Source organism: Neltuma alba, unplaced genomic scaffold, assembly GCF_004799145.2.
Source record: "Neltuma alba isolate B1F8T4 unplaced genomic scaffold, ASM479914v2 tig00011408_pilon, whole genome shotgun sequence".
NCBI classification, from domain to species: domain Eukaryota; kingdom Viridiplantae; phylum Streptophyta; class Magnoliopsida; order Fabales; family Fabaceae; genus Neltuma; species Neltuma alba.
The window spans coordinates 272654-334091 of NW_021636094.1; the positions used below are offsets into that span (position 1 = coordinate 272654).

The following is a 61438-nucleotide window of genomic DNA, read 5'->3' on the forward strand; positions in this document are numbered from 1 at the left end:
GCCATCGCTCGCTGACATGTTGTCATACGAGCCTTTTTAAGCCGATACATGGGGTTGATTTAAGTTTCAATTCATCTCATAAGTTTAGTTTGATATTCGATGGCAAAAAAAAATTGATATTATTCTTTTTGGCCAAAAAATTTTGATATTAATTCTTTCTTGGCCAAAAAATTTGATGCCATTCCTTTCGGCCAAGAAAACTCGTAATTATTCTTATTGTTTGACAAAATTAATATTATTTTTCTAACTATTAAATTTAACAAAAAATTTTGCCTCTTTTTTTTTTTTTTTTGCAAACCAATGTCTTTTTTACTACTTCCTTCAGTGTTTTTTTATGAGTGTTTTACTCAACTATTTTATGTAAACGTAAAAAATTAGTTAAAATTATTTTTAATCTTTAAATTATTCTTAATAAAATTTGGTTAATTAATTTGAAAATTTTATAATCAACTAGAAATATCAGATAAAAACTAATATTTTAAACAAAAAAAATTATATTATTAAACATGTGCGAGATTCTTCTAATAAAAACCGAAAGTTGTAACATGTATTTTTTATTCGGATGAAGGGTTTAGAGTGGATGAGGAGATATTTGGAGTTTTGGACCATAAAATTAGAATTTGGAGGGGAGGTAAAATAATTCCCCTATTGTGAAGTCTTTACCAATGATAAATGATCTCTCAATGGGTCCACTATGATGACTATACTATATAACTCCTACAAAGTCATTAAAAAAAATGGTTAAATCATACAAAACTTTAAATCTTGGGTTATTTGCACATAATATCCATAACATTTTAAAATTTGAATTTAACCCTAACATTTTTTATTATTATTATGGATCCCTTGGTGTTAAGTGATTGTTATCTTTTTTGACAAAATTGTCACATCTTATCAAAAGAAGACATGTGACATTATTCATGGCATTTCATATAAGTTTATAATTTTCTAAAATTCCCTTAAACTTTTAGGTTAGTTACATAAAATCCCCTAAATGTTATAATATTAAATTTAAATTTTGAAATGTCAAGGAAGGAGTCATATATGACCAACCTAAAGGTTATGGAATTTTTATAAAATGAATAACTTACATAAGATGTCATGAAAGATGTCATGTGTTTTTTATTGATATCATATGATAATTTTTGTCAAAAAGATAATGGTAACATAATCAAGAGAAGATTTGCTTTGCAAGCTAAGTGACTTAATTCTGATTAATAAGCAATGACATAATGAATTTGAATTAAGTTATAGTAAGGAATTCAAGTTAGAAATCCGAGTCATAAAGTTGTCTGTGATACAACTTACATAAACCAGAAGTTGATAACCTTTCGTATGTTGAGATCACATCAAATAATTGAGTTATATTTTATATGAGTCTACTCTGAAACGTAACTTGCAATAACTTCCGTGTGTATATCGAATTACACTATCGTGGCTAACACAATTCCTTCTGACCTCAAGTCAAACTTTACTGGAACATCAGGTTTTATGTTTCCAAATACTGATAACTTCCAACAATTGGAAGTTGCTGAGGTCCTATTTGCTAAAAATTTATCATGACTTTGAGAGAGAAGTTACTTCATCAACAAGAGAGGGAGTTACTCAAGATAGTATAAGATCATGAGGGGATTGGTTGTTACCTTATAGGTTATAAGGAGAAGTGTTGACAAACGCAGTCTATAGATTGATGTACTAAGGCTTACAAGTGCCTAGTTTAAACTTTGGATTGGTGATTAAAAATCTCCACAGCTTTCTGGGACTGGACGTAAGTCAATGAAGAAGCTGAAAAAGATCACTTAAGCATTTTCTCTTATCTCTCTTGGCTTATTATTACAGGGTTTAAGTTTCAAGTTGTTTTTAAAAACATTTTTTTGCATCGCCCAATTTACTTCTATTTGGGTGAAATGTGCCACTAACAAAGCAAATGAAGACACTTAATTGCAGGGTTAGGCATCCCAAAGGATACTAAAGGAAGCATTGGCCTTATACCAAGTGAAAACTGTAGGGATTAAAATTTTAAATGGTTAAAATCATAGGGATAATAAGTCAAAGTGTAAGGAGTTTCACCTGATTTAAAATATATAATTGAGTTGCACCAAATTAAAGTTTAGTATTTCAGTTATAACAAAGTCAGAACTTGAGAAATCAAAGATTAACTTTTCCTCTGTGTGTATCTATATATATATATAAGGTACATACTACAGCTTGAAATATTTCTTATTAAAAAGTGTTTAGATGGAAATTAAACTATGGTTTTAAAAATAATTTTACGGTATATGAAATAAATATAAGGATGAGTTTGCCTAGATTTGTAAGAAAATATTTTTTGAAAGCACTTTTGTCTAATGCCAAATACCCCTTAAATTTGAAGAGTCGTTGAATATCTATAAATCTAGAGACCATCTTATAGCAAAGGACCTCCATGAGCACGCTATGCATGCAAAAACAAGAAGCATCTGACGTGAATGGGCATGAATGGTGCAGTAGAGAATATAAAAGAAGCATCTGACGCGCATGGGCATGAATGGTGCAGTGTGCTTTTTAACCTTCCTTCTTCAATATATTTGTAATTATTAAAAAATGAAGAAAATTGTAATAATTAACTCCATTAGGCTTGGCATCACTTGCTTCTACCAAGGAACCAAAGGTATTTTTGACCCTTTATCGCCACCCACTCGTGTTTTGTAAGTACTTTCACTTGTAGCCTTTTGCCTTCTTTTTTTTTTTTTTTTAAACCTGAGTAGCCTTTTGCCTTTGCATCTTAGTCAACACAGATAATTTCCTTTTTGTCATCCTATTAGTATTTAATACTCCCTCCGGTCCTAAATATAAGACTCATTTTGTAATGTAAATTATATTATAAAATGGGTCTTATATTTAGAATCGGAGGAGTACTATTTTAGTCGGCAGTATGAATGTAGGCATTTTCTTTCTGTATTCTTTCAACTTTCTTCATATATTTTATTCGGTTTCATTCCACTTTATTTTTATTATTCTTTCAATACTCTATATATTTTAATGCAAATCAAATGTATGAAAGATAAATATATCTTCTTTAAAAAAAATGTTTAATTGCATAGGAAAAAATTCTACCTATACTTCGTTGTAATCAAATCAAGCGCACTGCTATTAAATATTACTCCATCCCTCTTTTTTTATAAGCAACTTTGGATTCTATAAAGTAAATTAAAAGGTTAGTTAAAATTGATTAAAGATAATAAATGTGTAGAAATTGAAAGTTCTTTCTCCAAAATACCTTGGAGAGAGGGTATAAAAAAGAGAATAAAAAATTATTATAATAAAGAGAGTTATGTAAGATAGAGAATGTGTAATGGAGAGAGGTGATGGTTTAAAAAATGAGGTAACAAATATATTGAGTATTAAAATAAGTAATTAATGAGAGGCAAAATAAGAAATTTGTTGCAAAAATTTAAAACAACTTACAAATGTTACTTATATTTAAGGAGAAAAGAAAAAAATGATAGTTGTTACTTGTAAAAAAAGATGGAAGGAGTGATATCATTGTTAGTCTTTATAATATGTTCGAACTTTGATTTCGATCACTGTAGTTTTTTTTTTTGACCCGAATCATTGTAGTTTCAAATCATGATTTTTTGTCCTTGTAATTTCTTCCGGGTATAACATTAATCTCTATAATTTCAAAAGAACTTGGGTCTAAGTTAGTGCTCATTATGGAAAAAAAAGTTTATTACTGATAGAATTAGTGGCAAAAAATTATTTTGTTGTTAATTTCATCATGAATTGGATTCTATTGCTAAATAAAAATTTTATCACTAAATTTTGTCAAAAATGATGTTTTTTTAATGAATTTTAGTTTTGGTTTTGATATTTAATGACACTAATGAAATGAATGATGTTAAACTCAAATCTAAGTTCTTGTGAAATTATATAAAGAGACAAATATTTTTTATGAAAGAAACTATAACAATGAAAGACTACGATGTAAAACTATGATGATCAAGACTAAAATTCAATGAAATTGTGAAGATCAACAATGAAATCAAGCCTTTCATTTTTATTAGTTTTTATTTACATGCCTTTTTTCCTTTAAAGAAATTATATTTTAATCTCTTTTAATGCATTTGAAATTTCTAGTTGCTTTTGCATCATTATATAGGAGATTCATGAATCATTTTTTTTAATAGTTGGCCATGAAATTGACCTTTTTATCTGATGATATTTTATTTTTGATCAAATTTTTTTGTGTTAGTTCTAAAAAATTAATTTAATTGAATTAACATCAGCCAACCAGGCCGAAAGGCAATCAAGAAGAGAGTCGTTACTCGTCAGATTGGATTCTATGGTCATGAATCTCCCGGATTCCGGTAATTGTCCGAACCGAGGGTAAAACAGTAATCTTATAGTCAACCTCCTTATCGTCTCTTCCTGCCTTCCATGGATAATATGCCCCGTCTTGAAGACGGCGTCTTTAAATGTCCCATTTCCATTACCCACAAGCTCTCCTACGAAAACGAAGAGCCTCGGAGAGACATCGAGCGAATTTGTGGGGTTTAGGATAAAGGAGCTTCTAGCAATAGAATGTCTCTCTCGATTCCTATATCTTCGCCCCATCACATTTCCAGCTTCCACCACTCTCCAATCCCGCCTTTCTCGTTATACCCTTCTTTTCTGTATTATTATCCTCCACAATTCCCACATGGCCATGGTACCAGCTTCGTTATTTGCCATTACAGAGTCAGTGAAAAATCAAAACTTGCTTCTAAAGCTTCCATGAATATTAAACGGGGTGGATTTTGTAGGCGTTCTTCTTTTTCCACATCTGGAGGTGGAGAATGTGATAATGGGAATGAAGGGGAAGATGAAGAAGATGATGATGAAGAGAGGGGCAGTGGCGAGGATGAAGAAGAGAGGGCTTTTGGGTCCTTTCTTTTGCCTGAAAGATGGGATGTCGTGGGTCTTGGTCAAGCCATGGTAATTTCCGTTTGTTTGCTCTAAGGTTTATCCATATTTCACTGCTGAAGGATATATGGACGGATCCTTGAGGAGAAATTTTTGGGGTTTAGCGCTAATAATCTTTTTATTCAGCATTCTCTTTTGCTTGAGCTATATATTTCGGTAGAGAAAGAGGACTTTCAGGAACGTTATTGTGACAATGTTATCTTGTTGATGAATTTCTTCGTTTCATCCCTGTATTTTCCCCCTCCTCCTTCTACCGGTGATATTTAGTTAGTTTTGAATTTGAGCATATTTCAGGAGATTTATGCAGCCATTTCTTTTTTACTTGGCGCTTACTTAGAACTTAAGATGAACTTATGAAGCATCTAATTTTTTAGTAAGAGTTTAAAAAATACATAAAATAACTGTTGCCTGTATCCTTGCCTTTTGGTATTGTCTTCTTTCCTTGTACATACATAGTTACCTTCCTAGAGAAAGAGAACCACAATGTATGAACTGTGAGGAAAGATAAAAGCAAACATAAAAAAAATCAAAGTTTGGCTGGAGACTTTTTCTTCCATCTATTAAATAAAAAGAGTTCAATTTTTTTTTTTTTTTATTGAATGATGAGTTGCCCGCCCTTGATTTTTGCTTGAGTGACATATATTCATCATGTGATGGAGTTTGAATCTAAAATTTGTTGGTTTTGGTAATTCATTCAGGTAGACTTTTCTGGGACAGTTGATGATGAGTTCCTGAAGAAATTGGGGTTGGAGAAGGGAACAAGGAAGGTAGTGAACCATGAGGAGAGGGGTAAAATTTTGCAGGCTATGGATGGTTGCAGCTACAAAGCTGCTGCAGGTGGTTCTCTATCTAATAGCTTAGTTGCCTTGGCAAGGCTTGGCAGTCGCTCCATTGGAGGTCCTGTTATAAATGTGGCAATGGCAGGCAGTGTAGGGAATGATCCATTGGGTGGCTTCTACAGGTTGGCCTTCTTAGTTACTGAACTTTTTCTTATTAGTTGTTTGAACTTGTTCAGAGTTTAAAAGAGTTCAACTTGGAACTTCCTTTTACACATCTATTTTGCATGCTGTCATTAAATGCATAAATTTTCCATCTATGTGCAGCATAGGTAGCCAGAATCCAAATGATCCTGTTTCAGTATTATTCTAGATAGTCAATTGGTCCCCTTGTCCGTTATGTTGCCTTATACTGATAGTATTTATAGTTGTGCTATATTTTCTGTATATTACATAGAAATTGCTGCTACTGATATTACATACTCGGAAGTTGCTCGATTGATTTTGTTTAAACCTTATATTGTGTATCACTGAGTTTAACCAACCAAGAGTTTTGAAGTTTAAGAATGCTCTGATTCTTGGTCACTGGAAGCTGATTGGTTTGATTAAAAATTGTCAAATAGGGGTTACAGTGCCAGGTTTTAATATACAAAATCCTGCGAAATGGCTGACGCAAATTTTATAAAACTCACTTGATTGATATAAAGGTCAAAAGATAATTTTAAAAGCCCAAGAACCACAACAACAACAACAAGCATTATCCTATTTGGTCCATGAACATAATGGACATAAAATATAAATAATATAAATGCAAACTATCCTATCATATCACAATCACAAATATATGAAAATAAAATAACGTTTTACAGAATTTAAAAAAAAAAACTAAGCTGAAAAATATTTCAAATAGTAATAAAACAAATATTGAAATGCGACCAAACAAAACTTCTTGTGAAGCTGTTCATTTAAGTCTTTAAGAATGATATTCATCAGCATAAGTCATAGTATTAAGCAACTTGATAAGAAAGAATTAAATGTGGTTATATGATCACTTCCTTTCCCATTGGTGATTTCTTGTTTGGTCTAAGAAATGTGTAAACAAGTGCTTTTGCAGCTCCGGCCCTCCATTTTGAGTTGTATGTTTGTTATCATAAAAGAACGTGCATGAAAAATCTTTGACTGCTGAATTACACCGCAAGCCTATATCTTAAGTTGTTATTGCCACTACATGCAGGAACGTTTTTAACACTAGATTATATATGACAAGTTATATTTTTTACAAGTTCCTTTCTTCTAGAACTTCCTTCATTTGTTTTCCTTTTAACAAGTAATTTTAGCTTAAATTATAGATACTTTATTTTCCTAAAAGCAAATTTCATTAATTTAATTCACTTTTAAACTTATTCCAATAATTTTACAGGGAAAAGTTACGTCGAGCAAATGTGCAGTTTCTTTCTGCACCTATCACAGGTGGGACAACTGGAACAGTCATAGTTCTCACAACTCCCGATGCACAGCGCACAATGCTGGCATATCAGGTTGGATGCACTACTGATGAAAACATTATGATATAAATATGTGCCGCTTCCCTATTGCAATTTTTGTGTCATTTGAATGAGTATGAGATTGAGCTTCGTATACCTGATTGCATGACAAATTTGGCATTCACTCTTTATTTTAAAACCCTTCCTGCTCTTGAGTAGTGGACTGGAGTTTATCAGAAGCTGATTTCCCTCTTTTCATGATGTGGTTGAATAAGACAAATATTTGTGTAACTAAGATAATAGATGTTGATGAGTTCTGCTGTTGTGAAGTTTATAGGCATAATAAATACTTACTTGTTTGCATGACTATGAACAACACAGTAAAATTAATATGAACATTTTTGTCATTGGTGTACTTTGTACTATAAGGCGCATTATTATTTCTTCTTGGAGCGTCAATCATGGAATTATTTACAAGGTAATGAATCAAAATAATTATGCAACCAAAGATATGCTTTTGGAAACCAATTTTCTGAAACAATCATGATCTTTCATATTGATTGGCATCAGTCACCATGTTAAATTCGAAGTACCGCTTGATTTTGAAATCCATATAAGCATGTTTGGATCAGGGACAATTAAGGGAATGAGAAGAGACGAGAGGGCTTCAGTGAAACCTTTTCCTTGTCTTGTAATTTTTTTAGTAAGGATGGGAATTATAATTAAGGATTTTGATCTTAACTTTCCAAATTCTTAAAGGTAGGGTTGTAAATGAGCTCACCACCAGCATTTTCAAGCTCAGCTCCTTTTATAAACTAGTTGTTCGAGCTTGGCATGTGATACTATATGGGCTTTCAATTATAGTCGAGCATGGCATGCTTAGTTAAATGAAAGCTTGGGTTCAGATAAACTTGCTTAAGATTATGTATTGACAGATGAGCTTAATGAGAGAAGTGTGTTTTCATGATACTTGGAAAAAGTTTTATACTCCCTCCGTTCCTTATTATAAGAGACAAATAACCGAAGTACGTTGATCAAAAAAACAGTTAAAATTAGTTAAGAACAATTAATGTGTAAAAAGTATAATTTTTTTCCAAAAATGCCCTCATTAATAAGGAGAGAGAGTATGAGAGGGAACAATTAAATTATTAAAAGAAAGAGAAGTGGGAGGGAGAGAGAGTGTGAGTTGAAGATAATAAATATGGGTAAAATAGTAAATCAACACAAAAAAGTAGAGATAACTTGTAAGTGTCTCTTATATATAGGAACATGCCATAAGCATCAAATGTCTCTTATAATAAGGAACGAAGGGAGTAATTCGTAATATATAGAGTACATGCTATTATCTATGGTGATTTATTTTATTTTATTTTTAATAGAGTTATATATGAACTGTATAAGCTGAGTAAAAATATTTCTTCAGACCCAGTCTAAACTAACTTTTATAGAGCTGAATCCGAACTGTAGACAAACTACTCAGTTCATTTATAGCCTTACACAGTCTTCCCTCATATATGTGTTCAGGGGTATGTTTGGGCTGCAGAGAATGGAGGGATATTAAAGGAAGACAATATTAGTTTAGACATTTTTATGTTAATATCTAATCCTTATTTCCCCTGTTCACTATGTTTGCATTAAGAGTTAATGAAAGGGGGAGGGTGTTCATTTATATAAGAATCAAAATGAAAATGAAAATATCTTAATTAAATTCCCGTTCCTTTTCTGTACTCCCGTTCTCCTCAATCAAAATATGCACTAGTTCTCCCAATTTGAGAGATTTTAGAGGACGCATTTCTCTTTTCCTTCCTACTACCTAACAATACCCTGCGTCTATATATTAGAATGTTGTCAAAGTCATGAGACCATAAGGATTATTCAAAACTGGTGATATTAAAAGGCTTCATCCCCAGTACATTTTTATGTCCATGGTTCAAGGGAATCTTTGGCACCTTCATTATTGCATTTACCTTTAAAAATTTGTCTATTCTCACTTTTTTATCATGCTTGTGCCAGGGAACATCTTCAACGATTAATTATGACGCTACCTTGGCTAACATAATTCCCAAGACCAACATACTTGTAGTTGAAGGGTACCTATTTGAACTTACCGATACTATCAGAACGATAACAAAGGCATGTGAGGAAGCTCACAGGAGCGGTGCCTTGGTTGCAATAACAGCTTCAGATATATCTTGTATCGAGAGACACTTCGACGAATTCTGGTAAGATTGTTAGTTGACTTTCATTAAATGTTTCATTCATTATCATATCAAATTATATGTATTGTTGATTCCATTAACTTGGCTTTTGATCTTGAAAGTCACGGCGGGGACATTTTATGTGGTATCTTAACTAAAAATGTTACGATACACCCAACAAACATTGTAAATTTTTTGTCTATACTCTATTAATGTTCAGCATCTCAACATGTTGAGCTGTGTGGAAAAAACGTCATTAATGTTTTATTACCTTACCTCTTTACAGTTTTGGCATTTGCCTCTAACTTGTAAAGAGCGAGCAACAGTTTTCTAGATAAACCCTTTCTATAAGAGTGAGGTAGTAGTAAAGATGTACCCGATGGCAAAAATGATTTATTAGTTGAATTCAACCAAATAAAGCTCGGTAATCATGTGCATTTCTTTTGTGCACGCTTAGTCTTTTCATAAACATATTCAAATGAAATGGAGAATTCTGCTTGCTTTATTTGAGAACTGGTCTGATCAGAGCTAACCAGGTTCTTTTGAATGGAAAATTGAAAATTTCTTCCTTATTCCTCTAGGATCGAAACAAAACAATTCCCCCTCCCTCAACAATGCCTTAAGTTTCCAGCTTTTTCGATCTATGATAAATGGGCGTTTGTAATGATCATAATACAATTACAACCTCATTAGCCTTCACATGGTAGTTTAAGTTTTGAGGTGGATTGATCATTGACATGATGTCCAGGTCTTTCATGAAGGGTCTTAACTTTGCAGATTAAGCAGTTTGGTCGCTGACCAATGTGAGATCGCTCTAACATGTGTATATATCATTCATTTGTCAGGGAAATCATAGAGAACTATGCAGATATCATCTTTGCGAACAGCGATGAAGCTCGAGTGCTCTGCAATTTTGATGCAAATGAGAGCGCTGCTTCGGCTACAAGGTGCTTGAGCTTCTTTGTTCCCCTAGTATCAGTCACAGATGGCCATAGAGGCTCTTACATAGGTATGAAAGGAGAAACAGTATATATCCCTCCTTCTCCATGCATTCCAGTAGACACTTGTGGTGCAGGAGATGCATATGCTTCTGGCATCATGTATGGTGTTCTGAGAGGAATATCAGATGTGAAAAGAATAGGAAAAATAGCAGCAAATGTTGCAGCCACTGTTGTTGGGCAACAAGGAACAAGGCTTGGGGTTTCAGATGCAGTCAAGTTGGCTGAATCTGTTGCATATCAACTTGAAACTAATGGTCTCCCATCAGATATGGGTACTGATCATATTTCCAGCTTCTAGGTGACATGGTGGTAGCTCACCATTCGAGTTCATATCATCAGATTCCTTCTCTAATTCCATTCCCTTTGTTCCATAGAATTTCGATCCATGTATATATATTGTTGTAAAAAATTGCTGAGCCCTTTTGTACATTTTTAATTTATATACTATTATATAATTTTTTAGATGAATACATTGTTGCAGTGTTATGATGAAATTAACAAATTCTAAACAGGCTTAGTTTTCCAGTTTTCCTCATAGACCAACTAAATTTTGAATAATATTAGTAGTGGCGGCACACGTTTTTATGGAATTCAAAAATATTAATATTAATATTAATAGTATAACTCATTTCTTGAACTCTATCCTACAATGGCATTAATAAGTTTTATCTTATTAGGTGAGGTCGGTTATATAGATTTTACAAAGTCACATTGCGTTCCATAAAGTCTTTACCGCCATTTTTAAAATTAAAAAAAAAAAAAAAAGACGAGAAAAACTTGTTTAGGTTTTTATCTGCACAAAAAGTTCAGACAAGAATGGATTCCTCAACCCAGGACCTTCTACAGATGCAAAGATAAACTCTCCTTCTTTGAAGCTGCCTAATTGGTCGATTAGAATTTCATAGATTTTCCCTTCCCTTTCAAAAAATTTCGTAGATTCTGTTGCAGGAAGTTGGAAGAAGGGAACCATCCGCCATGAGTCACTTGACTTGCTGTCCAATGACTTGAAATGAATGAAATAAAGATTTGTTTGGTCATATTTTAAGGGTACAATGCTCAACTGAGAATGGGCCCTTCCAAAACATGATATCCAATATTTTTTACATCACGTAAAATGTTATTTTAACTTTTTTTTTGAAATTTTGCTCTATCTTGAAACTGGAGTAATAATAATGGCTTTTCGTATAAATATTTAACATGAAGTGCGAGCCAACTAATTTTGACAAAATAAAATAGATGGTTAATATCTCCTCTCTCTCTCTCTCTCTCTCTCTATCTCTAACCAAGGAGAAAGCAAAACTTATGTACTATAAGAATTATTTTTTCTTTTTAGTTTTGTCCTCTATTTGCCATCACACTATTTTAAATCTTAACTACTTCTATTTATTGCCCTCCATCTAATAAGGACATTATTATAAACAAGTAATAATTATATCTTAAAACTTGATACATGACATATATTTAGAGACAATAAAGATTCAGATTAAGACAAGTAAATAGGAATGGAAAAGTATGATTAATAATATAAAGTCTATAATAACATGTTTCACGGGATAAAAAAAAACACTTGAATTTCATCACCTTTGATTTAAAATTTAATAACTTTTTAACTTTAACCTCATTTAATACATTCACCTTATATTCACTTTCTCAGAAAATAACAATCTATGCAATAATAAATAAAAAAATGTACATTTATGTTAAAATTCTAATGATGTAAATTACATAAAGAAGATTAAAAATGTTCTCTCTCTAACTTATACAAAGACCAAAGAAGTATATAGATACTCCTAAGGCACTTTAATTAATTCGTCAGAACCAAAAAATATTTGTTAACTCACTAAATCTGTCTCAAATTAAAAAAATTTCCAACTTTATTATATTAAATAAGGTTTTGAAAGAGAAAGGAAAAATATAAGGAGTTACATTTAAGTATCAATTATTAGGGGCAAAATTGACAAATAAATATTAATTATTTTTTTAAGTGATTTATATTTTAAACCAAACTGCTTTTTTGAAAATTGACCTATATTATGGAGTGGATGTATTACTACCTCCGGTCTTTATTATAAGACCTAGTTGACTAATTTGGAGAGATTAAGAAAACTAGTTAAATTATTTATTTGTTATAAATAGGTGTTATCTTTCCTAAAACACCCTTGTTAATCATATATATTACCTAGAGTTACCATTTCATGAAACATTTCATATGTGTAACCACTTTAAGGACTATTTTAGAAAAATAAATAAATATGAAAAATAAAGTGGATTGAGATTTTATATTTAAAATCAAATTAAAAGTCAAATAAGCTCTTATAATAAAAAACGGAAGTAATATTACTTTCTTCTTGATTTGTCTGGTTTACCCTTGTGAGAATCACTAGACAGGAAGAAGCCCAGTCAACCTCCATTGCATTACTTAAGAAACTTCTGTGATATGTGTGAAGAGAGGTCAGATTCGTTTTCAATTTCAGCAACCTATTCATGGGCCGACAAGACTGTGAATTCTCTTTTTATATGCACATTCAAAGCCCAAATAATTGAACTCCAATAATGTAATTAATAATTCTGCCTAATTCTTCAATGTTCAAATCAGACGGAAAGAAGATCTGTTGACATTTTCTCTGAATTAATTAATGCCCTCGACATGCCAACTTTTCTTCGTTCTTGAATTGTTGAGCTCTCGATTCATGATGATTGGTCATTGAAGAATTTTAGATGTATTCTACTTCTTAGGAAAAAAAATATATTAATTGAAAATTAAATAGGTAAATTTCTTATCACTAGGAGTGAAAGATAAAGTTTAATAAGCTCAACTTAAAAAATTGTAGAAATTAGGTTATAAAATTTTGATTAAAAAAAGAACTAAGATTAAAAAAAATTAATTAAAAGCTTTTAACCTTACTTTTTTAATTTTCTAAATCGAGTTTATTAAAAAAAAATTCTCCTTTTACCTTGCATTCATTTTTTTTCATATCAAACAGACCCTTATACTTGAATTAATCAAAATTCAATATGAGAAGATGAATTTTCTAATTATACAACTTGCCTAATACATTTATATATATTTTTTGTCATAAATCAAGTTGTAAATTATTCTAATGGAAATCAAGACAAAGATCAATGATTGGAGGGATGTTCTTGCCTGTGTATTATTGATGAATAGAATAATGATAATCATGTGTGACGTGTAAGCCTTATCTCTTGATATAATTAATCATTGTTCTTTAATTTTGCATCCCGAGTAATGTTATCAATGACATTACATCTTATTTAAAAAAATCAATAAAACTATTAAAAAAATCATCTTAAAAAAAATCACGCTATTAATAAGTCATAAATAGTATGGCTTTTCTCAGAAAAAAGCATCTTGTTTTTGCAAGTTTTGAACATTGAAGCTTCCCTTAGATTTCCTACAATTTTTTTATTTTTTCAATACATTCTACATATTTTAATTATATTTAAATTTCCAAATATGAGGACCAAAGAAGCAGTTTGTGAATTTTCAAACAATGGGATCAGGCAAAAAAAAAAAAAAAGAATTTTCAAACAATGGGAAGCTTCATATTTTGTGTGCTGCCGTTGACAGCGCCATCTAGAAAGCAGGCCAATTGGGCCATATTTGTATTTGTCACCATATTAAAAAGAAAAAAAAAAGTTATCACCACCGATCAGTTTAAAGAGTTAAATATAAAAAGATATTTATGATTTCTTTGCCAACAGATATTTAAGATTTATTCAGTGAACTAATATATATAAATAGATAGCAACGAACAAATACACATTCACACATTTGATTTGTGATTGTGCCATCACAAAATATCACATTGGTCTCTATTATAAAATAGAAAAAATCCCAAAAAAATATTTCTAAAATTTCAAAATCTCATATTAGAAATGACTACAAAAATGTGTTGTCTTTTGTTTTTCAAATGTTGTCAATTGTTATTTAAATGTATTAAATAAGACTAATTTGAGATTTTGAAATTTAAAGATTTTTTTGGGGATTTTTCTTTTAAAATACCTTCAACCCATTCATCAAAACGTAAAGGAATATGTTGACTCAATAAATTTATTTGCTATCCAAAAAAATTTTAAAATTTATCTTCATAAGTGAAAAAGGAAATTGCATCAAACTTTAACTAAGAAAATCTTGAACAAAATTTAATTATTAATACCCTATTTGATCACTTATAATAAAAACCACACATTCCTTCTGAAAAGTACCTTATAATAAGAATTGGAGTAGGATAAAGTTCAAAGGAGTAAATTCTTTGACAGAGTCTATCTCACAAGATGATAGTTACCCAAAAGTTTTAGTAACACATTATATAATACTGCTTCTAATCTTTAATATAAAAACTAGTTTAACATTTAATTTTGTTCTAAATATAAGATCTTAATTTTCTTTGTCTCTCATATTTATCCATTTTTTCTAAAATAATTTTTGTAGTAGTTGCATATATTAAATGTCTCATCAAATAATAGTTCTAGCTAATGCATATGATTAGCAAGTATAACATCTTCATTTTCATATCTCTAAGATTTAAGTAAATTTGCATTAAGATAGAATAGATAGAGGTTATATATATATACATAAGCAATTAAAATAATTAAAATTATATGTATTTGTGTATATGTATAAACATATATATGAATAAATAAATAAAATAACAATATTAAGAAATCCCATATTAACTAAATAATCGGAAGATGGATAAAATACTAATGGTGAGAAGTCCCACATTGACTAAAGGGTGGGTAGATGGAGCTCTTGGGGGCTATATATAAATGATAGTAGAGGAGAGTTAATAGTAAGTTAAATAATTTTCACACAAAACGGCGATGGTCTCAATAAAGTGTTGTTTACGAGTTCATGAACTATTGGACCATGCTATAATTTGGTCAGTTGGTCTTAGACTTCATACTCGTCGATTTCAATAGTTGGATCATCAATACAATCTGTGAGATACGAGTTATAAAGTACGCTTTGAACTCAATTTTTTAGATTTTGTGCATAGAACCCTGAATAGTAAATTATCATTTTTAAATATTTTCATTGTTAGATCGAGTTACAATTTGGACAATTGATGTATGACATCTAAGATGTTAAATTCAATGGTAGGATAAATAATTAGAATCTTTCAGTAAGAATGATTTAACTCGTATTAAATATATTTATCTGAGATTTTCTAGGATAGAATATAAGCTATAAATTGGGGGTTCTCTATCTAGGTTATGAATTTGGTGATTCTAATAATATAATTTAATAATTATAGGATAATATAAGTTAAGGGAACTTAGAAATTGAATCTAAATCTTTCAAGCTAAAATTGTGAGTAACAGTTGAAGGTCCTAGAAGGAGAGTTAAAGGCTAGAAATTTGCAAACAGTTTACCCTAATACTGTAAAAAATAATTTTTTAATTTTATTTGTAGATATAAATACTACTATGGTATTTTTTAGTATGGGCCTTATTTATATTTGACTATTAGCTAGAAGCACAGTTAACTGAATTTCTATTTATTGTATGTTTTGGTATGTGTTAATGAGTAGTTTTTATAATTGAATTCTTTTATATGAGTTTTATTTGCATAAACTATTTTGTAGGATGTTGTTTTGAAGGAAATTAAATAAAGTGAGTTTGGAAATAATTGATCTTCAGAATATGATATGTGAGTTAAAGTTTTAATGATTTATGTTCCTATATATGTGTAGATCCATTTGAATGTTTTGAATTATGTGCATTTGTGATGGGTAGTGGAGGAGATGATCATAGTTATTAAGATCTATATACTTGCCACGTGATATTGGACTTCATAAAGAATTCTATGATTGGCTACTATTATTATCTCACTAGTTTTTTAAGAGACTGCGACATTTCATTAGTTCTTTAAGGGAGGACCCATGGTCTCTCGAGTGCTTTATAATCTTTGGCTAGTCCACATCACTTGTACGGTGAACCTGTGAGAGTAGCTAGTCAAATGAAAAGAACTAATCCGATGGGTCCAATTGGTGAAAATAAGGAGGACATAAGGGTAGATTTGGATTCATGGATTGCATATGACATGAAATTCATTGATATTTATATCTTTAGAATAAATGAAAAATATATTATCTCTTATAAAATTATCAGTAGCAAGAAACTGGCAGAAATATCTGACTTATATGGTCATTATGGGTTTAACTGTTAAAAAATGTCTATTGACTATTATTGATTCTGTGTATCGCACTAGACTCCTCCCTAGCCATGCTAATGTATATGATATGTTGGGATTTTAGCTACTGAGATCTTATCTCACCCCTGTTATTTAATATTTTTTAGGTGAAAGCTTTAGTGGAGCGACATTAGGAAAGACTCAGGAGGAGTGAAGCTACAATTACAACTTGTTGCGCTTTTTCGATCTATAAGTTATATTGTTTCCTATATATTGTCACCCTTGGATAATATGTGTTTAATTGATTCAAGAATTATCATGTTTTTATGTTCTTTTATTTGTTTTGTTGTAGTACACATACTAATAGTTGGCTAAAAGCCTAGAATTGTATGTGATCTGTTTATAATAAATTTATTATAAAATATGAAGTAAGACTTAATCCTTACTATTTTAATTTATGATCTATATAATATGTTGTTTTATAACTATATTATACGAGATTGATCTCTCTTTGTTATATTATTTGCATTTAAATGAGTTAAAAAAAGTTCTTTTATCTATAACAGGATGTATAATTGGGTGTTGTTCTTTTCTATTATAGATAACATTATTATACAATAAGTTAGTTTATATGATTGTGATAGTTTTGAGTTTGTTGTTAGTATGGTTTGATTATAAAAGAAATAAAATTATTTCTTGAAGTTACTCTAAAAAATTAAGTTTATCAGTTTATTTATTTAGGAAGGTTGTTTTGGCAAGAATATTTTAAAAAGATAACACATATTTATTACAAATAACTAACTTAATCTCTTTAATCTACTCAAATTAGTGAACTAATTTTTATATTAAAAATCAAAGAAAATATTGGTGAGAACAAAGTTGACAATTCTAACAAATTCAAAAGAAACCAAAAGCACAAAAACATGGGTTAATTAAGTGTTGGTCTAGCCTGGGGACTAATTTTAAAATGTAGATGACTTCAATATAACTCTGTGTAACACAAAATTTCCCCCCCACATAAGTTGCAGATGACTTCAAGCTAACTTTGTGTAACACAAATTATAGAAGATTAGTAGTTTGTTTGGAAAATATTAAATTTAGAATACTCTTTTCTAATGAACTATGGTTCTACAATATACACTCTTTGAGCTCTAAATAAAGGAACTAACTAAGTAAGAGGTGGGTTTGATTCTAAGTGTACAATATCAATTTATTTTTTTATATTATTTTTTTAAAAAACCGATTCTAATTTGATAATTTAATTAGTTTTATTATTTTACTCAAATTAAATAATAATTCTTACATTAAGAATTGAAAGAATACATAAGGGGGGGAAAAAAACTTTTACCTTGCATAATAACTGACAACACTCCAATGGAAGCCAATCTATCCCATGCCATGATAGACGGGCTTGGTTTGATTTCATCTCATATTTTCAATCAGTGTGATTTTGATGAAAGTTTATAAATCAGTCGTTGTAATTTGTCAAAATGTTTGTTAGCGTATAATATTAACTTTAAACTTCTGAAAGTATTAAGTTATTTAAATTTTATACCATTAATCATATTCTTTGGCCCCTCGCCAACAACCCACTGCCAGTCCACCGCCATTAATGCTTCAATAATTTAATGATGATCACTTTTAATAAAATAAAAATGAAAACAGTAATATGTTTGCGGTATCCATCATACTCTTGTACTCCGATTTACATATTTAATTACAATTAAAGTATCTATATTTACATATATTATTAATAAAGGAAGTTGCGCATAAAAGTTATATTTTTTTTTTGATACCAGACATAAAGTTACATTTGGATTTCATATACTACCTCCGATCCTAAATATAAGAGCTGATTGACTAATTTGAATAAATTAAAGAAACAAATTAAATTAGTTATTTGTAATAAATATGTGTTGTTTTTTTAAAATATCCTTGCTAATCAAGTTTATTGTTAGAACAATCATTATTAGAAGGAGTATCTTGAGAAAAAATAAATAAATATCAGAGATAAAGTGGATTGGTGTCTTACATTTATGACTAAAATAAAAGTTAAACGAAGTCTTATATTAAATATTAGTATGTTAAAATTATAAATTATGAGAATATTCCTTAAATTTATTAAAATTCCAAAGAAATTTTGATTTTTGAAGCATGTGTGTAGATGTATTCTAAAATTTAAACGAAAAGATCACTTTCTAGTATTGTTGAGATGATGGATATTCATTCTGTTGATATCGCTCATTCAAATTTTTGAAATAAAAGTTAAATTTTGGAAACCTGGCTTAAATGTTATGAAAATTATAAGAAGTTTTCATAGAAGTTTGTGAGCATTTTATAAATTGATAAGATATAGTGTGCTCTACTATATTTTAGACTTACTCAAAGCGGATTTAATAACAAAAAAAGTTATCCTGTATTTGGTTTTCTAAGAAAATGGATAAATACAGTTATAAAACTTTAATAAAAAATATTTAAAGTAAAAGAATACGAAAAATTATTAAAAATTTTAATTTTATTTTTCACTCCATCCTCTCCCCTCTGTTTCTCTCCAACCAAACGAAGAAATTTTAGGAAATAATTGTATAAGCTTTGATCATAAATAAAAATTCATGTAATCTCAGTAAAATTAAATAAATACATATAATTTATTTGTGAAAATTAAAAAAGAAATATCTTTGACTAATAAAACATCCTAAAAAATTGAAATTGAAATTGAAATCAGGCTAAATATTTAAATATGTGATTTAAAAATATATAAATTAACATGAACATTAATATAACCTTTATTTGTAAGGCACAAATAATTCAACTTACCTTTGGCACCAAAAAAATAATGTTACACCCAGTGCTTAATATAGAATCTACTTATCAAATTTGATATTAAGGAGTAGAATAAATTACTAACTATTTTTAAAAAAACTAATAAAAAGTATAATTATTTTTTGTGGTGCATGATTTTTCTATTTTGTATTTTGAATAAAGCACGGCGCAAAGAGGGGTTCTGATTCATTAAGAAAGAAAACGATGGTTGACAAAAGAAAAGTAATGCTCAATAATTGAGGACACGTGGGGCAATTTTATTGGTGACGGAAGCTACGATGAAAAAGAGGGGCAACAATCAGGTGCTTCACTGTTCATGGAGGCTTTTGCATAGGCGGCGTGGATTGTGGGGTCACTTTCGAGTCGTTTACCCTTACCGGTAATACCGGTAAGGGCTTACACGCATACAAAACGACACACTGTATCAGTCGTTGTCTTCCCGGGTCATTTTTCTCAATTTTTCTCAATAATACTAGTTCTGAATATGAAAACTTGTTTGATAATTAATTTGTTTTTAAATATAAAATTTTAATTTATTCTATTTTTCATATTTATCTACTTTTTTGATAATTAATTTGTTTTTAAATATGAAATTTTAATTTATTCTATTTTTCATATTTATCTACTTTTTTAAAGATAATTCTTATAGTAGTTGCACTTGCACATATTAAATTTTTTATCAAATAGAAGTTCTAGCTAACATATATGATTGGTAAGGGTATTTTAAAAAAGACACCATCTATTTGTTATAAATAACAAATTTAAATTTTTTTTTCAAAGTATAATGACATTATATGATTTATGTTGCCCATTCGGTTTAGTAAAACCAAGTTTATTGTTGTGATTTATTTTTAGAATCTATGCAAATGCAAAATCAAAAAAAGAATAAGTATCTAATTATATAATTATGCTACTTGTTTCAAATTAATGCTTGACATGCATTTCCTATGACGTGGAGATTTTGAAGAATTTTAGGAATGAATATTATTTTTAGTTATTTTTTATTTTTTATTTAATAATATTATTTAGATCGGTGATATCACGTAATATATCTTGAATATTTATTTTATTTTATTTGGAATCAAATATTTGAATATTTGTTTAGATATATTAGGATTATTTTATTTTAAGGCAACTTCTGTTTACTTAGGTCAAATTAAACCTTTAATTTTTTAATTTTAGAAAAGATTTTGATTTTTCCTTTAACCCTAAAAACATTAACAAAAAAAATGATAATATTGAGATCTCAAATATTGATAAAACATTCTTAAATATTAACATATTAAGTTTAATTTTTAAAACAATCATAATTATTGCAAAAAATAAACATTTAAAAGTGTTAAAAAAACTAAAAGTCTACTTTTTAAGTTAAGAAACTAAAAGAAAACTTTATATAAAGTTAAAGGACTAAATGATAGGCTAATGTCCTTAAAGCTAATTATTAGTGAATAATTTATCGATTTTGCTCTTTTGGAACTTTGGAGATTCTTTCAATTATTTGGATTCTTTCCTTTATTTTCAATTGGGCATCCATCATTTAGCATCAGGCACCTATTATCTTATATTTTCATGTAATACAAATAATTTGGACTCCTTAATTAAGATGTTTTTGAAATGAAAATAATAATATCTGGTAAAAAAAAAAAGATATAAAGAGTCCATAAACATTTGTGTTGTTTTTCATCTTTATTTTTTAAAAAAATATCGAAACTCACTACACAAACTTTTACAAATTAACAATACTTAGATATGACTTAAATTGGATTAGATATAAGATAATTTTAAGAGAAAGGCGTTATACAACCATTATCTTGAGAAAATTTCAATTATATTAAGACAAAAGCAACACTTTATTTTTGTCCCCAAAAAGAAAACCTTTTGCATGATATGAAACTACACTTTCAATTTTAATATGAAAATAATGATCATTAATTAATTTTGTCAATAGAAAATAAAATTTAGAAAGGTCTAGTAAGAATTTTGTAAGAAAAAGTAATCAACAGTAGTTTTTCAAGTCTTAGAAATTAAAAAGTAACTGCAAATAACCCCCTTTTGACTTTTAGGCAACATTCAATTGGTTTTATTAAATTCAATATATATAATATAAATAGTACAATAAACCATATTATGTACACTTGAATATAGTAAGAATAACGAGCAATGTTATGTGAGGAGTTTAGGTAATGGACGTAAGCTCAAGTGATAAGGTTGAATAAGATAAATTGTGTTTGATTTCTTCTGCTTGAATCGTTTTCAATATTCAATTGGCACACATGTTCATATTTTGTTATCCTCTGGCTACTGGCTAATATGTTGATTTTGGAAAAAATAATAATTATTCAAGTACTGAATTCATTTTCTCTTTTAGGCATCTTTCAAAATACATAATTAGTCTAATGTACAAAGTTTAGCTTTTAGCCAACTAGATGAGAGCATTCATGACATTAACTAATGATATTGATACCATCTTTATCCATATATCTTAATTTTTTCCCATTATACTACTTCGGTTCTTATTACAAGTCACTTGTGTGGAAAGTTTTTCATTTTAAATATAATTTACTTGTAGGGTATTTAATGATTGTTTTCTCAATTTTACTTTTATTTAATTCTCATTGAAAGGCAAAAAAAATAATAAAGAGGCAAGAATAATGGTTTGTAAATATAGACTTAAAAAAAGCTTTAGTAACAGAGAATCTAAGAAAAATTGTCAATTTAATAATTTTTTGGTGTATAAAAATAAGATACATATGACTTATAATAAGGATACGAGTCGTAATCAATTTACAAAAGGATAACCTACACCCAATGAGAATTAGACACTAGTTTTCCTCTTTATTAGAAAAAATAATATTATAATCAATGGTCTAATCTCCACTCTTATCTCAATCCTCAACTTCACTTTTAGATCTGATTTGTGAATTGGAGAAGACAATCATCTCAACGTGTCAATTGGGTTACTGTATCACAATTTTTTTATACGAAGGTATGTCTCCACCACTAAATAGGTAAACGCCTAAACCTGTCAATAGTCGTATTTAACTAAAATTACTTGGTTAAGGTAACTCGGGATCTAATCTTTTAAAGTAAAGTCTCTAATTCAAGTGTTTTTTTTTTAACGACATAAATTGTGATTGTGAAATATTTATGCTCCTGATTGGTTTGGTTCAATCAAATTAGTCAATGCCTAATGACATTCAGAAACTCGACCATTTTGAAAAATACAAGGAGAAATACAATAAGGTTTTAAGGGGAAAAAGAAAATCAAGTCCCAATAATAAATGAGTAGTTTTCATTTATTATCCTAAAATTTGTTATTGCAAATTGTTTTGTTGTCATTAGAACATTTTAGTAATTATATTTTTTACTTGAGACGTCATATCAATTCTCCTAAAAGCATATATAAAAATATTATATATTTTGGTTCTTTTTCTACCCTCTAAATGTTATATTACCTCTAGTCCTTAATATAAGAGGTCATTGATTAGTTAGAATAAATTAAATTATTTTGTTAAGTTAGTTATTTATAATAAATAGATATTGTCTTTCATAAAATATCCTTGCTAATCATATGTATTAGTTAGAATTATTATTTGATAGAATATTTAATTTGTGCAACTACTACTAAAGCTACTTTAAAAAAATAGTTAATTATGAGAAACAAAATAAATTGAGATCTTATACTTAAGACCAACTTAAAAGTCAAACTAACTCTTCTATTAAAGACCGGAGAAAATATATATATTTCATATGAATATATATAATCAAGCTTATAAAAGCTGTCTTATTTATAAATTACGGAAATAAACATTCAATTCAGACTTCGGATAAAGCATGGGGCTCTTACTCTAGTCTATGAATAGTAAGGATCTAGATTGTATTAATTTGCTATGATGAATCATACCAATGGGGAAAGAAAGGTGCATCAAAAGCAGAAAGCAGAGAAGAAAGAGAAGAAGAGAAAGAAGAAGAAAAGAAGGCCTATCACAGTCAGCATTCTAAACCACTTAGTCACCAGCCAAACAGAACATCACGTAATTTCATAATTTCAACTTTGAAAAGAGGGGGCAACAAAGAAGGAAATGAATGGCCAAGTACCAAACAAAGAGAATATTATAAATACCCATCATCATCATATTCACCACCATTCTTATTCTTTAATTTGACACTACAATATCAAACTCTTTTCTACAAACCACTATGTACATTTAGCATCAGATACTTTTCTACATATATGAATGCTATTTCTTATACCAGCACCGAGTACACCAACATCTATATACTATATGTTTTTATTTCCTATTTGCATATATATATTTTTCCAGATTCTTTTCCTTTTTCTTCCTATTGTTGTTCTATACAACATAGAGAAGCACTTTCCAACACCGGCCTCAGTGAACACGGCTCAGGTGTTGTAACTTGGTGAAATATAGAGCAATTTTTTTCACTGAGATTTGTCACTTTAAGGAAGTGGCAGAATCTGCTGTATGTGCTGTTTCGGAGTATATATATTGGTTGGCAAGTGATTGAAAACAACTATAGTATCAGTATTGTATGATCAGTCCTGCTCCAAATGGGGCCCTGTGAGGAATTCCCTTCCTTCTCTTGGCAGCTCGGTAGTTCATCGCCGTCGGTGGTGGAGTCGATGGCGTGAAGCTCTGGATTCTACTCCTGGTTCTTCCATTGCTATGCCCATTCATTGATTCTTCACGATCAGAACCCTCTTGCTCAGCCAACATTTTCCTCTTCCTGAACTTCTTGGACGTTCCAACAACCTGAGAAAAGAAAACATCAATCAGCTCAGCTATATATCAAATTAATGCAATCATGTATTCACTCACTTGCAACCAGCATCCTTTTCCGTACATTTACAAATAAAACCACCAAAAACATGTAAAAGATCAGAAGGTAATACAAGTAAACTTAGAAAACATTTTCAGTGAAACCCGCATCAAACATGTATACGTATCTACATATCTCTTCACAAATGACTAACATACCTTGGGTAGACCAAGTCAACCTAAGAATTTCCCTTCCCACAGTCTTCCTAAATATAATTCACTGTAAATTACTATAAGTGATGTATTCCAAAGATGTAGATTGAAACCCCATGTTGAAACTACCAATGAAGAGAATGGATTTTCAGAGACGAGCCCCCAGCTAAATCCATATGCATCAATAGTTAATATGAGATAACTAAACCAATAAGCATAAGCTGAAAGATCAGAGCCATATTAGGCAAAAACATGATATGAAGCGAAATAGAAAAACAGAAATAGAAAAGAGTTGGGGTTGATTAGACATACCTTGCATCCAAGAGAGCAGAAGCTGAAGGAATCAAGGAGGCTGCGTTCACAGACCTGGCAGGTATTGGTGACGCCCTTGCCAGGCCTAGGCTGAGGCCTTTCATTCAAGAACACAATCTTGGCACTGTTTATAATGTAAGTCTGGACCCCTGTTATGTCCAGAAATTTCTGAATCTCAGACACTCTAATCACGTCATGGTATGAAGACCTCCTTATCTTTCAAAAAATTACAAGAAAAATAGAATCCATCAGAATTGTTGCCCATACAATTTAATCTGGAAAGACTATATGCAAATAATAAATGGAAAATTGAATTGGGTAATGAAGGATGATCAGTTATTCAAAGAGAAGAGGATTCAAGAAGCAAGATTGAAACTGGCAACCGATTTGTTGACTTTGAAGATCATAAAATTCAGCAATGAAAGGAGCACTTTTTTTGGGGGGTTTGAAATAGTCAAAGGGATTGGATCCTAAACAATGTAGGAATGCCAATACAGAAGCAGAGGGGTAGACTAGAGAGAACAAAAATGCAACAATTTTGAACTTGTGAGTTAAATTTCTGGAAGAATTGGATGAAATTCAATGATCGACCCTTCAAAAGAGAGCCAATTTTGACCTAATTTTATACCTGAATAGCTCTGTGGTCTTTGTGAGAAGCCAAGCAAGCAGAGCAGAGGGCTCCATTCATACAGTCCAAGCAATACATATTGCATTCACTCTTGTGCGAATCGGCGTGGACTTTGCATTGAACGAAGAAGCTAGTTTGCAGAAGCGGCCTCAGCCATGGCGGCCACTTGTTCTCTTCCTCCCCATTATTCAACCCATCATCATCTTCATCTTTGACCCCTCCAGCTGCCGCAGTACCTCCCTAATTACCCAGAAACACAAAAAAAGAAAAGGAATAATCAAATTCAAACCAATTAGAGACAGTGAAGAAGAAGAAGAATGTGAGATAGAAACTGAAAAATGGGGTGTGATTGTAGATGGCAGCAGAAGCAGAACTAACCAGGATTGGCGTGGTGGGGTTTGTGGTATTAATTTCTGGGATGGCGGGATGTTGCTGATCAATCATGACAAGAAGAAAGGCTTAAACTTTTTTGCTCAGAGAAAATGGGTTTAGAGAGAGAGGGAGGGAGGAGGGAGAGAGAGAGTGCGAAATTGAAAAGGGGAGGGGCATGGATGGTTTTGTAGTGGTTGGTGGCGGATGACGAGAAGGAAAGAAGAGGAAGGCGTGGAAGTGCTTTGTTTGCTTATCTTTCTCTCTCCCTGTACAAAGTCCACAAAACCGAACCTCACGCCCAAACCCAAACCATCACGAGATGCGTTTGTTTCAAGGAACTCTTTTTCATTTTATTGACTTTTTTGCTTATGATGATAAAAACAATAATATGGAATGTTCCTCTTATTTCTTACCATATGTATGTATGTTTTAATTTTTCTTTCAATTTTCAATTATATGCTGCTTTAAAAGAAAAATTCTATTTGTCATTCATTTATTTTAATTAAAAATATATTAAATAAATATATTTTATATATAATAAGTAATGGGTACTAAGCTTTTGCAAATGTTATATTGTCTTTTTTTTTAAAAGAAAATTTTATTGGAACTAAGTAAAAAGATATGTAATAACAATAACATAGACTTGAACCTTAACAACATAAATGTTATATTGCCAAAATTAAATCTAACCTAATAATTAAATTTTTATTTTTGAATAAAAATAACTTTGTTATTTAATGATTAATCAAATGTTTGGTAAATTAACTTAGTCTTTTAGTTTAATACGACAAAATTTATTTGAGTGCAAATTGGGATTAAGGACTCGGAGACAAAAATATTTGATTAAAAAAAGGACCTCAAATTCTTTAGCAAAAAACAGAAGGAAAAAATGTAGAACACAAACTTTTTGTTAGGATCTTTTTTTTTTTGATAAGGTTTTGTTAGGATCTTTTCTCATCACACAAAAATTTTCATGTTCTACCTTTTAACTTTTCTATTCGATACTTTTTCTTTCATATTTTATTTTAATTGGAGAAGTCTAAACCCTTGTCCTTAATTAAATTTTTAAACGGGTCCTTATCCCTAGTTTCTCCTTTATTTAAAGTTACACTGAATTGTATATCTAAGTGATAAATACAAGTCAGATCATTAGATAAACATATGGTTCATTAGTAAACACGTGGTACTCATCTTTTTTATGAATCGCTAAATTAGGGTGAAAATTTATTTACTCATTTATACTCCTCCAGTCTTTAATATAGAACCTAATTGTTGAGTTGGTTTTGGTCTTATATTTAAGATCCATTTTTCATATTTATCAATTTTTTCTAGATTACCCCTATGGATACTTCCTCAACCATAATCAAGTACAAGAGGGAGAAGGGTATTAAGAAAGATGATTATGATGTTTTAGGAAAAACATGTCACATTTCTTATAATTAACTAACTTACCTAACTTCCTTAATCTAATCAAATTAGTTAAATAAGTCTTATATTAAGGATCAGAGGAGTATCATATTTTAGATGTCTCATTATTTAGTGTCATTCAATAACCACTATTACCACTTAATTTTTTATAAAATAAATGGCATTTTCTTTACTTTTACCCTAAAGTCATACTACTAATTTAATTTTTGGTTATCATGCATAAACCATTTTATTGCGGCCCAAGTGCCACTTTTTTTCACCCTCCTCTCTTTTAAACCTACTTCCAATTGACCTTTAGTAGTGAACCAGCAAGACGCACAAAACTAGGCTTTTTTCTTGGCACGACTTGCATGTAGTCATTGTAAAAAGAATATAGGCAGCATTTATTATATCTTTCCTGTCAATATACTACCTTTGATTCTAATTATAAGAACTAGTTGATTAATTTAATAAGATTAAAAAAAATTTAAGTTAGTTATTTGTCATAAATAGGTGTTAATTTTTTTAAAATATCCTTGCTAATCAAGTACATTGGTTAAAACTACCATTGTTAGAAATACTATCTTGAAAAAAAAATACATAAATATTAAAGACTTGGATTGTGGTCTTATATTTATGATTAAAATAAAAGTCAAATAAAGTCCTATATTAAGAACCGGAGGTAGTATAATAATTAAATTTATTAATCATTTAAAAACATAAATATATTTCTTATTTACCAAAATATGTTTTTGTTTTTATTCTATTACATGAACCGAACAACCCCTAAACATTGAAGTTAGTTGACTTTACGTCAACCCTCTATGGACAGGTCTATTTTCATTGTTGTTTTTTGTGTTTATAATTAATTTTACGCTTATTTTTATCGTTACAAATGTTACACTCTTTTTTTTTTTAGTGAGAGAGAAAATTAAAACTGGCCTGTTTAAATTTTACTTTATTCGTCTATTTTTTTTAATTATATATGAACATAGTATGAAATAAAACATTCTTTTAACACATATTTTAAAGTTATTTTTAATTAAAAGTAAAAATAAAATAAGCTTAAAAACTATTTAATTGAAAATTTGCTGTAAGATAAATGTAAGGAATCAGATCCGTTCAAAATATTATCTGAAAAATATTTTATTTTCATGACAGAATATAAATAAATTATGAAAAAATTAATTTGTAGGTCTTTAGAATTTAATTACGACACTTCTGAATTAGGTTCTCATTGTCATAGTATATTTTGTTTAAATTGAGAACTTATATAATGTAACAAAAAAAATTGAGGCCTTATAATTTGATCCATTATAGTTATCCACCCTTAATCATTAAATTTAATTTACAGATTTTTATGGGCTTTATCGAATCTCTTTCATTTTATATCACACCGAATTAACACTAATGTGATTTTAGAAATGAAATTTCATAAAAATCTATAAATTAATGCTAACATATCAAATATAGAACCTAATTTAAAAAAATTATAAGGACATTGTTCAAAATTAAGATAAAGTATAACGTCTTGCGAATTAATTTTTTTCATAAATTAATGAACATATGCTAGTTGTTGGGAAGAATAATTCTCAGCTAAATATAAATAATTATCTCATAAATTGTTTATATCGAGAATATATCAAGAATGGAATTGACATTTGGATAGGATGCAAAATTTTAATTAAATAAATGACATAGAATATGAGAAAAGTTTTTTTTTTTTGGGGGAAATATGAATTGCCAAGTGTTAGATTCTGAAGAGCAAGTGGGACGTTCAAATTCAGATCGGTTGAACAACTACTGCGCTTAGAATTGCAGCTTGGAATCTTCTCCTTTAAAAATTTCAGAAATTTCCCCCAAGAAAAAAAGGAGTACTCTCTCTCCCTCTTTATTTATATACATATATATATATATATATATATATTTTATATGTATGTGTTAACAAAGGAAGTGATTTCAACGTTTGAATTTGATTCCAGAATAGGTGAAAAAGTTTCTTTATTAAAATAATAGTAAAATATAATAATAATATCAATAATTGTTGATGACCAATCATAGCAAAAAATAAAATAAATATTCTCCATTGTTATTAAAAAAAAATATTACATGCTGTATTTCCAATAGAAAAAAATATTTCGTCAAACTTTTATGCACAGGGTACTTTTATTCAATGAAATTTTAATATACTTCTTTTGGGAGGTGTATTAAATGATTTTGTTTTCAATTACCTCTTACATTTTAATGAAAACATGTTATAAGTCACTTCTAAAAAAAAGTGATTTAATTCAAAATATAAGTTACTTGGAAAAAAAAAGTAATTAATTCCTATTAATTTTATCTCTGCAACTGATATTTAAATATAACTCGTTATATTTTTCTCTCTTATTCAAAATCTCATTTAATATGAGTAAAATTAAAAAGTTTTTTAATTTAAGACAAATTAAATATGTTTATTGTAATTTTTTTATAATAATAAATTGGTCAAATTGAGTTATACTATGGATGGGAGGTAAGCTAAGAGGATTAGAAATGGAGAGAATCCAAACTCAAAATAATACTACATTAATATTTTAATTTTTAACTACATTATTCAAGTAAATGCATAAATTAAGAGAATTTAAAGTACATTTTAATGTGTGTGACTAGATATTAAAATGTAGGTAAATTAAGAGAATTTTTAATGAAGAGAATCCAAATTCAATAATTAATTTAACTAGTTTTCTTAATGTATTCAAATTAACTGAGTAGAAAGTAGTTTTTATATTAAGAAACGATGCTATATGATGAATTGGAACCTTCTTGAAATTATGAAAGACTCCACGTCAAAAGCAGAAGGTATAAATATAATTAATGGCATGCAGAAAATAAAGACTCAGGATAAGTTTATGTTACGGCTCATAAACACTAGTTTGGTACGTCTGAAGAAAATAAATTCATATCGCTCTATTTCATATTCATTATTATATTTTTAATTTTTAATTAATATTTAATAATGTTTAGTACTCGTTTGAAGTAGATACCTAAAATTTTTCATCACTCTCCTCTTACTTCATTTTTCATTTCCTTTATTTTTATTATGTCTCCGAAACAGCCCTTTTTAAAATAACGTATGCTTGTGAAAAGGGCATATATATATATATATATATATATATATATATAAATGGAGTCGTGATAAACTCAAATTTGATTTGTGAGAAGTACAGAGCCAACTTATTCAATGAATGCATTTGATTAACATATTAAATTCATTTAATTAAGTAAAGTCAAACTTGAAAGTTGGATAAGCAGCTTATTAAATACTTGAACAGATTTAATATTCCATCTGATCCTTGTTATATGCTTCAAATAAATAATTTGACTATAACAAAAACAATCAATTAAACTTAATTAAAAGCAATAAATAAATCAGAAATATATTTTTGTTCCAAATATGCCCTTGTAAAAAATGAGAAAAAAGATAAAAAAAAATGTATAAAAAACATGATAAGAAAGAGTATAACAAATAAGAGAGAATAAACAAACTCGAATGTATTAAATGTTAAAACAAACTCAAATTAAAATTTATAAAATAGATCACATATCTTCTCAAATTTGAACTTATAAATAAGATCGGAAAGTAGTAATCAAGTTCAAGTATATAATTTTTTTTTTGGCCAACCAAGTATATAAATCAATCATTATCAATATCATCATCATCATTATTCTATAAAAAGGAACATTATTATTAAGTGTAGTTAAAAATGTAACAGTTTTCAGACCCTCTCATCTCCCCAAGCGACCCACGGATATATTACATATTTTATATTCATGTACATTTGTTTTTTATTTGTTTGTAATAATATAATATATATGTATAGACACCCACAAATTTTATTTTAATTTCTTACATATAAGATTTTTTTTGGTTTTGGTCATTCATAAAATTACTTTTTCAATCATTCTCTCAAGTAAATCATATTGCAATTCGGTCCTTAGATATTTTTCCCTTGAGCTTAGTTATTGCTAAATAAATACGCTCTTCACAAATAAAATAGTAATCATTTATATATTTCTATATTTTTTATAAATAAAATTAATAAAAAATTAAATTAAAGATATTGTAAAATTTATATTTCATCACATTTCTCTTACTCACAACCTCACACACTTAGGAAACTCTTAAGAGGAGGCTCTTGATGACATAGAACTTCAATTTTATGTCATCACAATAATATCAATGATTATTTTTTCTTTTTTCATTCACCAATGGTAATCAGAGTAATTTTTTTTTAATCGGAATAAAATGAAAGGACTAAATACTCCTTTAACAAAGTTGTGGGATTGGATTTCGTAAATGAAACGAAAATCATATCATGAAGGCTATTTTCATTTGGGTCCAATCAGGAAGGAGTTCACGAAAGCCATCTAGAGCGGCCCAAAAGACCAGTTACTTGAAGCTTAATACGTTTAAAAGAGCCCCATGACCAAAAAACTTTTGTACACCAAAACAAAAAGAGCCCCATGACCCCAAAAAACTGAAAACCCATGACCAACAACAAAAACAAAAACAAAACAAAAAGCCCCTTACATTTGAGATTGAGATAACACGCAATTCAGCTACCTTGTACCAGTATCACCCTCGTCCCTTTTATTTGTCACCTGTAGAAGTTTTTCACACACCAAGAAGAGCATTAAATAAATGAAATCTTTCACTTTTGCACTTATTAAATAGGGAGTATGTTTTCTCTCACTCATTCCCTCTCTTCACCTTTATGATCAATGTGGGTAAAATTGAAAATAAAGCATTAAAAAAACATATAAGCAACAAATAAAAAGGACTAAAAAAATTCTACTACAAGTGACAAATAATAAGGACCAGAATGGCACATCCTCAAAAGTTGAGCGTATATAATAATGGGGACAAAAATAATGGGCTCAATGATGTAATGTGGACTTCACATGCAATCAATCTCTTGTGTAACATTTTTCTGGGGAAAAAAATATTTGGCATTCGATATTATTGAGTTAGGTTCCAAAATGCTCAAACACAAATGAGGGTAGCTCTCCTAATACGATTTATTTACAATGTATTATAATTCGAACTTATACCCCTATTTAAGTAATATCAAATCCCTTCCACTCAAGACAACTACCAATAATTTGTGTGAAATATGAATGCACGGGGTCTGGTTTAGATAGCAAGTAGTTTCCTGATCAATACTGCCCTTTGAAGATCTGACGTGAAACAGGGACTTCAGGTAATCTTGGCCGATAGAGTTGAGACAAAGAGAAAACACTCAGACGACCAGATGATACCATGACACATAGCGACAGAGCATGCCAATTTAATTGGATCCTATATTTCGATATGGGATTTGGAGGGAAAAATACCTAAATTTTGCCAGTGCCCTGTCCTAGACATGTGCATAAAGATGACAAGAAAACCGAAATCTTAAGTTTACAGGAAAAGAAACAAAGAAGATGAAGAATTTTAACATTGCAGCATGCTAAAGTTAATTTACCTTTTGTGGATATTCTGCTACTCATAATTGATAAATTGCGGAAACCAGCTTTGCCAAACCACCATAATCTAAGAGCCAAAGTACATGAGTTTTCTTGTTGGTGATGTCACTTGGTGGCACCATTCTGTGCCCCAGATTAGCTTAATAAATAGGTAGTCCATCGTAAAGTATAGAACTCAACTAAGTGATAAGAAAAATAGGGAACTTACAAACAGAAATTAAGCTACTAATATCTTGAGAATCACATGGTTAGTTCAGTGGATGTGTGCAGAGATACAAGTGTGCTCGCTGAAAAGGAACCAATCAGTATCAGCATCATCGGGTTAGAGATAGCACAACGTCGTGATTTTCCAAATGATGAAAAATTTAGTCTGTTTGATCTTCAACAATTCTCTCTAAGAACAGATACTGAAGAGCTATGGAGTACTTGGCAACTTTTGTCCTATTAGGGTTCTGAGTTCCTGAAGAACTCCTATTTTTTAGAATGAATGATCTGGCTTCATCTCCTTCTGAAAGATCCAGTAATATGACAATTATTATTAATATGCCACTAATGAAGGTACAAATGACATGAAACTGGGAGCCATATAAAAGTCATGAAAGGATACTTCCTTCTACCAGGGTAGGATGGTCTGTATTTTAAATGTTCAAATGCAATATAATAGCAGCAAATGGACTCAAATTCAGAGAGCAGAATAAATAGTCCAGTACAAAGACTATACCTGTATATAGTCATTTTATATTCAACTCACCTTTGATTGTAAAAATGGAGGGTACCATTTCTTATAGATGAAATGCAACCTGGAGGAGCCTCCATGGTATGTATCTGATAATAGAAGCTTGCAAGATCCTTTTTGACTGTGAAAAAGTTAGACAAGAATTTTATCAATACATCAGCCATGCAAATGAAGCATCACACTTAGGTTCTACGCTACTACAAACTCTTGCAGAAGTAATGCCCACTTACTTTGCATAAGTAATTGGATTGTGACATAAAGCTAGACTACTGACCATCGCCAAATCTCTTACACGGGGATTACAGTGTCGTTCTTGGCAGCTCCTTTTGGGAATTCAGAATTTCAGACAAATGTTGCTAAAGAGTTACCAGAATTTCACATAGGCTTAAAAAATGGTTGTAACTACGCCAATTTCTAAGACTTTAACGACTGAATTACCTGTTATCAAAGAAATCAGCAAAATCATCAATTATAACAGCAGCAGGCAATACATCATACAGATGGAAGGCAGAAAAGTACTTGTTGATGTCCTCATCGCCATTAACATACCTTAACCATGAAAAAGGGAAAGATAGTCAAACTCAAAGCAGAACTAAGCAATCAGAAGTGCAAATATAGCAGAAATGAGTGAAGTGGTGATTATCATACTTCATTTGTATACGGTTGAAGACATCAGAAGACCCATCAATGCCCTGAAATTCACAAAACTTGAAGTCGTTTTCAAAAGAAGGGAAACTACATGATACCCTTCCGAACTGTGGGCAATATAAACTTCAAAACGTAATAAACCACTCCGCGAATTTGGGACCTAAACAAAAATATTTCCTGGTTAAAATTGATGGCAATAACTCATGTGATTTTGACTACTAAGACTCCCTAACCTTGTGATTTTAAAAAGAAAAAGAAGCCAATGCCACAATTTTGACTGTAATTATTATACTCAGCCCAACATTTATTCTTTTAAACAGATGACCTCTAATTTCAACAACTAAGGGATGTCCAATGCTTTCATTTTATGAGCCGAGTATTTTATCACATTCTAAAGCAAACCAGCCAATGTTAAAATTAGGCACAAGTTCAATCCTAAAAGAGAGATTTGCAAACTTGTGGCGGTTGCAGATGAAGAAGACATTGGAAGTGGCAGGGCTGGTGAGTGATATAGCCACATTGAATGCAAACAGAAAAAGAAGAGAGGTTTTGCCAGAGGAAGGAGGACCTGAGAGGAGAAGCAGATTCGGCAGCTTTTCAATTTCTTCAGGTGGGTGCGGCCAAGCCCTCCAGAAAAACGCCTCGCCCCATAAACTATCGGAAACGCTTTTGTTGTTCGCCGATCACCGTGTTGAATGCCTCGACGTCCTTTGGAAGTCCCTTCGAATTATGAGAAGCAGCGACAAGTGCCGTCTTCTAACATCACCTCGCGCATGTACCTCTACTGGAGTCAGACATTTATGTTTCATAAACCCATTATTACAATATAAATATGCAATACTAATGATGGATCCTTTTGCTTTGAACCAAAAAAAAAAATTTCATGGATCCTTATGCTTCTTTTTCCTGTGATATATTAAAATTTGATGATATGCTTAGAAAATATTTTCTTGTAAGCTTTATTTTACTAAATGTAGTCGACTACACGAATCACATAATGTCATTGTATTCTATTAACAACTAAATCTTTAGGTAACTAGAAGAATAATATTGGTAGTAGTTTTCTTTGATAGACTTCTACTATTAAACACAACTTTCCCAATAGAGATATTAAGAAAAGGAATCAACCAACCCAAATAGTGTATTAGTATTCTCTTTTAATGTGTGAAAGATTATTTATCAAAAGTGTTTGTTTAATAATTTTGATCAGTAAAAAATATATTGGAAGTGTTCTATAAATAAGAGCAGAAAATATATTAGAAGTGTCCTATAAATAAAAACAGAATAGCATTTTATATTACTCTGCGTGGAAACACAGATATCCCAAATAGCAAACCCACAAAGCCAGTGCTATGATTGACATGCTTTTAGTGCAAGCGGGCCGGAGCTTCATTGGCCAATTATTTTGCCATCATAATGTTTTACAGCTTGATATCAAATTATTTTGCCATCATAATGTTTTACAGCTTGATATCAAATTTAATTAAAGTCAGAGCTCCAACAACCTTAGCGTGGAGTATACTTGGAACTTCTTTTTCTCGCTTTCTTTCTATAATTGAATTGAAAAAAAGATAAGGCCACTTGGCCTCTACCTTACTATATTATTTATAATTGGCTTTGCGCCTATGCCTCACTGCTCTCTCTTGCTCTGCTGCCTCTTCCTTCATCTCTGCCTGCCGTCGTTCGCTGTCCTTCTTTCCGGTCATGGTCTCGGCTCCGGAGGAAACTGGTAATCATGCTGAAAATGAGGTTCTTGCAAGTGATATATTAACCTTTAAAAAAAAAATTATTAACTGATGGTTGGGAATTCTGTGTTCCCGACATGTCTCTATCTGTTTACCTGATTCATTAATTCAAACTTTTATATATATGTGGAAGAGTCAGATCCAGGAGTCTGATTTATATGAAGCTTCCTCCAATGTTCCCATTATTCTGAGTGTTTCTTTCACTGCACACTCTTGCCAGAGCCCAAAAAAGCCTCAGCCTTTTATTTTAACACGTATTATATTGATTATGCTGTTCTTGTACACAATCACTGAATCTATATCTATATATCATAATAAATCAAATAAATGGCAAGCCAATCCATTTACAAATCCTGGACGGCTCTGCTCTATTTTTGCTGTTCTATGAACAATAATGGCGCTATGAACAGTGGCATCTTGTTTGTGGCTTTGTTCCCTTTTTTGAGAATTCAGTTTTAAATTTTGAAATTTGTCTTTCATCATTCCTTCTCTCTCTATCTGTCTTTCTTCTTTTTCAAGTTTGGTTTTCTTCTCATATGCTCATCTCTGCTTCCCGACGCTTTTTCTGTCACTATTGATCTCCGTCTGCCTCATTGTGCTCGACGTTGCCATAGGAAAGCTCATCGATCCGACTTAGAAGAAGGAAACAGAGTATTCTAATATTCTATCTATTATAGTACCCAGCTTGGAAATGAGGAGATTGACATGGCTTAAGAGTATTCTAATGTTCTATCTATTATAGTACCCAGCTTGGAAATGAGGAGATTGATATGGCTTATTACCAGAAGGTTTGTGTCTGATAACCCCCGCTTCTGGTTTTTTCTCCTCAATTTTCGTTTTGATTTATTTTCCAGGCACATTGTCCCTTCTCCTTTGTTTTTCTATCACTCTCATCTATAAATTATAATTTCTTCTATTCTTAACGCTCTTAACTTTTATTGTTGCTATTCTATGCTTTGCAATTATGTTACACACTTTAATGAATTATCCATTTAATTGTTATATATGCAGTTAGTGGGGTTTGTTGGTGTTGTCCCTGTTACTGCTGCTGTTCTACATTTTTTTTTTAATATGGCTTGGTTTTTTGTAATTTATGCATGCTATGGATGGGTTTTAGCATAAGGATAATAATAAAAGGGAACACAAGTAATCTTTCATGTATTGTCATGTGTTCCAAGACTTTTTCCCCAAGAAGATCTATTAATAAATATATGCCATCCTATTTTATTGTGATAACAAAGAGGGGTGTTGGTCATTACCCTTGGTGCGTTTGAAGATCTGATAGTATTCAATGATGTCAGAAGTTGGATTATGGGTTCGATATATGTAATTAATGTTCTCTTTGAAATGCAGCATCAAACAGACATGTAAATTAAATTCTCCTAACGTTTGCTCTTTCCATTTAAATTTATGAAACATAAGTCTATGAATTCGTTTGCTAATAAATTATAGCATTTTGAAATAGGTGAAGTTGTCGTATACGAATTATGCATATCATTAAGGCGTGGTAGTCCTCAATTTGTGGGAAGTTCATACAGGTGGAGGGTGCAGGAATTTGTTCGGAGTTGAATTTAGAATTTTTATTATTATTTAGCCTAATTTAACCATTGTAGTGGATATTTTGTTAAATTATGGGTAAATTCAGTATATGTTAAATTCATGTATTTTTTGTTTCATAATTATTTTATGTAGAAGTTGATCCAGTATGAAAGAAATGGTCATCTATATTTTTGTGGTAAGTCTATTGGGTTTCTTATTTGTATGACATATAACTCTGTTATTGGTAAGATCCTTATTTTATGGACTTACACTGTAAGAAAGTTGGCTGAAGGTTCTTGAAACTTTGGGAACACAAATTATGATATTTTCAGCGGTAGAAATTCAGTACAGACTTATCTTGTAGTATTTGCTTAGCCGTTAAAATCTTTTGGAATGTGTTGCAGGTCAAGGTGCATAGTTCATAAGTTTTTGTAGTAGATTTTTTGGGTTTCTTATTAAAACGTCTTCCGATACTAATATTGTCCATATCCTTATTTTCATCACACACATCTCTTTCTATTATCAATATTTTTGTTTATTTTATTTTTTATTAATATCTTTTATAGAATAATAATTTATTATTTTTTAACACCGTTCCTAAATAATTTTACTCCTTAATTATATATATCCTAAACCATAATTGACATTAAATTTCAAAATAAATTGAGAATGTTACAGTGCACCAAATAAATTATGCCTAAATACTAAACCGTTTATTTTTGAATCTGAAACACCATTCTATATATTTTAATTCTTCATAAAGGGACATTATAAGTCACTGGACGAAAATTCTGAAATGCGAAGAAGGTCAAAAAATTATTGTTCATGGACCTGTATGTGGTTATGTGAGATTGAAAAAAGATACCAATTATATTTTGAGTCAAGTATTATTGCTTAGTTTGTAGTATTAAATAACTATTTTAGTAAAGTTCAAATGGTTAGTTAATTTATCACAACATTATTATTTTTCCATATCATTTTTAATTTATAACAATCAATAAAATTAAAGTAAATTCATCCCGTGCATCACACGGAGATAGTCAATGCTAGTTTGCTATATAAGTAAACATTAATTTGATATAACGAAGCTGCAGGTTGGCGAGTGCACCAAAAATGTCAACTTCGCGAGGTGACTTGGAACAAAAGTTCTCGATCGACTTGGATCCTCTCGTGGGGCTGCTCCGTCCTTCACCCTACTCATCATCTGGAGAACAATTAGGTGACGGCATCGAACAATCCTTACCAACGCCACATGATGAGGAATCAGGTGAATTATAATTAATTAGTACAAAAGCTCTTCTCATTTGAGTCTCGTTTGGATCAATAGCTGTCAAAAAAACATCGTAGCTTGACATATAATAGATATGAGGAAGCTAATGAAAGCACTATCTCTGATCATAATTATAAGAACTAATTGACTAATTTGAAGAGGTTAAGGAAAAGTTAAATTAGTTATTTGTTATAAATAGGTGGTATCTTTTCTAAAATATTCTTACTAATTAAATGTATTTGCCAGAACTATTATTGTTAGAAGAATCACATTGGGAAAAAATACATAAATATGAGAAACAAAGTGGATTGGGGTATTATATTTAGGGTCAAAATAAAAGTCAAACAAGATCTTATATTAAGAACCAGAGGTAGTAATGTCGTTTTATAAACCATGTGTGTCTAATTTGACCGTGTATTGAGTGGAGTTTGAGAAATGAGCTACATGATTTGCTTCGACAGCTCCATTTAATCATACAAATGCCTCGATGCTTGTGTGGATTACAGATGAGGAAAAAGGATGGAAGAGGGATTTGAAGCATGCTGTAAGTGGTAACAAGTGGAGTGAAGCGAAGGAAATTATAGATCAAAACCCTAATGCCTTGACTGCTGGAATTACTAAATCAAAGAGCACAGCGCTTCATGTGGCTGCCCAGCTTGGCCATGTGACCATAGTGGAGGAGTTGCTCAAATTACTGCCTCCAGAATGCATTGCAGCTCGTGATTCTAACGGTCGTACAGCCCTTGCCTTGGCTAGTTGGTTCAGCGGAATCACTCAAATTGCAAAATGCCTCGTAGACAAGAATAGTGACATACTTGGTATTCCAAGCGGTGGTAATCATCTTCCTGTCACAGTTGCCTTTAGAAATGGTCACCACGAAATGGGACGTTATCTTTATTCTGTCACTCCCTTGGAATACCTCAAAGGCCGCTGGGGTTCTCAGCTTCTTAGTTTTTGTTTCCGTGAACAATGTTTCGGTACGTAATGTTAGTTCTTTTTTTTTTTTAAACTTTTTTGCAAGTCACAGATATTGTCTTATTAAAGGTATTCTTGTTTGAGATATTGTCAAGCACTAAATGTAAATGTGAGCATTTCTCCTATTGAGAATTTGAATTTTGGTTCACCGTGAGAGACTAACTCTTTTTACTAAACTCAGCCCCTTATTAGTTATTAGTTATGTCTATTGTTTTTTATGCTGCTGTCTCAATTCATGGCGTGACTCTATAAATATATGCAGATATTGCGCTGAATTTGCTTCACCAATGCGAAGAATTGCTTTTAGTGCCTGCCGATGATCAAGGGCGGACGCCGGTTCATGACATCGCAACCTTGAACACTACTATTCTCAGCCCAAGCGAACTTGTGTTCTGGAAACGATGGGTTTATAACTGTCAGTATCAGTGTATTTAAGTATATATTTCAAATGCTTTCTTTTCCTTTTCACTGTCATGTGTAGATTCTTTTATGTTATATTATCTTCATTCTTTGTATTGTAGTCTGCTGCATTTAGTGAACGTACGCTATGGGCGCGCACATATACATAATTGCTAAAGGTTATTTCCTTAGTTTTTGCTTGTAATTTAGAAAATAGAATCAATGAGAAAGAAGACTACAATTGAATAGACTAAAGATCAACCTATAAATAATGAAAATAAGTGAATTAAGAAGACTTGATTCAAAATACATTTATTTTAGAGAAAACTATGGTAAAACTAAAACACTAAGTAATTTCTCACAATCTATTTTTTCACCAAGACCATGGCCTTGGTATAAGCTACCCAAACACTATTTTTTCCACAATTTATTGTTTCAAGAAAATCATGTTTTGTTATAAGCTAGGGAGAACAACTTCTAACAGTGTATTCCAATAATCTCTTTTTCCACAGAGAACGCGATTTTTCATACGTTGTTTTATTTTATTTTATTTATTTATTTATTATCAGCATTATTATTTATGCATTTTTTAATGACGTGTTATTTCGTTGGTTCTTTGTCCATATAAGATATAAATATACCTTCAACTACGGCTATCAATCATGTTTATGTGGACATCCAACAAGGGGAAAGAAATCAAGGAGATAAAGCAAAACTTACTGAACCAGGTACATATGTAGAATAGGAATAATATTTTTAGGCATTAAAATGTGTAACTTTTACATTGCTTTTTTTTTTTCAAGTCATATTAATATCTATAGTTAAGTTGCATTAAGGCATATGACTATTTTGCATTCATGATTGATCAACATCAAGGTAGAGGATTGTACTCAACAATATGTGGAACTCTTCCCCTTTTTGATTAACATTATGTTATCTCTTCAACACAATATTTCTATTTCAATTAATTTATTTAGAAGAGGGATAAAAGATTTGGTCTTAAGTAATAGGTCATTGTTCACCACAAAGGCTCATCAACTTCATGGATAATTTTGCAGGCATGGATGCTAACTGAAAGAATTGGGTACTTGTTACTATTAATTTTGAAAAACTAAACTAAACTAACTAAAAGATCCATGTGTGATGTGTATCAATGTAGGAGTTAAGAAAATACAAGAGCTGAAGCTACTGCATGCACAAGCAAATGAATTCCTTCGTCTAGTTTGTAAGAATGCAAGGAAAGCATGCCATGAGAGTTACATAGAAGAGCCTTTATGTCTTGCAGCTAGAGAAGGGAACGTTGAGTTTGTGTTCCAAGTATCAAAAGCAATCCCAGGGATTATCATCAGTCAAATGTCGCTTTCGTGTTTCATTGAAGCTCTAAATTATCGACAAGCTAGGGTTTTCAACCTTATCCATGGGTTTCGCTTCAACCGCGGCTTGTTAACAGCTAGTGTTGATGAATATAGAGATATCTTTCTGCATAAGGCAGCTATCAAGGCTCCTGATCATGTTCTTAATCGCATCTACGCGCCTACACTACAAATGCAAAGAGAATTACAATGGTTCAAGGTTAGATAAAGACATGTACTAATTTTTGAGTCATAATCCCTTATATAAATTTGAATCATCAATTATAATTGAGTATTGCAAAAAGCAATCAACTAAATAAAGTTTGTCCCCAAGTATTTGAGAATGTTCCCCTATGAATTACTTTCATTTTAGGCGCATTAAGTGTTCTAGAATCATTCAAGGGAATTACTAAGAAAGTAAAATCTCATTAGGCTTGGCATTAAACCAATGTTCCACTTTCTTTGGTGACTGCTTTCTTCCAATCTGGATAGAGTGGTAGTCTGGTTTTGATAAAAAATGTGAAATGCCATGCTTTTTGAAACAAATGCAGGAGGTGGAGAGTTTAACGCCCCCAAGCCTTTGGGGACATCGAAACAATCATGGTATGACACCTAGAGAATTATTCAGAGAAAATCACAAAGAATTAATGAAGCAAGGAGAGAAATGGATAAAGGCCACAGCATCTTCATGCTCAGTGGTTGGTACCCTGATTGTGACCATTATGTTTGCAGCAGCTTTTACTGTTCCAGGAGGAAATGACCAAAATATTGGATATCCATTATTAATCAAACAACCATTTTCCGGGTTTTCATATTCTCAACCATATTATCACTTCTCTCTTCTTCGACTTCAGTTCTATTGTTTCTAGCAATCCTGACCTCTCAATACTCAGAAGAACAGTTCCTGAAATCCTTACCTACAAAGTTGATTTTGGGCCTCTCTTTTCTTTTCATCTCCATTGCAACCATGATGATAGCCTTTCTTTCCACCATTCATCTCATGTTGAAGCATACATACTCATGGGGCGTCCTTCCCATTATTATACTTGCAAGTGTTCCGATCTTCCTCTTTGTGCTGTCACAATTCCCTCTTCTTCTTCACACTTATATTTCTACCTATGGGAATATCTTTGACAGGAAAGTGGAGCCGTGGCCATGAGATGGATTTGTAATTGATATACCACTTTGTTTTTGTATTACTGGAACAATTACTCTTTGATGTTTCTTACATTGACATTATCTTTAATTAACTGGAAAACGAAGCTGTGGCTTTGCAATTTTTTTTTAAATTTGGATGATTATTACGTCAAACAATCCTGAAGTTTCATTGTTTCTTGCCAATGAGATTGAGTAATCACTCATCATGTCATTGTTTGCCGAAAGTGCCTTCGTAATATAATCCAAGATGAATTATTTTTCAAGAGTTGCAGATTATGACTTTAAATTGATGCTCTTAGAATGGTTCAAAGCTTCATTTATTAAATATATGTTTGTATGATTTCTTTTTTAAATTACGGGTGACGATTATGGTCCCTCTAAGAGGGAAAGACCGTAATACTTAGGTGAGATCATGTGCTGCATATTGAGGTGCAAATCAACATCATATTATTGTTGCATAATGATAAATTACATAGTGACAATATCGATTATCGCATCTTTATTTGAAATTTATTTTTTTTATATCAAAAAGGTCACAATGATGGATGGTATCACATCTTGACCATAACGTTGACACAATCTGGATGTCTCGTTACCTCAAATGCTTCGCTTGTATTTCCAACTGGATCTCGAGGCTCAAAAGTTCATATATGAATTGGAATTTCCTGTAATAAGAAAATTAATCTATTAATTACTAATAGACAATACTCTGAGCATATAACAAGTGCACAACAGATTCACAATTTAGAAAACACTTAAAGCAACAAGGGGAAGCAGTGCATTTTCTATTAAACAGATTTTCCATGGTGGGGAGAGCATTACGACAAACCCTCCAAAGAAAATATTTCACCTTTGATTGCACCTTAAGCTTCCAAATTAAATCCCACACACCCTTATCGTTTGAAAAAGAAGTAGTAGGCTCATCTGGATCCCTTTCCTCTTTAGATCTAAGAAACTTATAACCCATGTTCACTGAATAAATCTCATTAGCGCTTCTCAACCAATGAACTCTATCCTGAATCCCTGAGCTTAGGATTATACCACCTTACTAATAGCTCGTTTGAACTGTTCGGGAAGATCAATGTCTTCCAACTTCCAGCTCCCTTCACTGATAAAGTCAGCAACCCTTCCCAAGATATCTTTCTATTTTAAAGGTACACAAATTATCTCTGGCTTTCCCTATAATTACATAGATATTTTTTTCTATTTTCAAGATACATAGAAACCCCTCTTGAAGATAAAGAAGACGTTTGTATAATTTCATCGGAGGTCATTAATTACAATTTTTATTTTTAAATAAGGTTTATATAGCTTTTAGAAATAAAAAAATCATCAGAAAATTTCTACAAAATTGAAAAACAATTGCAATTTATTTACTCTATTTTCAACTCACTGCATAAACCACTACAAAAAAATAGCTTATTACTGACAGAATTAGTGACAAAAAATTTTTTGTCATAAATTTCTATTGCTAATTCCGTCACTAATTTTAATTATAAAATTTTTAGTGATGAAATTAGTAACAAAAAAATTTTGTCACTAATTTTCGTCTCTAATTCTGTCGGTAAATTGTTTGCCATTGAAACTCCTGTAATTTCAATCATTAAGCAGTGAAACTTAATTATAATATAATTAATACCCATTATATAGATTGATTTTGGTTTTTAATGTAAAAACAAATGGTATATACAAAGGATTTTAGGCAAATAAATTATATAGGATACATATAAAAGTAAGAGAATATTGTTTATCATAAACTATTCAAATCATTTAATTTTTTTTGTATAGAATAATTTATTAGATTTTATTATAGTAGCTATTTTTTGAATAACAAGATCTTTTTTACTAATTATGAATTGTTTTCATCAAATATATAAAAAATATATAGATAACATAATATAATGTAATATAATACTTATATAATTAAATTATATATCTTATCAATGTTAATTAAAAAATTAAATTTAAAAAACATATTGATGAAAAAATTATTTATGATTTAAAATTTAAAATTAGTGTCATTGTAAATTAATATTATATTTAAAATATTTTTTTTAAAAAATAAAACCTTAAAAAATAAATAGTAAAACAAATATTTAAAAATTATTTTGTCATGAAAATGGTTACGATTAAAATTATCAATTAGTTTTTTTAGTTTTTAATAATATAAATGTGTATATATAATTATTTGTGTAAAAAATATTATATATATTTAATTTTACATAATAAATCAATAGGTTCGTTACAACTCAACCGGTAAAGCTACATACGTGTATAGACAAAATCTTGGGTTCGAGCCATAGAAAAATCATGTTAAAAAAGAATTATACGGTGGCGACACGTGTAGCACAAGATAATAGCGACATGTAGAGGTGGCCAACGGCCATCACTAGCGATGAGGTGGCGACTGGCAGAGGTATCACGTGGCATTTAAAATATTTTTTTCAAAAATCAAATTAGTGAATGTCGCTAATTTGTGACAAAAAATTTTTGTCACTAATTAGCGACAGATTAGCAATAAAAAATTTTTATCGGTAACTAGTTGCCAATCCAATTAGTGAGAGAAGAATTAGCGACGAAATTCTGTCACTAATGTGATTCCATCACTAATTTTATTGCTAATCAACATTTTTTTTTTGTGTTTCAGCCTAAAATGAAAGAGGATTTGTCCAAAATTTATATTAGATACTAACCTTTGCGTCAGGAACAACTTGGATATCACTTATATCAAAATTAATTAACTAATTAATTAATAAGTCAATTTCACTAATTATTTACTCATTTTCATTTTCATTTGGCCAATTATACTCAATATGTTATCTTCTTAAAAGGAAAATTTCCAAAGAAATTTGACGTATATTACTAAAGTTAGCCAGTAAATAATTTTTCTTCAAAAACAATGATTTCTTTTGCAATATGAACTTCTTTTTCAAAAATCATTTCATTGTTTTAAATAAGACAAAATTATGCCATTTGCTAGTCCTATAATTTTCATTTACTCGGAGAAATTGGAGAATGAAATGTACCACTCTAGTAGATTCCATGGCTTCATTGGGCAACCGGGGAACTCTGGGGCACTCAATCGAACAATCCGCTCCCGTTTCACCACTTGCTTCTTTGACTTGTTGTGAAAGAGGTTCATCTGATAACTTGTCAGGATTTATGAAGCCTGTCCGTCCGCAAGCTCTTCCTTTTTCTCTCTTCTTCTCATTTTTGTCAATCCCAATTATCATTGTTGCCTCCATCAACTTTGCTGCACTTACAGCCTGCATCGTAACTGGTCATACTAAGTATTTTGTTCCTTCTGATCCTATTTATAAACTTTAAATTTGAGAAGGAGTGTGATTCATTTTATAGGTTTCAATTTGGATTTGTGTTAATATTTAACACATGTTTTCAATATTATTCTTAATTATTTCTCTCTTGTCACATTTTTCCTATAAATTCTCTTTAATCCTTTTTCTCATTTGTTATAAGGACATATTTAAAAACAAAAGTATATTTTTAACCTATTTATTGTTTTAAACTAATTTTAACTAATTGTTCATTATTTGTGAGTTAATTATCTGAAGCTTATAATAAGAATTAGAGGGAGTATCAACTTAGCACCACTTGCATATATAGACATAAACGTCAAATTTTCATCCTATCTGAAGAAATAGGGCTTCAAATCCCATATTGAAGAGTACTATATGTCCAAGCTAAGTGAGGATAAGCGTGAGTGTACTAGAATTAATTGGTTATACTCCTTCTGGTTCTTATTATAAGGCACTCTTTAGAACAAATGAATATCACCAAATGGTGTATGAATCACCTTTGTCCAAACTTTTCCCTATTCAAAGTTTGGTGTGATATATTTTCCTTTTTTCACTTTTCAAGATGTAATTCATAGTTCTAAACATGGATAAATTTCGAATTGCCTTTTCATTTTATAACAAATTTAATGACTCAACCAGCTCTTCTATTGGTTATGATGAAGTGGTTGAAGGTACCTGATGTGGTAAGTGCTTTTATATATGTGAGAAAATTACATTGATTAAGTTACCCAACAAAAGAAGTACTCACCGTCTAATACCTCATATACCAAATAAATTTGTGCTCAATATCAGGGAACCTACGAAACATCAAAAGATCTCAGAGAGAGAGAGATGCATACCCCTAACCCAACAGGGCCAAGACCGAAAACAGCAACACTAGATCCTTCTTCAACCATGGCTTCTTTCCAGGCAGCTCCAAAACCAGTAGAGAAGCCACAAGAGATGAAGCTGCCATGAGCTGCATCAATGGCTGATGATTCAACTTTAAGAACATAGTCAGAATCATGACCATATATATACTCACTCAACTTTAGAGGGTATCTCATGCATAAGTTGGTTTTCCCTTTTATGCATACTTATAAGGAATTAACGGGAAAAGAATATCTTCTACATATAATATTAAACCGATAAACGAAACATAATTATAGCTTAAACTCAAGAAAGGACTGTGGTCTATGGAGCTCACCCAATTCCTTCATGGCCAAGTACTTGAGGATAATTAGCCTGCACACCAACAAATGCAGAAAACATTACAAAATTATGCAAACGCTTTAAAATCAATGCAAAATTTTCATAAAACATATTAAATTACGAAAAGCTCTATCAAATTTTTAAAATTGCACAAAAATGCTCTCCAGTTTTAAAATCAAACCGGACCTTTTCCCTTGAGTTTTTTTCTACAGTTATGTGGGCCCCTTTCTGTTTCTAAAATTTCAACGCCGAAAATTTTCCTGAATTACTTATCCTACTGCTCTTTTATTTTTAAAATATGCACAAAATATTCATGAAAAGAGTCGAGATAGGGCTTTTTTTATTAAAAAAATTCTCCAATAAAAAGATATCTGTGCCTAGTAAAAAAAAAATCCATATAATTTATCCATCATATAATTATATGATGGGCCGCTCGATATGTTGATCCTTAGAAAGCATGCAGAAAAATGATTGTGGTGGATATTCTATTGGAAGCTTGTGCGGGCTTGGGCCTTTACCTTTTTTTTTTGATTTAAATATAAGTATCCTTCTATTAAAGACAACTATATTCAATAAGAGTATTTAACTGTGTCCCGTCCCTGTCCCAATCATTTTGGGACTAGACAATCTCGTCCCGAAAGTTTTTGGAACAGGACGAAAGCAGGACATGACAAAATTGTTTCGGGATGGAACGAGACGTAGGACGGGGTGTCCTATCCCAATATATTATCTTTATTTTTAGTTGTTATAAATTTATTTTATTTATTATTGTAATAGTATTTTGGTAACGATATTTATCAATTATTATTTTTTACTTGTTTATAAACTGTTTTGTATGGGTTATATGATATTTTTTGAACATTCTAAGTTTTTTTATTTTTTATCTATCAAGATTACCAAAAAAAAAGTTTTTTGTTTGCTATTGTTTCCTCATTTTAATCTATTTCCTTTCTTATAGTTAGTTTTCAAATTAAAAAAAAAACAAAAAAAGAGAGAGAGAGAGAGAGATGGGACATCCCTATCCTATCCTAGTTATGTCTCGTCCCAGTTGGAGAGGAGACGAGACTAGATATGAGACAGAAAAGCCGTCTTGTCCTAATTATTAGGAACCTTCTCGTCTCGTGAATACTTCTAATATTCAAGACACAATCGGACATGAAATGTGGGCATTCTTCTAGTTGAGATTCGAATCTTGATTAGCCATGTTGTGAGGAACCATTCTACTAGACCCAATTCTTACTATTAAAATATCGATCATAATGCTATCAGACTGTATATGTGGGATATATTCGGTAATTTGGAGATTCAGTAATTCCCCAAATACGGCTCCCCCTTTAAAAACTCTTCTCCCTTTGGGGGAGAGCTCTCTCCCTCACTTTAGTGCATTTATTGTGTGAAATAAAGACCGTTCAATACTGCGATTTTGCTTGCGCGGGTAGTCTGATCATTTTGGGAGACCCATAGGTATGCCTAAAACCCTTCAGAACGGTTTAGTACGAACCATTGAAAACAAAAAATAGGAACTGGATTTGAGATTGAACAAAATTATTAAAAAAGTATTCAGTATGAGTAATTACTTGTTACATTCTCCAATCCCACATACACGGCTTTATCTAATCTCATGTAACAAAAAATCTCTCATGCTAAACACTCTTTTAATATGTCTTCTCAATCCCTATCCTTCATTTTTAATGCTTTATACCAAACAAGAGCTATATGTACAAAAATAAATTCTCATATTATATTATACTGCCTTCAATCCTTAACATAAGAGCTAGTTTAACTTTTAATTTGATTCTAAATATAAGACCTCATTTACTTTGTTTTTCGTATTTATTTATATTTTCTAAAGTGGTTATTATAGTAGTTACACATATCAAATGTTCTATCAAATTGTAGTTTTAGCTAATTCACATAATTAGCAAAAGTATTCTAGAAAAGACAACACATATTTATTACAAATAACTAACTAAACTAATTTTTTTAATATCTTGAAATTAGTCAATTAAGTCTTATATTAAATACCGGAAGTAGTAATATATATGAAGAAGAAAATTTATAAAAACGATATCCCTTTATCATCAATTTAAAAAAAACAAAACAAAACAAACTTAGCTGTCAAAAAGAGCTGGCTCATTGACGCTGGAACAAGCTTCAAGGCAGACTTTACCTACAAGATCAAGAACTTGAATCTTGAAGCGAACACCATCGAGTTGGGCAATCTAGCTGCCAGGTGTTTATTTGGATTGGTAGTATAACTTTTCAAAAGCATCTTTTTAACTGTGACTTACAAAATATGAAAAAAAACATGTAAAAAAAATTTATCTCAACTTATACAAATATATTTACAAGTTTTTATATTAAGCAGTTTGAACAAACATTAATGCTTAGCCAAATCTCAAAAAGGTGTTTGAAAACACTTAAAAGTGCTTTTAAAAAGATTTTTTTTATAAATAGAGACAAATTCCTTTACATATTTACTTCATATATTCTAAAATCACTTTAAAATTATGATTTGATTTCTATTCAAACACTTCAAATTCTCCTACTCCGGTCCACCCTAACAGCATTTCTACACGGGCAACAGCATTTCTACACGGGCAATGTGGGACTTCCCCCAGCGGCAATGGCCACAAGACATTATTGTAAGTTTGGAGTCTGCGTACCACACAATAAACACTTTTTCTTTCATAATTTTTTAATTGGAGAAGACCGAGAATTATAAATACTTTTCCTCAATTAAAATTTTTAAACCGGTCTGTGTCCCTAATTTTTTTCCTTTATTTAAACTTATACTTCCGGTCTTTAATATAAGAACTAATTTAACTTTTAATTTAATCATAAATATAAGACTTCAATCTACTTTGTCTTTCATATTTATCTTTTTTTTCTAAAATCGTAGTAGTTACATATGTTGAATGTTCTATCAAATAGTAGTTTTAGTTAATGTACATGATTGGCAAGGGTATTCTAGGAAGAACAACACTTATTTATTATAAATAACTAATTTAATTAATTTTTTTAGTCTTTCTAAATTAGTCAATTAGATCTCTTATTAAGAATCAGAAGTAGTATTAAATTGTCTATGGAAGTGATAAATACAAGTTTCTCCTCCGGTCCTTAATATAGGACTCAATTTTTGAGTTGGTTTTGATCCTAAATATAAGACCCATTTATCATATTTATCAATTTTCTAAATTACCCCTATAGATCTCTCAACCATAATAAGTAAAAGAGAGAGATGAGGTATTAAGAAAGATGATTGTGGTGTTTTAGAAAAAATGTGTCATATTTGTTATAATTAACTAACTTACCTAACTTCATTAATCTAATCAAATTAGTTAAATGGGTCTTATATTAAGGACCGGAGGAGTATATCATAAGATAAACATATGGGTCATTAATAAACACGTGGTACTCGTCTGTTTATGAATCTGCTAAATTAGGGTGAAATCTTATTTACTCATTTATATCATATTTTAAACTATTTTATAACGGACGCGTCATTATTTAGTGTCGTTCAATAACCACTATTACTACATAATTTTTTATAAAATAAGTGGAATTTTCCCTACTTTTACCCTAAGGTCATACACTCATACTACTAATTTAATTTTTGGTTATCGTCTATCAGCCATTTTATTGAGGGCCAAATGCCACTTTTGTCAATCTTTTTTCTCACTCTTCTCTCTTTTTAAACATTCAATTTACATTTTGTAGTGAATCAGCAAAACGCACAAAACTTGGCTTTTTTTTCTTGGCACCACTTGCATTAGTCATTGTAGAAAAAATATATGCAACATTTAATATATTTTTGTTATCAATATATAAGAATTAAATTTATTAATTATCGCATACAAAGGAAGAAAAGTTACATTCATGAATTATAGTTACAGGTACTCAAATTTAAGTCTTTTTAGTCAATTAAGTTTTTAATCAGAGATTTTTAACCAAATTTTCCTTTTTCTTTTTTCACTCACCGATGGTGATAGACTAAACTGAAAGGACTAAATACTCCTTTAACAAAGTTGTGGGATCGGATTTTGTAAATGAAACAAAAATCATATCATGACGGCTATCCCCATTTGGTCCAATTAGGAACGAGTTCACGAAAGGCAACAGGGGGGGCCCAAAGGAACAATTACTTGAAAAACAAACGAAACAAAACAAAAAAGAGCCCCTCACATTTGAGAAAACATACAATTCAGCTACCTTACATCAATACATGCTCACAAGTGAGCGTATATAATACATTCGGAGCATACAATCATTCTCTTGAGAGCAGCTCTCCTAATATGATTTTTTCAGTGCTTGTTTGGAATCAAAATTGAGATATCCAAAAGTACCTATTCACATAATTCAAAATAAAACTCATCTCATTACTTACATTGTATTCCGTAAATTATAACTGAAAAGCTGTTTTTCAAGGATTTTACCGTCATTCTGAAAAAAAACCCTCAATGTATAAAAATTCGAACACATAAATTTATTTAAGTAATATCAAATCCCTTCCACTTGAGACAACTACTAATAGTTTGTGTGAAATATGAATGCATGGGATCTGATTTACATAACAAGGAGTTTCCTGATCAATACTGCTCTTTGGAGATCTGATGTGAAAGAGGGGCTTTAGATAATCTTGGTAGATATGGTCATAGAGTTGAACCAAAGAGAAACACTCAGACCACCAGATGATACCATAACATATAGCGACAGAGCAAGCCAATTTTAGTGGATCCTATATTTTGATATGGACTTGGGGGAAAAGATGCCTGAATTTTGCCAGTGACCTGTCCTAGACAAGTGCACAAAGATGTCAAGAAAACGGGAATCTTAAGTTTACAGGAAAATAAACAAAGAAGAAGAATTTTAGCACTGCAGCGTGCTAGAATTAATTTACCTGTTGTGGATGAATCATTTGATAAATTGCAGAAACCAACTTCGCAAAATCATGATAATCTAAGAGCCAAAGTACACGAGTTTTCTTGTTGGTGATGTCACTTGGTGGCACCATTCTGTGCCACAGATTAGTTTAATAAATCGGTAGTCCATTGGAAAGCATAGAACTCAACTAAGTGATGAGAAAAATAGGGAACTTACAAACAGAAATTAAGTTAATAATATCTTAAGGATCATATGGTTAGTTAAGTGGATGTGTGCAGAGATACAAGTATAATCGCTGAAAAGGAAACAATCAGTATCAGTATCATCCAGTTAGAGATGGCACAAAGTCGTGATTTTGCACATGATGAAAAATTTAGTCTGTTTGGTCTTCAACAATTCGCTCTAAGAACAGATACTGAAGAGCTATGGAGTACTTGGCAACTTTTGTCCCATCAGGGTTCTCAGTTCCTGAAGAACTCCTATCCTTTAGAGTGAATGATCCGGCTTCATCTCCTTCTGAAAGATCCAGTAATATGACAATTATTATTAGTATGCCACTAAAGAAGGTACAAATGACATGAAACTGAGAGCTATATAAAGGTCATGAAAGGATACTTCCTTCTGCCAGGGCAGGATGGTCTGTAATTTAAATATTCAAATGCAATCTAATAGCAGGAAATGGACTCAAATACAGAGAGCGGAAGAAATAGTCAAGTACAAAGACTATACCTGTATATAGTAATTTTATATTCAACTAACCTTTGACTGTAAAAATGGAGGGTATCCATTTCTTATAGATGAAATGCAACCTGGGGGAGTCTCCATGGTATGTATCTGATAATAGAAGTTTGCAAGATCCTTTTTGACTGTGAAAGTTAGAAAAGAATTTTATCAATATACCAGTCTCGCAAATCGAGCATCGCACTTAGGTTCCATGCTACTACAAACTCTTGCAAAAGTAATGCCCACTTACTTTGCATAAGTAATTGCATTGTGACATAAAGCTAGACTCCTGACCATCGCCAAATCTCTTCCACGAGGATTACAATGTCGTTCTTGGCAGATCCTTTTGGGAATTCAGAATTTTAGACAAATGTCGCTAAAGAGTTACTAGAATTTCACATAGGGCTTAAAAAGTGTTGTGACTAAGCCAATTTCTATGACTTTAACGGCTGAATTACCTATTATCAAAGAAATCTGCAAAATCATCAATTATAACAGCAGCAGGCAATACATCATACAGATGGAAGGCAGCAAAGTACTTGTTGATGTCCTCATCACCATTCACATACCTTAACCATGGGGGAAAAAAGAAGGGAAAAGATTGTCAAATTCAAAGCAGAAGTAAGCAATCAAAAGTGCAAATATAGCAGAAACGAGTGAAGTGTTGATGATCATACTTCATTTGTATACGGTTGAAGACATCAGAAGACCCATCAATGCCCTGAAATTCAAAAAATTGAAGTCGGTTTCAAAAGAAGGGAAACTACATGATACCCTTCCGAACTATGGGCAATATAAACTTCAAAATGTAATAAACCCCTCGGTGAATTCATGACCTAAACAAAATCATACATACTGGTTAAAATTAATGGCAATGACCCATGTGATTTTGAATACTAAAACTCCCTAACCTCTGAATTTTAAAAAGAAAAAGAATCTAACGCCATGATTTTGACTGTCATTACTACACTCAGCCCAACATTTCTTTTTCTGAACAGGTTACCTCTAATTTCAACAATTAAGGGATGTCTCATGCTTTCATTTTCAAGCCAAGTATTTTATCAAATTCTAAAGCAAACGAGCCACCGTTGTGATTAGGCACAAGTCCATTCCGAAGAGAGAGATTTGCGTACCTGAGAAAGAAAAGGGGGTTTAGAATCCAACTTGTGGCGGTTGCAGATGAAGAAGACATTGGAAGTGGTAGAGTTGGTGAGTGATATAGCCACATTGAATGCAAACTGAAAAAGAAGAGAGGTTTTGCCGCAGGAAGGAGGACCTGAGAGAAGAAGCAGATTTGGCAGCTTTTCAATTTCTTCAGGTGCTAGCGCGCGTCCCCTCCAGAAAAACGCCTCGACCACCATCACTATCGGAAACACTTTTGTTGCTTGACGACCACTGTGCTGAATGCACTCCGCGTCCAAGGGAAAACTCTCGTTTAAAAAAAAAAAAAAAAAAGTGATCTTAAACTAGCAAGTAAATATAAAAAAAAATTTATCTGAATTTTTTTTTTTATTCCAAACACCCACTCTCGCCAAATTTGAAAATTATATGCTGATGGGGCACTGAAATACAGAATCAGTTGGTCCATGGCTAGCATGTAGTATAGCCGGGAATATGGGCCAACCCGCGGCTTGCGGGTCAACCTGTCATTTTTTTTAATTCTTAATTTTTAAACCTTGCTTTTATTTAATTTTTTTAAAATTAATAAATGATCATCCAAAATTTCAAAAGAAAATCATAAATATAAGTTATGTTTATCCAAACTAATCAATATAAATATAAAACAATAAATTACAAATATTTTACATGATTAACATTCAACATTAACTCATCAAGTGATAAATTTTATAATTTTTTCATACGAATACCATATTTGATACAAAAAATTATCTCTTAATAAATTAGAAGTGTATTTATCTAATTTTTTTTATAGTTCATTTACCATGTTTTTCTAAAACACTTTTTTCTATGATAAATATTGTCTTATATTTGATTGTAGTTATTAAATTTTTGTTATAAATATACTGTGTTTATTTTTTAAAAATATTTTAGATATGTATTATGTAACATGAAAATTGAAATATAAACAAGGGAAGAAATTTTTCAAATATAATAACATATTATTTATGTGGAGAAAAAAATGACAAGCTAGGTCAACCAACCTGCGAGCTAGCACGCCACAACTTGCGGGTTGTGTTCTAGCCTGCACTTTGGTCGACTAGCAAAATACCAACCCTAACCTTTATGGTGGGTTCACGGGCTAACCCATATTTCTACCTCTAGCATGTAGAAAATGTTTTGTTTTTTCATGGATAAGTATTTTTACATTGAGAGCATCCTATTTGAAGTTGTTGAAAGAAAAAGACACTTGATCGAAAACATACCGAGTCGGATCTTGGGTCGGTCGGTCGGATCTTCTTAGCTCACGCTTAAGCTAGACTATGAAAGTATAAGTTTTTAAGTGCACAGCAGAGCACCTCTTTGCAAGAAAGAAAATAAGAGAGAGAGAGAGATATATATATATATATAGTAGGAAAGCTCTACTACTGGAGTGATTTGAACTGATGGGGGGAAGCGTCTATTTATAGCTTTTGTCAGGGATATTTTGGGTAGCATAAAAATATCCACTGAGTTCATCAGATAAAATCTGAGATAAGATATAATATATCCTTATCTCATAATATCATGATATTTGAATTTAAATCCAGAATCAATCACAATTGATTCTAAATATATATACTTAATATATATTTAATCTACACAATATAAATTAATTAATTTAATATAAATTAATTAGATTTATATCGTAACCAATTGGATATGATTCAGGGTGTTTGACCAAGTCAAACATATCACAATATCGCTTGGATATTTGACTGATATATTCTCTTTATACCCGGTCAAATAATTTGGCCCATCAAGGGCGGATCCATGCCTAAAATCTAACATCTCCCACTCGCACTTGATGGGCTGCCCATCGTGCGATAGCTAAATCTTTCATTGCTTCATACTAGGTGTCTGCCGTGACCGCATGGGCATGACATCATTGATTCGGGCACTTGTGCACTAGGAATCCTTTATGCAGGACCAGCACACAAGAACACCCTTGGTGTACCTGCAAATTGTATGCTTGTTGCCTCGAATGCCCTAGTTTTATCCATACACTTTTCTTGTGACATATCTAATCCCTCTCAAGTTATTTTGTTTACTCAGATTGCCTTCCCATACGTATGGTATCCACACTTGCTTAGTTGTTCTATTCAACCTGCAAGGGACATGTCACAGACACCAACGTAGATGTGTATTTCAGGATAAATCTTCCTTCTGACTATCCATCATTTAGATTTGGCATAGTCGCTTTTCTAGTCTTGACCCGTTAGATTGCATCATTCTTGACCATGGGGTTTAGGCTAGAGTAGCTGTCACTAAACCAAAACCTTGTGATGTTGTCTAAGTCTTAAGGGCATTATGAAAGGTTTATTTCCTTTGTGGGACTCACACCGTAATGGATCAGGGATCTTCCATCTACGTCCCATGTTGCGGATTTGAGTGAGCTCATGCAGTATGAATTGCATGCTATGGTGCTCAATCCACCAAGTGGAGTATGTCGCTTTTGGTTTTAATAGCACCGTACAGACTTAAGTTCCAAATGCACTCCAACATTTGAACCAGGAGCTCTTTCATCACAACCATATATGACGTCTTACTAGTGAAAAGTTCCTTGTCTGGCTACAGGTCTCATAGACGACACATTATCCATGACTCGGCCCAAACTTTTATGGGTCTCATCTCAGTCTAGTTGAGGTGACATTTGTGCAATGATTCTTCTCTACCATCTCATAGTGATTATTTGTTGTCAAACCTTCTATATCCCATGAGAACATAGCGAGGCGGTTGCTCGTGTGAGTGAGCCAACCTTGTGACTTGTACGACATATTTGTATTGCATACCTTGTGCCTATGCATGTATAAATACACAAATGTATATATAAAAAAATTTCTTTGAACTGGATAAAATGCATTGAATTACTAAGTAAGAGGAAACAAAAAGTTCAGTACAACATGCCTTGTGCCTGCGTATTTGAACAAAAAAGGATAAAAAAGAAAAAGGAGTTCAATACATCATGCTCTATGCATGTCCAAGGCCTTTACATGCTTAACGAAAGGATCTCTAGCTATAAGCTTGGTTAGGGGATCTGCCAACATCTTATGAGTGGACAAGTATTGAACTGTCACTTGTTTCTTAGCGATCATATTCCTTACAAAGTGATATTTTATGTCTATATGTTTAGTACAATTGTGGTACTTAGGGTCCTTTGCATAGGCTATTGCTACTTGACTATCGCAGTGAATCAGAGTTGGTCCCTTACTCCCACCATGGATTCCCAATCGTACTAAGAATCTTTTAAGCCACACAGCTTCTTGGACAGCTGCAGAACAAGCTACATATTCTTCTTCCATGGATGAAAGAGACACATACGTTTGTTTCTTGCTGCTCCAGGAGATTGCTCCGTTATTCAGTAGGAAAGCATAACCTGACGTCGAGTGTCGCTCGTCCAGGTCTCCTGCTCAATTAGCATCAGAATAACCCTCCGCACGAAGGCCATTTCTTTGATAGCATAGCTCATAGTCCATGGTTCCTTTTAGATATCTCATAATCCTCTTTATAGCTTCCCAATGTTTGACTCCTGGATTGGATTGGAATCGGCTCACAAATCTGACTGCGAAGCATATGTCTGGCCTGGTACACAACATGGTGTACATTAGGCTGTCAACAACACTTGAGTATGGGACTCTCTTCATGCGTTCTATATCGCATTGTTTTGTAGGGTGCATTTCCTTGCTTAGGTTATGTCCCTTAACCACAGGGGTATCCATAGGCTTGTAGTCTCTCATATTAAAACGCTCAAGAATCTTTGCTATGTATGCCTTTTGTGACAATAACAGCAATTTTCTAGAACGATCTCTTTTTATCTTAACGCCTAAGATATATTCTGCTTCGCCCATGTCTTTCATCTCGAAGTTCAAGGATAACCACTCTTTGATCATCTTTATTAGTTTCAGATTGGTACCAACTAGTAGTATGTCGTCGACATGGAGGGATAGAATGACAAAGTTGTCTCCAAACCGCTTGATATAAACGCAGTGATCTTCCTCGATCATTTCAAAGTCATAGGAGCTTATAGCTTTGTGGAACCTTAAGTACCACTGCCTAGATGATTGCTTGAGTCCATAAATGGATCTCAAGAGTTTACAAACATTTTGTTCGTTCCCTTTCTGTATGAAGCCCTCAGGCTGTTCCATATAGATTTCTTCATCTAGTTCTCCATTCAAGAAAGCGGTTTTTACATCCATCTGATGTAACTCTAAGTCTAAACTTGTTACTAAAGCCAGTATCAATCGTATCGAGTTGAAATGTACAACAGGTGAGAAGGTGTCTGTGTAATCCACTCCTTTCCCGTTGTATACCCTTTGGCAACTAACCTTGCTTTGGGATTTATCAATTGATCCATCAGCCTTACGTTTGTACTTGAGAACCCACTTGCTCCCAATTGCCTTTTGGCCAGGTGGTAGATCAACTAATTCCCATACTTGGTTGGATTCCATGGAATCCATTTCCTCTTGTAAGGCCTTCTGTCATTTTTTCTTAGCAGGTCCTGTTAGTGCTTCTTTAACACTTACAGGGTCTTCTTTATCGTTTTCTGGACTAACGATGAAGGTTGCTCCTTCAATTGAGAAGCGTCTCCTAGGAGTTTTGTCTCTGTTACTTCTCCTAAGTGGGGTTGTTGTAAGACTTTCTTCCTGTGACTGGGTTAAACCTTGTTGTGAAAATGGTTCAACCCTCCCACTCGGATCAGTAGACTGAGGAACACTTTGTTGTACCTCATTGCCATCATCCTCATAAAGACGGCTTGTTCGATCAATACTCCCTCTGCTAGGATATTCGGTTTCTATGAATGTTGTGTCCCTTGACTCTATCTCAGTCACTGAGCCGTCATCATTTTCACCAATGAAGACATACCCTTTAGAGTTCTCAGAGTATCTTATGAAGATACACTTTTTGCCCCTCGGTTCTAGCTTGTCATACTTATGGAAAGAATCACGAATGTAGGCCGCTGACCCCCATGGTCTTAGGATGCTTAGATCCGGTTTGCGGTTTGTCCATGATTCATAAGGGGTTGTGGTGACTGATTTAGAAGGCACTCGGTTAAGTATGAATGTGGCAGTTAAAAGAGCATCTCCCCAATATGAGGTTGGAAGCTCAGCTTGTGCCATCATTGATCTAACCATATCGAGGAGAGTTCTATTTCTCCTTTCAGCAACTCCGTTTTGTTGAGGAGTCAGGGATTGTTAGTTGCCTAACAATACCCCTTTCTTCACAGAGCTCCTTGAACTGATTAGAGAGGTATTCTCGACCTCGGTCAGTTCTTAAGGCTTTGATTCTTGAACCTAGCTGATTTTCCACTAGATTGAGATATTTTCTAAAGCACTCTAATGCCTTAGATTTGTGGGAAATCAGGTAAGTATAGCCATATCGAGAAGAATCATCGATGAAGGTAATAAAATACCATGCTCCGTGACGTGCCCTAACACTCATTGGTCCGCAAATATCAGAGTGTACAATTCAAGAGGATGGTTAGCCCTGGTTGCCTTTCCGAAAGGTTTCCTTGTGCTCTTGCCAGCAAGGCAATGTTCACACAGAGACATTTCCTTTTTGGACACGTTTCCTAGCAAACCCTCTTTTGCCAGTTTGGTCATGCGTTCTTGACCAATATGTCCTAATCTAGCGTGCCATATATCGTAATTGACATCGAAAGAAAGTGCATAGCAAGAACTAGAAAAATTATCATTGAAATTTTCTAAAACAAAGAAACCATCCGAAACATAACCAGAAACTGAAAAGTTGGTCCCATACAAATGTCTACTGTGAAATCATGAAAAAAGACATTGAAATGAAATTTAACTAAGGAAATAACAGACACAAGATTTCGTCGGATTTCCGGAGCGTAGAGGATTTTTGCAGGACTAGGGTTCTTCCTCCATGCAGGGTCAGCTCACAAGTACTAATCCTTTGACTTCTACTCTCGCGTTGTTCCCAACATAAAGCTATCTGCTTCTTGCTGGTAACTGACGAAATTCTGTGAAGTTCCATGATCCTTGCTCACGTGGTCTGTGGCCCCTGAGTCTATAACCAAACAAGGATTAGTTTCAGCAATAAACGCAGTGCTAGAAACATAAGAGAAATGTATTGAATCTGAATCCAATACCTTTTTCTGCTCAGGGCAGTCCTTGGCATAATGCCCTTTTGTTGGCAAGCATAGCATTTGATGGTTGCTATGTTCGCTTCTTTGCAGTTTCTTGCCTTTCTTGAAGGAATTCTTTCCCTTCTTTACTTTAGGGCCGCCTTTCTTATTTGAGAGCCTTTGCTTCTCTTGGACTGGTTTTGGGAGGTTGCCCTCCCTTTCCTTCAGTTAAATATGCCTTACTGACAGGTTTCACAGTTTCCATTCGATCATCCTCCAGTTGGAGGTGGCGAGCTACATCAGCAAAGGTTTTTATACTCTCGTTATGAGTAATGGTGTGCTTCATGGTGTCCCAACTTGCTGGGAGAGATCTCATGACAGCTTGAATCTGTTGCTCATCAGATAAGGCGCCTCCGGCTTCCTTAAGCTCCCTGATTAAGTTCTGCATTGCCCTTAGGTGATGCCTTATGGGAGTGTTAGGACCCAGCTTGAAATTGTCAAGTTTGACGGTGAGTCTCCTAAGCCTTGCAGCAGAGGTACCGTCAAATTCGGATTTCAGTGCTGCCCACATGGCAGAGGCTGAAGGGTGTGTTTGAATTGCACCAACACATCGTCAGTCATGGCACTTAGCATAGTAATTCTGGCGATAGTGTCCCTTCTTTTCCAGGCCGCATAGCCGTCCTGGTCCCTTCGCGATGCATTCGCCTCAGGCTCTGGAAGAAAAGTAGTCAACACATCAGTGACTTCTTGTTCTTCGAGGACATATGATATCTTACGACGCCACATGCTGTAATTGTCTCCGTTCAGCTTGTCACCTCCTAGGTCAGCTATAATGGACTTGATTCCTCTTTGAGACATCGTGCTATCATATAGACAACAATGCATTTAGTACGGTATGCAACATACACGTTATTCAAGTAGGTCATAGGTCGTCCGGGTAAGAGTCTCACCATTTTCATGATCAGGAGACAACTAGGTTGGCTCCCATCCCATTACTCCTGGTTAGTCTCTTACCTTTCTTATCTTTGACTTTCCTTGAACATATCCCCAATTTGAGTTTTCCTCATGAAAACTCCCACTCAAATAAAGCATTTAAAATTAAAAAAAAATTTATTATTGAAGCATAAATGTTTACAAAAAATTGGATAATCCAAAAATAAAGTCTCAAAGAGTAAACATAAATGAAAAGGAAAAATAAATGTGAACAAAAACTCATTTGTTCATGATATATTTTATCATGGTTCTCTCAAACTCTCTTTAACATCTTTCCAGCATCTACAAAGACTTTGTTTTAAAAAATTTCACTAAATATGTGTCCCCTCCTTGCCAGTTCCTCTCTGTATTGGATTGCAATGTTTGAGAAAAAGAGTGCGTTGCTCATTGACAATTTGTTTAGCATAATAACTCAATTTTGAAAATAGACACTTTTGATGCTTGTATTCATCAGCATGCTTTTCTGCTATTTGTTCTATTAAATTATGTCCTTGGGTCTGCAGACTTCTTCCTCTGTTGGTCAGGACACACATTTCTTTTACACTGCTCCCCTCAGGTACATTAGAGTTACTTGTGATTGAGGCGCTTTCTTTTATTTGTACTTTCTTCAGCATAATAATTTGAAGATTTGGAGCATCAGAAAGAGGAGAATAAGTTGGATATT

The 61438-nt window shown here is 31.9% G+C and overlaps 6 protein-coding genes across 6 annotated transcripts; 2 read left to right on the plus strand and 4 right to left on the minus strand.

The window, feature by feature from the left end:
- Window positions 1-4469: 4469 nt before the first annotated feature.
- On the plus strand, window positions 4470-10889 carry LOC114712989 (uncharacterized sugar kinase slr0537). Its single transcript, XM_028897562.1, has 5 exons — window positions 4470-4956; window positions 5643-5905; window positions 7141-7258; window positions 9218-9426; window positions 10248-10889. Exons 1-5 carry the CDS (start codon window positions 4564-4566, stop codon window positions 10699-10701), a joined length of 1437 nt encoding a protein of 478 aa, XP_028753395.1. The 5' UTR covers window positions 4470-4563; the 3' UTR covers window positions 10702-10889.
- Window positions 10890-23478: 12589 nt separating this feature from the next.
- LOC114712987 (uncharacterized) lies at window positions 23479-25881 on the minus strand. Its single transcript, XM_028897561.1, has 4 exons — window positions 25696-25881; window positions 25318-25557; window positions 24690-24905; window positions 23479-24158 (listed from the first exon to the last, which is right to left on the minus strand). Exons 1-4 carry the CDS (start codon window positions 25759-25761, stop codon window positions 23928-23930), a joined length of 753 nt encoding a protein of 250 aa, XP_028753394.1. The 5' UTR covers window positions 25762-25881; the 3' UTR covers window positions 23479-23927.
- Window positions 25882-31648: 5767 nt separating this feature from the next.
- On the minus strand, window positions 31649-34640 carry LOC114713005 (uncharacterized). The gene is made up of 7 exons (XM_028897582.1): window positions 34554-34640; window positions 33986-34145; window positions 33776-33886; window positions 33568-33660; window positions 33353-33458; window positions 32601-33109; window positions 31649-31737 (listed from the first exon to the last, which is right to left on the minus strand). Exons 2-6 carry the CDS (start codon window positions 33988-33990, stop codon window positions 33080-33082), a joined length of 345 nt encoding a protein of 114 aa, XP_028753415.1. The 5' UTR covers window positions 33991-34145; window positions 34554-34640; the 3' UTR covers window positions 31649-31737; window positions 32601-33079.
- Window positions 34641-35637: 997 nt separating this feature from the next.
- Window positions 35638-42060, plus strand: LOC114713004 (uncharacterized). The gene is made up of 4 exons (XM_028897580.1): window positions 35638-35714; window positions 38364-38536; window positions 39046-39516; window positions 41817-42060. Exons 2-4 carry the CDS (start codon window positions 38383-38385, stop codon window positions 41879-41881), a joined length of 690 nt encoding a protein of 229 aa, XP_028753413.1. The 5' UTR covers window positions 35638-35714; window positions 38364-38382; the 3' UTR covers window positions 41882-42060.
- A 1915-nt stretch (window positions 42061-43975) lies between these two features.
- LOC114713000 (alcohol dehydrogenase-like 1) lies at window positions 43976-51945 on the minus strand. The gene is made up of 6 exons (XM_028897577.1): window positions 51832-51945; window positions 51630-51721; window positions 46927-46964; window positions 46580-46710; window positions 45450-45689; window positions 43976-44011 (listed from the first exon to the last, which is right to left on the minus strand). The coding sequence occupies exons 1-6, from the start codon at window positions 51943-51945 to the stop codon at window positions 43976-43978; spliced, it is 651 nt and encodes a 216-aa protein (XP_028753410.1).
- Window positions 51892-53923, minus strand: LOC114713003 (uncharacterized). Its single transcript, XM_028897579.1, has 6 exons — window positions 53672-53923; window positions 53216-53259; window positions 52997-53107; window positions 52789-52881; window positions 52575-52681; window positions 51892-52331 (listed from the first exon to the last, which is right to left on the minus strand). The coding sequence occupies exons 1-6, from the start codon at window positions 53897-53899 to the stop codon at window positions 52189-52191; spliced, it is 726 nt and encodes a 241-aa protein (XP_028753412.1). The 5' UTR covers window positions 53900-53923; the 3' UTR covers window positions 51892-52188.
- Between the last annotated feature and the right edge of the window lie 7515 nt (window positions 53924-61438).

Excerpts from the sequence above, each read along its gene's own strand:
- LOC114713003 (XM_028897579.1), bottom strand. The coding sequence starts at position 53,899 with ATGGTGGTCGAGGCGTTTTTCTGGAGGGGACGCGCGCTAGCACCTGAA. Across the intron at positions 52,682-52,788 it reads AATGCAATTACTTATGCAAA|TCAAAAAGGATCTTGCAAAC; the intron begins GTAAGTGGGCAT and ends TAACTTTCACAG. Across the intron at positions 52,332-52,574 it reads CTCCATTTTTACAGTCAAAG|AAGGAGATGAAGCCGGATCA; the intron begins GTTAGTTGAATA and ends TGGATCTTTCAG.
- LOC114712989 (XM_028897562.1), top strand. The coding sequence starts at position 4,564 with ATGTCTCTCTCGATTCCTATATCTTCGCCCCATCACATTTCCAGCTTC. Across the intron at positions 4,957-5,642 it reads TGGGTCTTGGTCAAGCCATG|GTAGACTTTTCTGGGACAGT; the intron begins GTAATTTCCGTT and ends TAATTCATTCAG. Across the intron at positions 7,259-9,217 it reads GCACAATGCTGGCATATCAG|GGAACATCTTCAACGATTAA; the intron begins GTTGGATGCACT and ends TGCTTGTGCCAG.
- LOC114713000 (XM_028897577.1), bottom strand. The coding sequence starts at position 51,945 with ATGGTGCCACCAAGTGACATCACCAACAAGAAAACTCGTGTACTTTGG. Across the intron at positions 51,722-51,831 it reads AAATGATTCATCCACAACAG|GTCACTGGCAAAATTCAGGC; the intron begins GTAAATTAATTC and ends TGTCTAGGACAG. Across the intron at positions 45,690-46,579 it reads TTGGCCCTGTTGGGTTAGGG|GCTGTAAGTGCAGCAAAGTT; the intron begins GTATGCATCTCT and ends GTTACGATGCAG.
- LOC114713004 (XM_028897580.1), top strand. The coding sequence starts at position 38,383 with ATGTCAACTTCGCGAGGTGACTTGGAACAAAAGTTCTCGATCGACTTG. Across the intron at positions 38,537-39,045 it reads GCCACATGATGAGGAATCAG|ATGAGGAAAAAGGATGGAAG; the intron begins GTGAATTATAAT and ends TGTGGATTACAG. Across the intron at positions 39,517-41,816 it reads TTTCCGTGAACAATGTTTCG|GAGGTGGAGAGTTTAACGCC; the intron begins GTACGTAATGTT and ends AAACAAATGCAG.
- LOC114712987 (XM_028897561.1), bottom strand. The coding sequence starts at position 25,761 with ATGATTGATCAGCAACATCCCGCCATCCCAGAAATTAATACCACAAAC. Across the intron at positions 24,906-25,317 it reads AAGACCACAGAGCTATTCAG|ATAAGGAGGTCTTCATACCA; the intron begins GTATAAAATTAG and ends ATTTTTTGAAAG. Across the intron at positions 24,159-24,689 it reads TCTGCTCTCTTGGATGCAAG|GTTGTTGGAACGTCCAAGAA; the intron begins GTATGTCTAATC and ends TTCTTTTCTCAG.
- LOC114713005 (XM_028897582.1), bottom strand. Across the intron at positions 33,661-33,775 it reads GCTGATTTCTTTGATAACAG|GAGCTGCCAAGAACGACACT; the intron begins GTAATTCAGTCG and ends AATTCCCAAAAG. Across the intron at positions 33,110-33,352 it reads CTCCATTTTTACAATCAAAG|AAGGAGATGAAGCCAGATCA; the intron begins GTGAGTTGAATA and ends TGGATCTTTCAG.